General features: G+C 35.9%; 2 protein-coding genes across 2 annotated transcripts; one reads left to right on the plus strand and one right to left on the minus strand.

Annotated features, from left to right (window-relative positions):
• The first annotated feature begins 8,130 nt into the window (after positions 1 to 8,130).
• LOC120768837 (brother of CDO) lies at positions 8,131 to 39,144 on the plus strand. The gene is made up of 9 exons (XM_040095588.1): positions 8,131 to 8,425; positions 14,912 to 15,094; positions 20,531 to 20,659; positions 22,840 to 22,974; positions 26,271 to 26,420; positions 32,245 to 32,334; positions 32,803 to 32,949; positions 38,564 to 38,735; positions 38,808 to 39,144. Exons 1-9 carry the CDS (start codon positions 8,131 to 8,133, stop codon positions 38,866 to 38,868), a joined length of 1,362 nt encoding a protein of 453 aa, XP_039951522.1. The 3' UTR covers positions 38,869 to 39,144.
• An 11,518-nt stretch (positions 39,145 to 50,662) lies between these two features.
• On the minus strand, positions 50,663 to 52,174 carry LOC120768991 (protein toll-like). Its single transcript, XM_040095825.1, has 2 exons — positions 50,816 to 52,174; positions 50,663 to 50,699 (listed from the first exon to the last, which is right to left on the minus strand). Exons 1-2 carry the CDS (start codon positions 52,079 to 52,081, stop codon positions 50,694 to 50,696), a joined length of 1,272 nt encoding a protein of 423 aa, XP_039951759.1. The 5' UTR covers positions 52,082 to 52,174; the 3' UTR covers positions 50,663 to 50,693.
• Positions 52,175 to 72,089: the final 19,915 nt, after the last annotated feature.

Genomic DNA, 72,089 nt, shown 5'->3' on the forward strand with positions numbered 1-72,089 from the left:
TTAAATTAATCTCAGTAGGGGCGGTATTTTCAGGCATTGACTTATCAATTATTAGGACACTAGGAATTTTCAATACATCGCGCAAAAGTTTGTGAACCTTAACAAGTAACTATGCAAACTGATAACCTATGCCTAGTTTCAGCTCAATCGAAAAATCAGAAGAATGCAAAACTGAAAACGGATCACACTTTTTAACTAAAATAGTTTAAGTACAACTCCTTCCCCTCATTTGAACTGTGATGCAGTATTCGTATACTATAGTAGAAGACTTCCTAGGAAGTAAATAAAAGATAAGAAAGGAATATCATTCTCTTAAAAAACGAGCTAATAGCAATAAAAGAATGTGAGAGAAAATACAATATTTAGTTAAACCTTTTCTTTTATAACAACAAATGCCCATTTGTCGATAGCACCACCGAAGATAAGAGCTGCCAAGTACTTGTAACTTAAGTTTTTCTACCATATACAGCGCAATTTGTTGAAAATTGAGCAAATTGCAAAAATATGTCGAGCCAAGCAATTGAATTACGGTTTGTACAAGTTCCTACAAATTATGAGCACCGCAAATCATAGCAAATGGAATGTATGGAGGACACAGATTGCCGAATAATGGAAAATTGTTCATACTTTATCCTGCCAACTCGGCGATAAGGTGCAAAATTTTGTTTCCATAAGAGTTAAAAGTGTGAACGGGGCGTGTAGAAGTTAGGAATGATAGAATATTACGATTGCCATCCACGACCTAATCGAAGACAGTTCCGTTGTAGTTAGGAATATATGTGCAAGATAAATTTAAATGACTAAGCTATTCAATTACTTACAAGAAGCATGATAGCTAAAAATTCGCTTTCTAAGATACCCCATCTCTGTGGGTGGATGTGTTTCCACAAAGTTGTGATAAATTTTTAATATACTTACTTAACTTTTAATAAACTTTTAAAGCATAAAAACCTATGACCGCTAAAGTGGTAGAATCGTCAATCAGTTTCTGCAGTAACGGTGTTGGCCGCTGACGGCAGTTGAGAAATTGAATTCGTTGCAAATATGCATTGCAAGTGCTCCAAGAGTGCTGCATACATATGTTCATACAACTTCTGCTTAAAAATGAATGGAATATATTTGTGGTAGACAAATCAAAGTGCTGTGGTTTTCTTTTTTTTTTGTATTTTTGAATATATTCAAACTGTTCGTGTATTGTTTCGCACGAAACTTTTAAAATGTAAGCCCACAATGACTTACTCATTAATTAATTTGATGAAGATATCGAATTTATCAAAGTAAATTATTGGAAATATTGTTCAAAAATATTTAGGTAAACAAAAGCTCTGTATAAAATAAACTCATGCCGAATATGAACGCAACCAAATGCAATGAAATAAAGTGGTATGGGTTGCTTCCAAATCTACTCTATTCTCCAAATCAGTTTTCAATGAATATTTTCTTTCCACAGTATTTAATAAAATATTGAAAAGTAAATTCAGTTTATTTTTAAGCGAAATTAATGTCTTTATTTAATCGATTCTCTTCAAAATAAAAGACTTTTTCAAGAACCTGTAAACGTTTTTATAAGCCAGTTTTTTTTTATTTTTTTTTATTTTGTTAACCAATGCTAGACATTTCTCTCATTTTTTATTCAAACTTATGCGTTTTTCAAAGTTTATTGGTGCTTATGATTTTTCCATCACAATTGAATCTATTTTCGCACTTTTGTTTATTTTGCTTCACAGTAAACACAAACAAAATTACTGGAATTTTTATTGTTCTTATGGATTGCCCTTTTAAACTGTTTCCGCGTATGCGTTTTGTTTTATTCATGATTGCTGAAATTTGGTTTCTTACTTGAAACTTCTTACGAAAATACTGTGCGTTAATTTCCCGAATTAACACAGTAGTCACGTTTGCCAAATAAATATCTAAACTGCTTGCAACAACAAATTCAAGAGCACCTAAAGTAAAGAGTGCAGCAATTTTCGAAAGTCAACACAAAATTATAGAACGTGTCAAAAAGTTAATGAAAAGAAGTAAACTGCCGCTATTTTGACGGTTTCAAATGCCAACAGTCAACAATAAGCAGACAAAAACCAGTTGAGCCTCTGTAACAGCAATAACTCAAATCAACATTTCAGTAGTTACACACACATTTGCAGCAATAATATAGGGTAAAAAGCGGATGAATGTACAGCTAGAAAGTTCTAAACTCCTTTTCAAGTGCCAAAACGATATGGTGAGTTTGTGTATAAAGAAGTTGATAAAGCGTTGTGTTGTTAATTCGTTGGCGCAACCAAATGCCGAGGATTCAATGCTATGATGAAAACCGTAAAGGGTTAAGTACTGAACGGTTTCAAAGCGTGTGAGTAAGCATTACTTTCCTCATTAACTATGCGAAGGAAATTGTTTGCAAGAAATTAATGAATTAGCAAAAAGCTGTTAATCCTTGTGAGCTCGGGGAGAAATAGGATCACAAAATTTGACTGTTCGTGTTGATTTTTGTTATTATGATATTTGCGTTTGATTTTATAATGTATTATATTGTTCATTCGCAATGATTTCGGTTCTGATGCGACTAGAAATACCGTACAAGGAGTACCATAAACTTTCAGACAAGAGGGTACTGAGTAAAATCGCTGAGCCTTCCTACCACTACCTACCCTACCGTATCTTCATAAAGTAGGGTCGACGGAGTGGATTAAATATGATGAAGCGTTAAATAACGCATGGGATTTTGTTTACAATTTTCTATAGTTTCCACACCCTACGAATTAATTTTATGCTACAAAAAATTACACGGTAATTGTAAACAAAACGCAAAATATTTAACAATTCATTAATACATATGCCATAAATTTTTTCAGTCCTTTTCACAAGCACTTTTTGGTATGGCCTTTGGCACCTTTAGCGTATTTTGTTTTATCTCTTCGATCGACTGAAAACTGATTCCAAGAAGCAGCAATTTCAGTTGGGAAACAAGAAAACATCACATAAAGCCAAATGCGGTGGTTGATCGATGGTGTTTATTGAGTTTTTGACTTTAAATCCAGTCACAATTGTCGCTCGATGCGCATTATCATTGGGTAAAATCCATCAATTGTTCTTGTACACTTCCGACTATTTTCGACGGATGTTCTTACGCAAACGCCAAATAGAAAACTTCATTGACCGTCTGTCCTTCCGGAACCAACAATGAAATTAACCTTGATTTTTGAGTGGCTTTAATCCGATTATTGTTGAGTTTTTGTATGTCAAACTCATAAAATGAATGTAGGGTCGAAATTGGGTATATAATAAAAATCTATGAAATTTCCATACAGCCTTACTTAAAAAGCCGAATAATTCGAGAAGTATTAATGATAACAATTTTGAGCTCGGACCCTTTTATAGCAAAAAAAATGTTCTACAAGTTTGTCATGTACATCTTTTCTATAGCTCTTGTCATTTACGAGATATATACAAAAAAGCGAATTTCGTGGAAAAATCATTTCGGAGGAATATGTGTCCAAAGTCAAAGCGATGCCATAAAATGCCTCTGAGCTATAGAAATTTAAAGATAAACAAGAAAAAACGTTAACTTCAGTTGCACCGAAGCTAAATACCCTCCACAGGTACATTTCTCTTAGTAACTATATGTTCAGTTTGTATGGAAGCTATATGCTATAGTAATTCGTTCTGAGCAATTTTTTTTAGATTATATTGTTACTTTAAACAGTAATCCATGCCTAATTTCGTGAAGATACCACGTCAAATGTGAAAGTTTTCCATAGAAGCCCTTGATTCCGAACGTTCGGCTTGTGTAGCAGCTATATGCTATGGTAATCCGATCTGAGCAATTTCTTCTGATATTACACAATTTCTATGAACAATAACTCATACCAAATTTCGTGAAGATATATCGTCAAATGAGGAAGTTTCTCATGCAAGTATTTGATTCCGATCGTTCAGCTTGTATGTTAGCTACATATATGCTATAGTTAACCGAACTAAATAATTTCTTCGGAGATTACATTGATATCTTAGAAAATAATCTGTACCAAATTTCGTGAAGATACATAGTCTAATATGAAAGTTTTCCATACAAGCCCTTGATTCCGATCGTTCAGTTTATATGGCAGTTCCGACTGTTTAAATGAATTAAGCATCCACCCACTCTACCCGGGAAAAACTGGCCCATCCTAGTAAGACACAGCTAATATACCACAGCCGATGACACCATAACACATACATTACCACAGAACACAACTCACCACATTTCTACATCAACCCACTAAACATAAAGGATGGTCCGCTGCGCAGGTTCAACTCACTTCGTTACATACACTTCGTCACATACTATATACTGCGAACATCAACTCTCCGCTTACAATACCCGTCCCGCGCGCTACAGTAAGCTTTTCGGCTACAACGATCTGGCGCGCTATCGATATACTCATGTTTAAGTTGGTTACCCAAATAATTTAAACATTTAATCTTAATAAAATAACATTTCTAAAAATATTAAGACTTTCTTAATAAATTACATTGTATATTCATCACTCAAGTGTACCCGGTACTTTTATTTCGAATGTGCCATTAAAAAGGGTAAAAATAGAGATGCATACATAAATATGTATCTACTGGTTACGAAATTATACTCCCACAAATGAGCAGCTTCTTGAAGAGAAAATGACGTTTGCACAATTTCAAAACGTTATCTTAAAAACTGAGGGACTAGATCGTATATATACAGACAGACAGACGGACATGGCTAAATCGACTCAGCTCGACATACTGATCTTTTATATAGTATATATACTTTATAGGGTCTCTGACGCTTCCTTCTGGGTGTTACAAACTTCGTGACAAACTTAATATACCCTGCTCAGGGTATAAAAATGACGATTGTAGTGTATTTTCGATGGAAAATTTTTACATGCCTTGGTCCAGTCCTTAATGTTAATATTAAGTGCTTAAATTTACAGTGAATCTTTTTTAGGCTATTTCCAAGGAAGTTTCACGATGGGATTGAAAAAAATGAATATTTCAAAAAAAAAACAAGTAAGGAAGCGCTATGTTCGGGTGTCACCGAACATTTTATACTCTCGCATGATAAAGTGATAATCGAGATTTCATTATCCGTCATTTACATATTTTTCAAATACCGTATTTGTGTAAAATTTTATTCCGCTATCATCATTGGTTCCTAATGTATATATTATACAGAGAAGGCATCAGATGGAATTCAAAATAGCGTTATATTGGAAGAAGGCGTGGTTGTGAACCGATTTCACCCATATTTCGTACATGTCATCAGAGTGTTAAGAAAATATTAAATACCGAATTTCATTGAAATCGGTGGAGTAGTTCCTGAGATATGGTTTTTGGTCCATAAGTGAGCGAGGCCACGCCCATTTTCAATTTTTAAAAAAAGCCTGGGTGCAGCTTCCTTCTGCCATTTCTTCCGTAAAATTTAGTGTTTCTGACGTTTTTTGTTAGTCGGTTAACGCACTTTTAGTGATTTTCAACATAACCTTTGTATGGGAGGTGGGCGTGGTTATTATCCGATTTCTTCCATTTTTGAACTGTATATGGAAATGCCTGAAGAAAGCGACTCTGTAGAGTTTGGTTGACATAGCTATAGTAGTTTTCGAGATATGTACAAAAAACTTATTAGGGGGCGGGGCCACACCCACTTTTCCAAAAAAAATTGCGTCCAAATATGCCCCTCCCTAATGCGATCCTTTGTGCCTTATTTCACTTTAATGTCTTTATTTATGGTTTAGTTATGACACTTTATAAGTTTTCGGTTTCCGCCATTTTGTGGGCGTGGCAGTGGGCCGATTTTTTCCATCTTCGAACTTAACCTTCTTATGGAGCCAAGGAATACGTGTACCAAGTTTCATCATGATATCTCAATTTTTACTCAAGTTACAGCTTGCACGGACGGACGGACAGACGGACGGACGGACAGACAGACATCCGGATTTCGAGTCTACTCGTCACCCTGATCACTTTGGTATATATAACCCTATATATGACTCTTTTTGTTTTAGAACTTACAAACAACCGTTATGTGAACAAAACTATAATACTCTCCTTAGCAACATTGTTGCGAGAGTATAAAAATAAATTTTAAAAATTTAAGAATAAAAGCACTATACAAAAAAATAGTTTATATCTGCGCGATATTTGATAAAAGTCTGTGCCTCTGCACTACTGCTTATCAAAAGTGTTTACGGTGTTGAACTACTGTCCTTTACCAAAAAAATATGTTTCTCAATAGCATGAAATTTTTTTATTTTCCGACAAATTTATTTATATTTATACTCTCGCAACAATGTTGCTAAGGAGAGTATTATAGTTTTCTTCACATAACGGTTGTTTGTAAGTCCTAAAACTAAAAGAGTCAGATATAGGGTTATATATACCAAAGTGATCAGGGTGACGAGTAGAGTCAAAATACGAATGTCTGTCTGTCCGTCCGTCCGTCTGTCCGTCCGTCCGTGCAAGCTGTAACTTGAGTAAAAATTGATATATCATGATGAAACGTGGTACACGTATTCCTTGGCTCCATAAGAAGGTTAAGTTCGAAGATGGGCAAACTCGGCCCACTGCCACGCCCACAAAATGGCGGAAACCGAAACCCTATAAAGTGTCATAACTAAGCCATAAATAAAGATATTAAAGTGAAATTTGGCACAAAGGATCGCATTAGGGAGGGGCATATTTAGACGCAATTTTTTTGGAAAAGTGGGCGTGGCCCCGCCCTCTACTAAGTTTTTTTTACATATCTCGGAAACTACTATAGCTATGTCAACCAAACTCGACAGAGTCGTTTTCTTCAGGCACTTCCATATACAGTTCAAAAATGGAAGAAAGCGGATAATAATCACGCCCACCTCCCATACAAAGGTTATGTTGAAAATCACTAAAAGTGCGTTAGCCGACTAACAAAAAACGTCAGAAACACTTAATTTTACGGAAGAAATGGCAGAAGGAAGCTGCACCCACGCTTTTTTTAAAAATTGAAAATGGGCGTGGCCTCGCCCACTTATGGACCAAAAACCATATCTCAGGAACTACTAGACCGATTTCAATGAAATTCGGAATATATTATTTTCTTAACACCCTGATGACATGTACGAAATATAGGTGAAATCGGTTCACAACCACGCCTTCTTCCAATATATCGCTATTTTGAATTCCATCTGTTGCCTTCTCTATATAATATATACATTAGGAACCAATGACGATAGCGGAATAAAACTTTACACAAATACGGTATTTGAAAAATATGTAAATTACGTTTAATGAAATCTCGATTATCACTTTATCATGCGAGAGTATAAAATATTTGGTGACACCCGAACTTAGCCCTTCCTTACTTGTTTTTCCTGTTATTATGCATGTGCTCCCGAGAACTGTCACGATAGTGTTTTCCACAAAAGTATTAAATTTTGCAAACCGTAGTTGAGATGAGTTTCTATACTCTCGCAACAAAGTTGCTAAGGAGAGTATTATAGTTTTGTTCACATGACGGTTGTTTGTAAGTCCTAAAACTAAAAGAGTCAGTTATAGGGTTATACATATATACCAAAGTGATCAGGGTAATGAGTAGAGTTGAAATCCGGATGTCTGTCTGTCCGTCCGTCCGTGCAAGCTGTAACTTGAGTAAAAATTGAGATATCATGATGAAACTGGGTACACGCGTTTCTTGGCTCCATAAGAAGGTTAAGTTCGAAGATGGGCAAAATCGGCCCACTGCCACGCCCACAAAATGGCGGAAACCGAAAACCGTGTCATAACTAAGCCATAAATAAAGATATTAACCTTAGAACCTTGTTTGAAATTGAATTTCTGGGATTTGGGCAGTTCAATTTGATCTATTTTCCGCGTAGTGATAAACTGTTATTTTAGTTGTAAGTTGACAGAATTTTGGACATATAACTCTTATAGTAAGAAAGTAACGGCATTTTATATGGTGTGTACGCTACACGTGACTTGGGTCACTCAGTGCCCATAATATTTCTTCATATAGTTTGTATGAAGAAGCGTAATTTTCTAACGGTTTTGGTGATTATTGTGTATTTCTAATTAGTTTCGCGTAATATTTTCAAGTGAGCAGTTCATTTTTGGTTGTGACGAATATATTTTTTTGTAATGAGTGAAGAATTGGCGATTTATTTAGCCAATTTACGGCGGGAATTGACGAAAGAAGAAGAGGAGAATATTTCAAATTATTTGAATGCTAATGATAGCGATGATGATGATGGTGGAAGAGAACCTAAATTTGGTGGTGACCACGAATCGATACCCAGTGACCAATCGGACTACGGAGATGATAATGCTCAGCCCATTAGTGATCCACGGTTCGAAGAATATATCCATGAGGAGGCTGCTGCAGATAGAGACAATGACGAAAGCAAACTTAATTTGTCAAATTCGGCTATTGAGGGTAATCGTGGAGAAAAATATTGTGGTCAGGGAAGAAACAATACAACTTTATGGTGGTCAATGCCAAGCCAAACTGAAAAACAGCGAACGAAACTGGCATTGGAAATACATAGACAATCAACTTTACTATGCACGGAAAGTTTTGGATCTAAAATCGATGCCTTCATACGCGTTTTTCCAGTGTCTCTTGTTGAAAGTATTGCTCTTCAAACGAATAGGAAAGCTAAAAGAGTAATACAGGCAAATATGCATCAAACAGTTCAAAAAAAATAAGATATTGGCAAGACACAAATGCGGATGAATTATATGCTTTTATTGCAATAATTTTATACTCCGGAGCTGAGAAGGCAAACTTAGTTCATGCTAAGGATCTTTTTCACAAAACGAAAATGCCCTTTTATAGAGCAGTGATGTCACTGCATCGGTTTGAGCAATTATACCGCTTTATACGCTTTGACGATTCCCGGACTCGCGCTGAGAGACTACGATATGACAAATTGGCGCCTATTCATCATGCCTGGATTATTCTTGGCGATTTTGACGATACCATTTGTCCCAGGTAAAGAATTGACAGTTGATGAGCAGTTACTTTCAACAAGAAACCGATGCAGTTTCCGCCAATACATTCCCTCTAAGCCTGAAAAATATGGCGTAAAAATATTTTGGCTTATTGACGCAAAAACCAACTATCCACTTGCAGGCGAAGTATATTTGGGTGCACAGCCTAATGAACAGCGGTCACTTGGTATTGCGCGCAATCTTGTAATGCGACTCAGCAACTAATATTTGGACAGGGAAGCGAATATTACGATGGACAACTTTTTCACAAGTTATGATCTGGCGGAAGATTTGCTTCTGCGGAATACTACGTTGGTGGGCACAATACGAGGCAATAAGCCACAATTGCCAAAACTATTTACATCCTCTGAAGAGGCAAAAAAAAGAGGTGTATTTGAATCTGTGTTTTGTTTTTCAAAACCAATGCAATTAGTAAGCTTTACAACACATTCGAAGAAAAATGTGCTAGTGCTTTCAACTGCTCATGCCAGCGAAGATGTAAATCCTATAACAAAAAACCACAAGTCATACATGATAATAATGAGCATAAAGGTGGTGTTGATACTTTTGACAAAATGCTACGTGGATTTTCTGGCAAAAGAAAAACAAACCACTGGCCCATGGGATTATTTTATAATATGCTGAATATTGCTGGGCTTGCAGCGTTCAAGCTGTTTGATGTTAGTCAAAAGCGTAAAATATTTTTGAAAGAACTATCTATGGAGCTAGCGCAGAAGCAATTACAAAACCGATGCAAAACAAAAATTAATTCTACAACTAAAATTGCATTGGACTTGATCAATTTCAAACGGTTTCCTGCAGTGGTGAACTCGCGTCCATCAATAAAGGTAAGTTTATTTTATTTCAAAATTAGTTCAGTTTCAAATTTATTCACTATTTTCTTTCTTGACAAAGGTCAACACTTTGAAACGGCGGTGTGAAACCTGCAAAACTAATAAGATCGATAATAAAACAACAGCAGTTTGTGACCATTGCCTTATTCCGACATGCACCAAACACTATATAAGGACGTGCGAAAAGTGCTATTTTGCAAAATACAATGCCGAAGCTGAAACGGACTCAGACAACGATGAATATGTGGACAATACTCCAAAAACGTCTACACCCAATCAAAATATATCAGAAAGACAGAGAAGAATTTCACCCATTTGAGCAGTTCGAAATTAAAACTTTATTTGATTTTCATATTTTTCAAAAAAAATACATTTGTTTCTAGCAATAATCCCAAGTTCCATTAAATTATTTACATAAACATGCGAAATATTGGCATTTCTATAAAAAAAACGTCTTAAAAGTCTAAATTTCCATACAAAATACATTACTGGGCACTGAGTGCCCAAGTCACGAGATTAAGTTGTACAGCTATGTCACGGTTCTAAGGTTAAAGTGAAATTTGGCACAAAGGATCGCATTAGGGAGGGGCATATTTGGACGTATTTTTTTGGAAAAGTGGGCATGGCCCCGCCCCCTACCAAGTTTTTTGTACATATCTCGGAAACTACTATAGTGACAAAGCCAAATTCTATAGAGCCGTTTCCTTCAGGCATTTCCATATACAGTTCAAAAATGGAAGAAATCGGATAATAACCTCGCCCACCTCCCATACAAAAGTTATGTTGCAAATCACTAAAAGTGCGTTAACCGACTAACAAAAATCGTCAGAAAATTTTACGGAAGAAATGGCAGAAGGAAGCTGCACCCAGGCTGTTTTTAAAAATTTAAAATGGGCGTGGCGTCGCCCACTTATGGACCAAAAACCATATCTCGGGAACTACTCAACCGATTTCAATGAAATTTGGTATATAATATTTTCTTAACACCCTGATGATATGTACAAAATATGGGTGAATTCGGTTCACAACCACGCCTTCTTCCAATATAACGCTATTTTGAATTCCATCTGATGCCTTCTCTGTATAATATATACATTAGGAACCAATGATGATAGCGGAATAAAACTGTACACATATACGGTATTTGAAAAATATGTAAATGACTGATAATGAAATCTCGATTATCACTTTATCGTGCGAGGGTATAAAATGTTCGGTCACATCCGAATTTAGCCCTTTCTTACTTGTTGAAAATGTCCCTGTATTCATCAGAAATAGCAATAGTATGTACATATGGCATACCAAATTTTCATAAGCGAAATATTTGAGTTTAGTGTACCCTAAACAGGGTATTTGGCACGAAGTTTTTAACACATATGGGAACGTCGGAGATCCTATAAAGTATATACGTAAATGACCAGGATGACGAGCTTCGTCGATTTAACTATGTCCGCCCATACGTCTATTCGTCTGCCTGTCTGTCAGTCAGCTTTTACGCAAATTAATCCCTCAGTTTGTGAGATATCGATATGAAATTTTCCACACTTCTTTTTTTTACGAAGACGTCGGCATCACCAATGCAAGAAAACTGTACTATATAGCTGAATCATCGGAATAAAGTCTTTGTATGGAAAACCTTTTCATTTTGCGAGATATCTTCAGCAACGAATTAATATCTAAGGCAACAATGCAAACTTTGAAAAAGTTTTTCAAATCGGGTCACTATAGTGTAAAGCTACCATACCAACTGGATGATCGAAATCAAGTTCTGGTAAGGAATCTTTTGTATTGGTGAAAGTCATTCTAGCTTCGCCGCAAGAAAGAAGTTAGCGTTTTTTCTTGTCTTTACTTTGCAATGACAAATGACAGAATGGCCCCGTGAATGTTCCTGTAAAGTTTGGCGGGGACTGATTGTTTTTTTTAGTGTTCTTAATTGAATTAATGATGCGCATACCCATTTAGATTTCTAAACAACAATATTTCAACGATTAGAATGAAGCAGTTAAACGATCGTAGGTATGTAGGTCTCAGGGGATTAAATGTCATATAGTTATTTATTAAGCGTTTTTTTTTAATTTTAAAATTATTTTAAATTAATCTAAATTTTTATTTATGCGTAAATTTTATTATATTACAGAATTAATAAGCTCTAAGGTGTCAGCGTATCTCAAATAAATTAAAAACTCCGTTGAAACACCTCTGTCCATGTAAATAACTGTGTGTTTGCTTTTTTTGTTGTTTTTTCATATTCGGCTCACATTGCCACGATATTTGGCTGATTGATCATCTGTTTCCGGGTCGTAAGCATGGTGCCAAGACTCATCGCCAGTAGCAATATGCACCATGACATCGTAGTCAGAAAGCATTGTCTCGTAGACGTTAACGCCACGTAGTTTTTCGAAAAAAATAGTGATTTTGGGACTAGTCGTGCTTTCACTTTTCTTAAGCTCAAATAATCTTTCACCGATTTTCCATATTCAAATGATGGGAGTAAGATATCTGACTATTAATCGTCGATTTTCAAGCACAAATTTTTTTATTTTATTGATGTGTCGATCATCAGTTGATGTTAATAACCGTCCGGGACATAGTTCGTCATCAACGCGTCGACCCTCTCTGAATAATTTGTACTAAACAAAAACACTTGGTCGCGACAAATAATTATCACCGAAGGCTTTTTCCAACATTCTGAATGTATCGGCAACAGAAATATGATTCCGCATACAAAATTTAATGAAACTTATTCGTTGAATAATTTTACTCATCAGAAAAATCGCCGAATGTACTTTATGTGCTTCTGAAAAACAAGCGTATAATAAACACTAATCATTATTTTGATTTGACATTTGGCACTAATGTCACTGGCAGTCGTACCAATCTAGAAAAAAAATATTTTGACGAATGGATTTTCGCTCGAAGTTTAAATTAAAAGGTCCTATATTTTGTACTCGCTAGTATGTACACTACGTAAATATATTTGGATTTAGGTTAAAACAAAAGAATAAAAGTAAATGACAGCTCATTAGAAATACATATATTACTAGAGGACCCGTCCACGCTTCACTGTGGCTGATATATAGATAATACTACTACTACCATCTATATGATTTCTATTAGTTGGATTATAACTATTAGTTATTAAGATATAGTATTTTTGTGAAGCAACTTGTGTTAGTTTACAAAAAAATTGATCATAAACCATTTCGTGTTTTAATAAAGCATTGCTTACTGTTGAATTTAGGCTCAGGGAAATCCACCGCTGAAAAGATATTTGCTAAGCTGGAAACAGGCGAAATGAGCACCGAGGACAATGATGCTCTAAAGAGGAGAAAGCTCTGTGCAAAGTGGGTGCCTCGCAAGTTAATAATCCAACAAAAACAACGAATAACTGATTCAGAGAAGTGTTTGTGTGCTCTTTAATCGTATTTAAACAGAATTCTTGCGTCGGTGTGTGACAATAGAAACATAGCTCCATCATTTCTCACTGGAGTCCAATCGACTGTTATTCTAGTGGACTGCACATGATGAACCGGTTGTCAGGCGTGGAAAGACGAAAAAGTCGGATGGAAAAGTTATGATATCAGTCTTTTGGGATACATCAACGACTGATTACTGAGCCAGTTATAATACATTGCACTGCGTATTTGGTTGCAGTTGTTTCCTACTATTCCAAATACTTAGCAATTGTATTACTTTTTAGGAAGAATCTGTTTAAAATTGTACGCATATGTATATTCAAATGATTTCTACAAACAAGAATTTTGGAAAAATGCTTATTATTTGAAATATAATTTTTGTGTTTATGAGTTGTATTAAATTTTGACATAAAGAGATAAGAAGTATCATATGTCCTTACCCTGGTTCTAAGCTACCTCTCCACCAATTTTCAGCCAAATCGGTTCAGCCGTTCTTGAGTAATAAATGGTGTAACTAACACAACTTTCTTTTATATATTTTTATTTGGTCAATAAATGTTTAGGAGAAAAATCTTAACTGAAGTTTAATATAAAAATTACCAAATTAAGTAAGTGGAAGGGCGATGTTTGATATATCGTGCTAAATCATGATGAATTGAAATCAACATTGTAATAACAGTTTGCCTGACTTTAAGGGTTTCAAAACCAAATTTTTAAAATATTAATAAAAATGTCATTAAAAATTAAATTAAAAATGTTATAATAGCATGAATCAACGATACTGAAAACAACATTTTTTCGCAAAATATGGGCTTCTTAAAAATAAATTTCGTTTTGGTATTTTAATTTTACTGTTGATGGAGAGTATCGAGAAGATTGCTTTGCCTGACCACGACACTAACACAGCTTTGAAATATACAAATATATTATAAGAATTTAATTTGGATTTGTAGGGAGATATCTCTGAATGTCTTAGTTAATGAAATCTGTAATGTACAAGGTGCCTAAAAATATGTCTTCAATTATGAAGTTTTTTACATATATTGATATTCTTTATATAGTTCTATAAGTTCTAGTAACTATAAGTTCAAGTACATAACATTACGTGACACCACAATCTTTACTAAGCAAACAGCAGAACAGAATTTAAACATAAATATTAACTATATGTATATTTACTATTTGCCTTCTCTTCCTTTTTTCCAATTGCAAAATTCTTGTTTTTGCCGTTTGCAAAAAACAACACTCAACAACTATATGAAATGATGGTTCTTGTCTGCGTGGAAAATCCGAATGTCATTAAAATTTACTTGCAATCTAAACCATATAATATAATAATAACAAACGCAAAATGAAAATCATTTCAACTTTCACTGTCGCTGGCCAACAACGACATGCCAACATGACACGCCAATCTGCCCGCTGCCAAATTTTAACATTTCAACGCTGCTGATACTGCTACTGATGGTGCTACATACAAATCACGTGCCTTGTCTAAATCGTCTGTTACATCATGATGTCGTCGACCATGGTGGCTTCGCTGGACAACATAACAATGATTGTGAAAATTATATAACCGGCATACAACGCTATACAATGCAACATAAACATTACAATTCTGACTGCTTGGTTCATTACTATTTGTTTCGGTGTTGTTACGGTATTCGCTTTTCGCGAACGCAGTTCCACCCGATATCCTTGATTATCCCACCAGCACGGATATGGTGATACGAGAGGGCGCTAACGTAACACTGAAATGTGCAGCAGTTGGCTCACCAACACCGACTATAACATGGCGGCGTGAAGGTGGCGAGCCCATACCGCTGCCCAACAATACCGAAGGTGAGTAAAGTAAATAAATATGTATTTTAGTACAGCTATACCAAGACGAGCTTTCTCTAAAATTCACCATTTCAATGAACATTTGTTGGTTGAGAAATATTTTAAATATTGATAGACGACAACATCAGTTAAAACAAACTGGTGCTTAATATTTAACTTTAACTTAACAGCTTGGACCTCTCTTTGCCCTTTGAAACAATAAAGCTTTCTATTCAATAATAGTGTGTATTTTACGTTTCAAAAATTTGGTTTCTTAAAATCAACTTTAGTTATGGTGCTTTACTTATCATCATAAATCAGCCAATTTCAACTTCCCAATCCACAGTTATTGCATGCTTTCAGTGTCCAATTAGGATATATAACATATAGTAAAAGAAAATCATTATTCAAAATGGCAAAAAATAGTTGTTTTTAATTTAAGTTCCGCATGAAGCCTATTTGTCGAAACATACTTTCACTAGGCTATTTTGAAAGACTTTTTGATCCTTGGTCAAACTACGTCAAGCCAAAAATCAACGTTATGTTGACAGTTTTTTTTTATTATCAAGGTGTTGGACACTCCACCACCGTATTCGTCTGATTTAGCTCCATGTGACTTCTAGCTATTCAAACTCAAATGACCGCTCCGGGAAACCGATTTAAGTCATCTAAAGACACTAAACACGCGATGAAAGCTTTTCCGAAAATTTACTTTAACAACTCTTTCGAGGATTAGAAAAAATTGGTACAAGTGTGTTGGGGCTAAAAATGATTTCTTTGAGGGGAGGACCTAGATTTTGAAGAACACATTAAGAATTTTAAATTGTGACCAATGTCTTACTGTTTTTTGCTCATAGTGGTGTGGCTCTTGTAATTTGTTTTTCGCGCTGTGTGGGATTCGCTAGAATCTCCGGGAGCCTGAAAAGTAGATTTTAATCCAACCACGCTATATTTAACGCACAAAGTGATTACTGCCTGTACTTGATTAGTCTGAGGAAAAATTTCACTCCTAGGAAAGCTTGTGAAAATTGACAATACCAGTTTTTTACCAATAGGGATGATGATTTCTATGTTGGTGGCATTATGAAAATCACCTTTAAAATGGCAACAAGTTACCAAACGTTACATTAGGTACTTTCACCAAAATAAAAACATACTAAATAAACTAAATTAAACCTTCAGTATAATATTAAAAAATGGATTTCATTTTACTAAACCTTTTATTTATATCTCTATTTTCTATGTTAGGAATTGGTACATATTCCTCTGATTAAGAAATGGTTGACTTTTCCTTACATAGAGAATAGTTTCCAGTTATAACACACAAAATGAGATCTAATTTTTGTATAATTCAAACAGGCGTGAAAATTGTGAGATACTCAGTTGGATTAACCACTAATTTGAGGGCCTGCTGAAAGTGATTTTGCCAGTAAATAGAGAAAGTAATATTGAAATTCTATTTAAACACATTAGATTAATATTTTTTAAATGAAAATGCGGGCAATAAAAATTGAGTATAAAAATTCAAAGTTATAAGTGTCAACTTGTCATTTGAATATAAAGCAAATTTCATATTGAAATTAGCGTTAAGTTCAGCATTTTTCATTTCGCTGACATTTGGTTTGAATTACATCGTTGTTGGCATTAAAATAACGAAGATGTGGTTAAAAGGGTGTCATTGTGTAAATATTATTTTAGTTTTACTTACGCGTTCTCAGTGACAACCCTTACACAGTTAATTTTACATATTTAATTAAGCAGGCATTCTAGTTTGAAAATTAAAATATTATACCTATTTCATATTCCAATGGTCTCGATATTCAAAATTTTATCTTAAAGAATTTTTAAAATTAAAATTATTTTTAAAGTTTTATTCGTTTTAGTATCGAAATAACTTGAATGGTTTTGTCTTAACTTTAAAATGAAATAATAAAAATAAATTCTTAGCCATAAAATGAATCTACTTTTATAACATGATATGTTTTTTAACTCGCATGTCTAATAAACTTCCTTTAGAAATATTTTCATTATTTGCGTAACTTCCCTATACAAAGCTTTTGAAAGTACTTTCAATTCTAGAAAAAAAACAACTTCTTACAAAAAGTACAGATGGTGCATTATCCTAAGGGTATTAATAGAGAGATTAAGAAAAAGATTAATAGAAACAAGATACAAGGATACGGCTTATAACTTTTTATAGAAATACTACCCTGTACCCGAAGACCATTATAAACAGATTTTATATAAATGCAAAAAAATCATTGCTGTCATTATAAAAGGTGATCCATTTCGAAATTCCTTACTTTTTTAAAAAGACAAACAAACTTTAAGTTTAGTATCATTTGAAAAAACATTCTATAGAATTTAATTTTTGAAGATTATCCTTTGAAATGTTGGCCGAAGCTACGTCTCAGATGGTTCATCCGTTGATTCCAATTTTCGATGACTCATTCGAGCACTTCGACTGGTAACTGGAACGAATGACACATGTGATGTTTTGCTTCAAGGCGTGAATTAAAGCAGCATTGTCCGCTTAGGCTTAAGGTTATCCACAGGAAAAGGTCTAACGGCGCGATATCACACAATCAATGGGCCCAATCGACCCGCCAAAGACGTGAAATTATCTGCGCACCGAAGTGTTCTCTCAGTAAATCTATTATATGGTGCGATGTTGGGAAGTGGCGTTGTCTTGTTGAAATCAAAATGTCGCTAAGATCACAAGCTTCAATTTCAGGCATCAAATAGTCCGATATCATGGCGCGATAAAGGTCATCCTTGCCGGTTACGTTCACACCGGTACCATTTTTGAAGAAATATGGACCGATGAATCCTCCGGCCCACAAACTACACCAAACCGTTGATTTCTCTGAATGAAATGGCTGCTGTTGAATCCCTTTAAGTTGTTCTTCGTTCCAAATTCGGCAATTTTGCTGGTTTAAATACTCATGGAGTCAGAAATGGGCCTAATTGCTGGGCAAAATTTGTTTCGAAAACATCGTATCCTCTTTGAACCTTTTAAGTTTCAATGCTTGTACAGTCTGTATTTTGTACGCTTTCAGTTCAAGATCTCGACGTAAATTGCGCCTAGTTCGAGTTCGAGTTGCTGAGAACGGCGGCGAATCGACCTTTCACGGTCTTAGTGTACAGTCTCAGCTATGTCTGCTACATTTTCATCCCTTTGCGCTGGGCGTGATCTATTCTACTGAATATTATCCAATAATAAATGCTGCGCCTTAAGTTGAGCTAAGCGCGTGAAACACATTCTTCTTCGTGAAATTTCGTAATAAAGTTGTACGATTTGTTAACGTTGTTCAGGGATAAGCCTTTTCACGAAGAAATGTCAAACAATAGTGAACAAAACTAACATGACATCTGTGAAAAAAGGATATTGAAAAAAGTCACCCGTTATTAAGAAAAAGAAAGCCATATACATATTTTGCATCAATGAGCGTGTCTATTGTAAAATTTCAGTAATTTAAATATTATGAAACTACGCATTGCAACCAAACTCGACAAAATCATAAAGCTATTTATTTCAAAACAATGTAAGTATGTTTAGCTCAGGATTACAAACGCAAATATCAAATTTTCACAGGACAATCGTTTCGGATAAGCTCATTGTATTCTGCAGTAAATTGCGCGTCTTTTCATTGAAATTTGTGTAATTTGTTTACCAATGAAAGGAACATGAATAATGATGAAATGATTTCAACTATTTTGAAATTGGAAATGAATTAGCAGAGAAACTACAAACGCCATTAGCAAAACGTCTCCGCATTTTTATTGGATGCATATTTATGAGGTAAGTTTTGCAAGGATGTGCACCCCAATTGCATAGAAATTACCCTTCATACAATATGACTGCAAACGAAATTAATTTTTAATCTTAGTTAAAAAAGTTCTATGAATATTGAAACAGGTTTTGATAGTTTCAGCTAGCATTCAATTTCAAATGCATCTAGTGAATATATATTAAATTTAATTAAGGTCTGAAGGAACTTATTTCAAACCAATAAGTTAATATATTTTGTATTTCTATCCAATCAATTGAGAATTTGGAAAAATGTACATATATGAAAATAGAAAGTACCTCATTAGTACCTGTAGTTAATAGTCTAATTAAGGAATGTGTACAAAAGAATTAAAGCTATAACTTAATTGTAACTGTAGTTAATAGTCTAATTAAGCAATGTGTACAAAAGAATTAAAGCTATAACTTAATTGTTATTCGAACCTCATCATAGTCTGGCAATGGAACATCTATTCTATCGTCATCGATTGTGGAATGGAGTACGCAATCTCCAAACGTTACACCTTCACTGACGTTCAGCAGGCTGGAGAAGTCTTCCTTCCATAATTTAATATGCTCTCAACATCAGTCACTAAATCACCCTTTTGGATCCTACAAGAGTATGATCCGGTCTTGAAAACTTCCGATAGTTGCACTATCGTTTCGTAGAACTTTCGAGCAATAGCCCTGTCGGCCAACTTCTCAAGCTCTTCATACCTATGAATTCTGCCTATTTCTTTGTTTGTCTGCATATGCGTCTCGCTCCTCTCTTCAACTCTCGGTATTTATCCCACTACTCTCGTGTTGTGGTTGATCATAATATTGCGAGGAAAGCTGTCTATCTGATTTCGCTTCACTGCGACACAATAGTCCTTTTCGTTCCAGCTATTATTTGCTGATAAGCGCTTATAAAACGCATTTTTGGTTATATCATACTTCTTTTCCATCGGAGCGTGGGCGAAAAATTTTGCTCTCACACGGTTTGTGGCTTTCTCCCACCTCAAGCCGTTCACCAAATTTGCGCTCCGTTATATGTCCGCTATAGTAAAAGTCACAAAGACCTACTCGTATCCGTCCTTGTCCCGTCCATTGCATTTCTTGAGCGGCGATGATGTCAACCTTTATTCTTACGCGGACATCAACCGCCTTCCCCATTTAGAGACCGGACATTTCAGGTATATGCCCTTAAATCATTTTTTTATAACTGGGATTGGCTAGGCTAGTAATATAAAGTTTAGTATACATTCATGGCCGACGCCAGGTGGCAGCCGCACTTTTGGTAAGCAGACACTGCAATTAGACTTCAGCAAACCCTTAAACCGAATTTGCCAAGGTGGCTCTGCTGAAGCTTCCTCTCGGTCTCACATGTGTTAGCTATAGCATCTTACACAAGAGTTACACACTTTTCCAGGCTGCACGGCGAGGATGCATTAGTAGGAATTAGGTATAGTACTACAACTGTAATTGCTTCTATAGAAGCATAACCATATCCCATTAATTTAATAAAAAATCGAGCTAATAATAGGTACTTAAAATTTTCTATCTCCACAAAATCTCACTAATTATTTATCTTCTATAAATATACATTTAATATACCTTGCTTCTGAACTTAAAATTATTTTATGTTATGTTTTTAAAACACCTATTCTCTTCTTCTATATTTCCAGTCATCGCCTACAATGGCTCTTATCTGACGATTACTAAAGTCCAACGCCTTAATATGGGTGCATATTTATGCATCGCCTCGAATGGCATTCCGCCAACGGTCAGCAAGCGCGTAATGCTGATTGTGCACTGTAAGTATATCACTAAATTAAATTAGCATTTAAACTTGCTTAATATTGTACATATAATATGGCAATGTTTTCATCTATGACTATCAATGTTTTTCTCAAGCAATTCCTCCATTATACACTAAACAGGAGAACTTTTACAACATGGTGCTATCAAGATATAGATTTATGCTATATAAATACCAATGAGCAGGATGACGAGATTTGTAAGATTCATAATTGAAGTTATATAGAATACTTTCCTGAAAAATTAGTTAAATCGGGTCTAAATTTTGTTCACTTAGCTCAATATACCTTATAGAAAGTTTTTCGAACTACCGGCAGATTATAAATCCATATATCAGCCAATTTCTGTGTATAAGACTGAAAAAATAAAGGGAGATAATATGTAATGGCTAAAAAAATAATCGGGAAAGTACAACATCTGCCTTCCATATACATAATAAAACATTAGCCTTACGTCGTAAATATGATAGTATACATATGTCAATATTTAAGATATCCTAGGAAATTCCCATTAAATTTATGCATTTAAATTTGTTAGGTTAGGTTAAATTAGCCTAGTAAGCCAATGACCTACCCAGAAACCAATTTTGGTTATTTGCGATACCAGATGGAGTTTAGTTACTAGGTTCATGACGGGTATTCATCCGTTAGGATGCCTGCGCCTGACGCGAATTTTAACAGCCAACAAACAAATCCTTTTTGCCGGGTTCAACAAAAGACCTGCTTGCGATTCCCAATTATAGATTGTATTGTGAGTGGTGGTCATAATACTGCTAATGATCTGTAGACACCTACGCGTTATTAAGATGGCAATGTCATCCGCATATGCCGAGTACCACTATAGACTTCCTTGGTCATTCTAGCATCGTGCCAGTCTTTTTATATCCTTCTAGAGATCAATAGGCTTCTGATCCAGCGTTGTATAGGAAGATCAACAGCACCTGTTGATTGGATACTATTCTGAAAAGATTCCGTAGAGACGTTGTTGAACGTTGCAGTAATGTCCAGGAATGCTTCAAGAGCGCCTTTGGTCATGGCATGGATTGATAGAGCTCATTCTGCAGCAATACTTGAACGATTCTTTGCGTACCGGAAGATTTGTATGAGTCTAATGAGCGGATTGCTCATTATACGAGTATATTATTCTCCGTAAAGATGTGTTCGGGAGAGTTTACCGTTCTATTCCAAGAAATTACAGTGTCATTACAGCCTGGAAAGTGCACACTAACTAGTTCTTCTAATGAGTCCTGGCAGTTGTTGTTTAGTCTGTTGAACTTTTACCGCTGCCGGAGGCTAATTATGAAAGTGAGCGCAATAATAAACTTGCTTGGGGCCTATTTTACTCGCACAAACGCTAAATGATCTGCTTGTAGAAATATTAAAGTCTCAATTACGGTTTAAAAAGCTGTTAAGGAGTTCAGAACTGACAGAAACTAAAAATATATATCGTATGAGCTGACAGAGCACCTTTTCATATATGTCATGTTATATTTTTGTTCTCTTCAGTTTATAGGCATATCTGAAAGTGTGAGCTCCCAGGTGTCAAAGCGTTGATCTCGCGTAGACGGGACAATCAAGGAAGAAGTATTGATATGTTTCTACCTTCTTTTCTTCCAACAACTTCTATAACTGGCATACGGTAAAACTCTCAATCTTACCGCGAGAACACCAAGAGCAAACAGACCAGTTAAAAATGACACAACTGGTGAGAGTAAAGACCTCACTAAGCTTCTGCCGCACTAAGAAACTACTTATCTACGGCGCTGCCGACATCGGGCCACTAATGCATGAATCCTCCATATAAACTAGTCGATCAGAATGAAATTTTTGAATGGGAAACTTTTTATGCAACTAAATATTTTCACAATATTCGGTACAGATAATTGCCGAAGGTATATAATTTTCGAACCAATTGTTGAGATCAACCAAATAGAGCATACAGCTGCTATTTAAACTGACCGATTAAATTCTAGATACAGATCTTTATAAAGAATATTTTTTAATTTGTAGTCAACCTTAGTTTTTCTGAAAGGTTGTTTATTTTTTTCAACATGGCTAGAAATATGTAGAAAAACGTGTTCCCTTGAATAGAGACCTTCTACCGGTTTCGTTATCAGACTTAGTTATACATATGTATACGCTATATAATCTTTCTGGTTGTTTTTCTTTTCTTACAGTTCCCCCAATGATTTGGATACAAAATCAGCTAGTCGGTGCTTCCACCGGGCAGTACATAGCACTTGAGTGTCAGTCAGAGGCGTATCCGAAGTCTATAAATTACTGGACGAAAAATGACATCATCATTGTGCCGGGTAAGTAAGATGAAAGGCATTTAATCTTAATTACAATAGGACTGCATTTTAAAAGTTTAGTTTTTAATATTTAAACAGCGCTACTAATCCTTAATCTTCATTTGATTTTCACTTAACTTAAATTAAGTAAACAAAATAGTGTTTTTTATGCTAAGTGCTCTGTAAAAAAACATTTTAGCAAATATGTAGTAGTTAGCTATAGAAACAGAAAATGCAACGGACGTTTAATTAACTTCTTGTGAACAGTCAGTGAAATAATAACACACACATATGTACTATGAATGAGAAGTGTACGTGCGCTATGAAATAATTGCTTAGAGAGTTAACATAACAGAAGGAGAAAGTGGTATGGACACAGTCCATCAGTGAGCGCTGCACGAATCGTAAAAGCATCCGCTCTAAATGCCTGCACATTGCATTGCCACCGAGTTGTTTCCGAAAATAAAAGTGTAATGTCCGAGAATGTTTATACATAGCTACTTACATATATATATGCAAAAGAGATGGCAAATACATCAAATGACAAAACCGCTAGTGAGTGGTTGAATGAAAAAGACTTTTGAGGACTGAGTTAACTTCTCGTATACCCCAAGTGGCAGGCAAATGACATAAAGGACTGTAGAAGACAAAATTAAATTCACAATATTTTATAGAAAAACAAATATTTTAAAAGAACACACGGTTTACTATCTCAAATAGTTACCATCGAGGTTCAGACATCATATGTTGAGATCCATCAACTTTCCGTATTCAGTGGCTATGCTAATGAGTTCCCAGGACAACACAAAATCAGGAGTGGCTGGGTTTTGATATGTGCTGCGGATGTGTTGGCGATTTGGAGCTCAATTCATGCAATTTTCAGCCAAAAACCTGCTGTGGACTTTATAGGCGTTTTCGCCCATAACAGTCTCGTTTAACAGAATATTTGAATTCAATTCTAAAGCTGGCCTTACTCACTCCGCCAAAATTTCGAAAAGAAGTACAGATCTCACTCCAGATTCATAGAAAATGGCTCGCAATTTTCAATTTTTATAATAAGTATATACTACTGTGATCAAAAAGGAAGGTGGTGCACTAAAAGTTCCTTCCGCAAGGCCAACCCTTAACAAAGGATATTATTCGAGCGTTATTTGTTAGTTGGGTCAAGCTCTTCTGAAGCTGCCAAAAATTATGGCAATTATTATGGGTGAACAACTCCTTATCATACTAACCCACCATGTCCTACTTCATTGGTTTATCTCCACTCTTTTGCTAAAACTCGACTCATTTTCTTCCGCACCATCGTATTGACCTGATGTGGTTTCGTCCGTCTTCTACTTATACATGAAAGTCCAAAGACTAATGCGGTGATTCCATTTTGACAGGAATAAAAGAAGGTATTGAAATATGTTTCAAAGAGTGGAAAAAGCATTGGCGAAAGAGCGTGTTATCGGACCGGAACTACTTTGAAGGGCATGAAATTTATTTGGAAGAATAAATAAGGAATTTATAATTTATAAAAAAATCCACCTTATCATAGTAGCATATACACAGGGTTTCTCCGGAAAGTAATAGGACTCATTTTCTTCCCCCGAGACTGGTCAGTTGCCACCGAGCACCTGTAGAGTCTTTTTTGCCCAGAAATTGCGGCGAGTGGAAGTGTGCCAAGAAAATTTGAATATATGTGAAAGTGACTCACAATTTCTGAATACCGAAATCACAGGATATGCAGGATTAATGTAATTGTTTCCTTGCCTGAAAAGGCCGATTAAGTCCAAGCATTTTGAGACGACACATGGGATCCAAGCAGCATACACCTCGGCTATTAAGGCTGGCAGCGCTGCATCGAAGAAGGAGGAGTCTATCTTTAAAAGCTTTTAAAGAATTGTAACGATCGGTTCAATAAATTTTTTAATCCACTACTCAGTCCTATTACTTTTCGGACAAACCCTGTATATGAACAGAAATTAAATATATTAAAATTCGCATAGAGTGGGAGTAAATGTTTTCATAAATCTACATATGAATATATATACATTATGTTAGTATTCGTACACACTTATGCAAATAAAGCCTGTCAGGCGATTGTCAACTTCCTCGTTTACTTTGCTTTTTATGTTAGGGAGAGTCAAAATCTATTTTATCGAATTTATGTAACAAAATGTAGTACTGTGGACAAAAGATAGTACGACTTTTTTATTTAAATTTCGCGTGAAAACTCTATTGTCGAAATAGGGCCATGAACGCGTTGTCGACGAACCACGTAAAGGACGGCTATCAACATCAATTGTGCTTGAAAATCAATGATTAACAGTCAAAGATCTTACCGGCGTCGTAGGAATATCGGAAGGATCAGTGAAAATCGTTTTAAAAGAACATTTGGGCCCAAGTTCCAAAATCACTCAACTTTTTCGAAAAAGGGCGTCGCGTTAACGTCTCTGAAATAATGAAATTCGACTACCAGGATGTCGCGAAACATATTATATCTGGCGATGAGTCTTGGATCTATGCTTAAGATCCGGAAACAGACGATCCGTGGGCCGAATATCGTGCCAAAGGTGAGCCCAAGCCGAAAAACCCACGTCAAAGCAGACCAGAGGCATTGTTATGTGGACAGTTTTTTTCGATTATCGAGGTGTATTGGGGCCATGAGAGATTACTTTGAGGAATTTCGTAGTTATGAACAAAGTCTTACTATTTGGCTATAAAGAGTTTGGCTACAAAGAATTCAAAGTTTCCTATGTTAATGGTAGCAATACTATATGTAGTGCATTTAAACCCATAAAGTCGATATATTAGTTTTCTGGTTCATCCTAATGAATGTGCATATGTATATTTTTTGGTGGTTTTGGAGTCATAAGCAAATAAAGTCGATAAGAGTTCAAGAACGTAATGCATTTTTGTGGTTGAGCAACAAACATGTACGCAAATAAATTAAAATTTCAAAACGAATTAAGTTCAGACGGGATGAAATATTTTTTTTTTTTATTTTTTACATTATTGAACAATTTTCTTGTACCTCAACATATGAGAAAAAGTATTAAGTTAAGTTCCTGGCCATATTTGTGTTTCTCTGTACAGAAAGCTCAATATGTTTTCTTGACAATGGTTTTACCAGATGTGAAGTCCTTGTCAATTTCAAATTATGTATAACTAATCCAAACTTTTAGAAATTTCACGAAGAAATATACTGATAGAAAACACATGTTAACGCCGTATGCTTTTATCCGTTTTCGTAAGCATAATCATAAAGACATTATGTTGCTTAAATATACATATATCTTTTTAACACATCATATTATGTTTTTATTTTGCAGGTGGGCACTTTGCATCCGAAACTGTTGAAAGTGGCTACAAAATAACTATGCGCTTGACCATAAAAGATGTTGACATATCAGATTTCGGTTCTTACCGTTGTGTGGCGAAGAATTCTCTTGGTGATACGGACGGCACAATTAAACTCTATCGTAAGTGAGCGATGAATATGCAAAACAAATATTCTTACACAAATATATTTATAGTATATAATCACAACAGAAAACGACTCGAACAAATGAACTTGTCACACTGTAAAGAAGAGGCGTGTTATATTGATATGTGTATTGTCATCGACAATTAGGCTATTGAAGAAAGAAGGGCGGTGAAATAAAATGTAAAAAATAGTTATTGTGAAAAAAACTATAAAGTATTTACTTGGGTAGCTTTCTTTTTACATTTCGGGACTTAGCAACCTTAGTGTCGCGATATGGCAATTTACAATTGTATCGTACAGTTTTAAACTTGTCGAGCGCTAAATGTGTTATTTACAGAAACCCAAAATATTCATCTGAGCCAAAAAATTTAATTAAAACGCGAACATTTTATATGCCGTAAACTATCGATAAATAGCCCAACCTGATATTACAAAATCGTCATGTTACCTATCGTGAGGTTAAGATAACTAGAGGGCTTAGTGGAACCAGCATACATTCTAGATTTATTTTTTTTTTTGCACTTTGATCCTACACAACTTGTCTTTCGCTCAAAAAAGGCTTGTGTCGATTGGTCTAGAGAAGTGTTATAAAAAATATGGTAGCGATACCTCGAAGTACCGGTGTTTAATTGTGGATTTACTATATGTTATGTATAGTATATGTCCAAAAGTAAACAGCAATCGAGTTTATGAGTGTTTCCAGTTGAACCGAATCTAACAATAGTTGTTCGCCCATGAAACACTTCCACGAAATTGTTGCCTGTTTTTTTTTAAACTGGACATGTCGCATAGTAAATTTTGAGTGGTGCACAACAACCATTATCAAGAAAGCAGGAGGCCCAACCATTGAGGACGAATCACATCTTTGTATGCCTGTACGATAAAATAAACTAAAATATTAATGTTTTTTGATAGCTGAAGAAGCAACAGAGTGCATGCTTTGAACATATCCCAAACTGCGTTGCAAAAGTGCTTCGGCAATTGTTTCAAATGTATGAAAAAGTATATAAACCTTAATGGAGAAAACTTTGAAAAGCAATAAAGCATTTTGCAATGATAAGTATCAGTTTATGTTCACAAATCTTAAAATTTTAAACACCACCCTCGTATATACTAACAGGGAATAATTTAAGGAAATATGCAACAAAGAAATAGTAATTTTTTAATATCCTTCTCCTGGAAAGTACTATACTTGTATAGTGCTCTAAGAAAGTTTTTTTGTTATTGTGTAAGACTATACTAAAAATCTATAAACATGGAACTCAGAGTTGCCTATCATATTTGGCAATACAAAAATTTATCAGAAAACCCTTTTTCCATGGTATGTATTTTTGCTCGTTTGAGGCTCGAGTTCGAAACCATACCATGTTCTAGTTCTTTAAGTAAATACTAAAGCTATACGCGTTTTGGACCTTCTACGGCGACAAGCAGAAAGTTTCAAGACCAGAGCATGTAGAACCCTCAAAGGTGATCCCGTGCACCCGACTCCCCAATCGATGACGATGTAAAAGGAGATAAATTGTCCGACCATGAAAAAGTTCTTCCAGAGAGTACAAAGAAGTGAATCAATTGGGTCTGTTATTGAAAATATCTTTTGTCATCAGACAAACAGTCGTTACACTCGCTACTTGGCTCCCACGTCACTGTTAGCAGTCATAATATCGTCTATATTAGAAGCAGTATTAACATTAACAACAACTTCAGCCTCGAAGTCCAACGCATACTAACTCTTGCCAACAGGTGCTACTTCGGACAGAGTAGGCAATTGGGAAATTTACCAAATTCTATTTGACATGGACAATGAAAACATTTGATGAGACGGCGCTACGAGTTTTCGAGAGAAATGCTCTGCGTACGATTTAACGACTAGATGGGGAAGGACCTGACCGCAATTGGAATCTTCAATTGGTGCTAAATAGCGAAAAGGAAAAATGAAATGGTTAACCAAAAAAAAATATATTCGTTGATTCTAGAAATGAATCGGCTCGTTAGCTAAACTTATAAACAAATGTATTATTTAAGTAATTATTTATATATTATACGTTATTGCATTTGGCTTCAGTTTTGGTTTAGCAGAATTACAAAATGTCGAATTTACAGGGACTATTAAGCTATTGGATTATCTTACATACATTGGTGCTTACAAAGTTGTGGTGAATTTCTTGGGTCCTTCATTCCTATGCTTACTTGACTGTATCTAAGCTGACAATAATTGATGAGTATTGTATAATTAATGTGGCACGAATTGTAATGGAGTTGAACAACGATGTACATACGAATATACTATACAACCATCCTCCAATATAACCATTAGCAACAAGGCATTTCGTAGGTGTTTAAGTACTACTTTGGAGATACTCGTATGTTGGCCAGGAGCCTTAAGCACTTAGGTCAATAGTCAAGTTGCTGCGTGGTTGTTAGAAGTAAGTCGAAATACTTCGTTTCGCAAATATTTAAATTGATTTATATGGCAGATTGCAACATAAATATTTACTGATGCATAATGTTAGAAACCATGTAGGGATAACTTATTATTTTTACTTAATTAACCAACATATAGTTAAGAAGGACTACTAATTAAAATAGTTTTGCATGCAAGATTTCATGAGCGTTTTTGTTTAATTAGTATTGAGATTAAATGTCTTTTAATTCCAGAGGAAAAGAAAACTTCTAAAATTTTGTTGCATACAAGTTTCTATTATAGGCAATACGAGCGCTACAAAAGTTTAAATAAAACAAAAACGGTCTGGGATATCAATGAAATAATTTATTTCTGTGAACCATGGGCATGCCTGCAGAAGTGCAGGCTCTGAATCCAATTTTCGACGGTTTTCAAGCATAAACCGGCAGATACTGCTGCAATTCCATGTTCGATATTCATACGAAGTTCCTCAATCGTCGCTGGCTTGTTCGCATAGACCATAGGCTTGACGTAGCTCCACAGGAAATAGTCTAATGGCGTCAAATCGCGCAACCGAGACTGCCAATTGACAGGGCCATTTCATGAAATAACACGTTCACCAGACTTGGTTTTCATTAAATCGATTGTGACATTCGCTGTGTGGCTTGTGGCGCCGTCCACATATTGTCAAAATCCATATTATCCAACTTTGGCCAAAAATATACGACTAATGCAATACGTTCATGTACTTACACTGAAATAAAGAATTTCATTAATATCCCAAACCATTTTGGTTTCACTTAAAAAAAACTTTTGTAGCGCCCTTATTGAAAAGTCCGCTCTAAAAGTTGAGGCCACTGATTAGGTAGTAAATTTTAATAATTTCGACTCATTGTTGGATCGTATATCTTTACGTGACAAATTTAGAAATGCCAAAAGAGCCTGAAAAAATATGGCACCGTTTGCTGTCCCTATCGGTCTACCTTTGTAGTGCCCTATTGAATTTTAGTCAGAAGTTCAGAAGCGACTTAACGTCAGTTTTAAACTCTAGCTGGGCAACTAAAAATATGATTCGTGTTTACGATCTTGGTGTACTTCTGGGTAAGTAGTTAAAGTTGTAGGAATATACCCAATTTCTACTGATGCGTCCTCGCAGCGCACCCTGAGAACGTGGGTAATCCATGTGTAAGATGCGGTAGCCAACTCTTGTGATGCCAGGGGTCACAGCCAAAAGAGGGGAAGTTTCAGCGAAGCCAATCCTTTATATTCGGCTTAAGGATTCGCTGAAGTCTATTTACAGAGTCTGTTCACAGTCTGTCTTTATAAATGTGTATAAAGCCTTATACTAATCGCTTAGACAAGTTATTCGCTGAGTTTAGGACCCCCCACTGCTTATGAAAAGGAAACAACAGCCTCGGATGAAGAACCCCACCTTTGCTGACGACCACCAGTGTAAGAATTATGATTTAAGGACATGCACCTAGAATGTCCGGTCCCTAATTGGGAAGGTGCCTATGCCCAGCTGGTTGATGTCCTTGTAAAAGTAAAAACTGCCATCACCGCCATCCAAGAAATGCGATGAACGGGACAAAGACGAAGACGAGTTGCTCCTTGTGACATTTACTATAGCGGCCATATAAAGGAGTGCAAATTCGTTGTGGGATTCGTGGGTGGAGTTGTCGAGACTTGGCATTCACGTCGGTGAGTGAGCGTCTAGCTACAATCCGTAGAAGAGCAACATTTTTCAACATAACACTGATTTGCGCCAACGGCCCGATGGAAAATAAGGAAAATATGACCAAAATGTTTTTTAAGAGCGGCTAGAGCACGCTTAGGCCAGGGTGGGCAAAGAAAGGATCTTTGGTACTTAGTCGGAAAATTCAGTCTCCATGGCGATACCTCTGTAATTGGGTTGAAGCTGATCAATTTCGTAGGGGCTCGAAATATGGCTGTCTGTCAAGAAAACTCGTCAAGCTTCTTGACTGTCTCCAGATCGAAAATTTCGAAACCATGTCCATCGTGTTGTGATAGATGACTGACATATCTCCAGTGTCTTTGACGTTTGTACCCTCCAAGGTCTTAACATATCTTGTTTTAGCGAAAATACGCGCCCGCCTCTGTACAGCAAAGCACGCACGTCAAAAAAACACGTCAAAAAACACAGGGAACGTACGATATCGAGAAGCTTCTATCACAACCGACAACGAAACGGTTTTCTACTCGACTTGCACTCCTGCTCTGGTCTCTGAGAGCACTCATCAACAACTCGGTATAAGGGAACTGAGGGACGGCAATATAAGCTTCTACCGTACATCTGCAAGCAAAACCATTGGCTTTCGTAAGGGTCGAGAGAAAAGCTGTTACGATGAGGACTGTCGTGTCGCAGTAGATAGAAAACAGACGTAGGCTGTTTGCAATGTTGCAAAAAACGACAACAGGAGCGGGGTGAGATAGATACCGAGAATTGAAGAGAAAAGCTAGACGCATTTGCAGACAAAAAACGAAAGAGGCCAAAATGGGTGAGTTTGAGAAGTTGGCCGCCAGGGTTAATGACTGATAACTTTACAAAAAGATGTAGGATCCAAAGTGGTGATTTAGCGGCTGATGTTCTGAGCATACAAAAGTTATGGAGGGAACACTTCTCCATGTCTGCTGAATGGCAGTGAAAGTGTGGAAAATAACTGCCTGAGGCGAATAACACAGCTGATGAAATTATAAATCGCCTCAGGAAAAGCTTATAAAGAGCAACGGTCACAGTTTTTACCAATATGAACGACGGTTTCTACAAAATTCGCATTGTAAACTTGCCGGCGCTTATTTGATCTGAATTGAATCATTTTAATAAACCTATTTTAAATCTTGAATTCAATTACAAAATAATTAATTGTTTTACTTGACTTTTTATGTCAAAACTTAAAGCTCTTACCAACAACAAACAACAACAAACTTTTCGGTGGTACATTCGATAGTATATTTTCGTTTTATCGAAGTAGAGAAAATATAAATTGCCCTAATTACCAGTTGGATGTGTTTCCCAATTGGCTCCGTTTTGTTGTTGTGAGGAGGAATGCGAAACTTTAACTTTCGTGTTATACAAATATTTTCTACGTTGTGTTCTACTGTACTGTGATTAATGCAAAAATTTTTATATTTCCCATTTTTTATAATTTTACTTAAAACTATTACCAAATGATTCAATTAAAAATATTTCTACGAATCTAACAACAAAACATCATAAAAACTTGTTATACTACATACTTGTATGTAAAATTCATTAAATTCTTTCACTCTCTTAAATACGGTAAGATTAAACTATGCAGCTTCCAATTGATGTCATGTACTATACTACACTCTCTTTTTCTACTCTACTCTTTCTCTCCTTGCCTCTGTTCTATATTTTCTATTTTTTTCATTGCAGATATTCCGCAAACAACGACAGTAACCACATTAGCACCTACGGTGGCTCTAAATACCGTGCCAGTTGTGGTTACGAAATACAACAACAAAGGTGTGTAAAAATACAAAAAAAACTGAAAAAATATAAATTAATTCAAATTTGTACTCAAATACAATTATTTTGTATATTTGAGTTAATTTTGCTGCTCCTCGCATGTTCTCCTCCTCACAACAAGCAATATAGTTACAGATATGCCTATGCCACTGCAAGTCCTTACGCTTCTTCTAAGAATAATTATTTCACTCCGGCTGACCTTATCTTACCTGAGCAAGTCCCTCAACAACTTAACACATCCACTTATCCTATTTATGTTGTTATTCCATAGCAATGCTTCTTTTTTTATCGTTTATCTTGGGGTATATGTTAGTAGAGGATAAGTGAGGTTTACACAGAAGACACTACTTATCATAAATACCAATATATCAAAACACATAGCCATATTATTACATACATATAACTATCTAATTTTTTTTTAAATGACAACAACAAATGTAATCTGTGCTCGCGTCGACAAAATAGATCAACGCTTCAGTAAAAAAATTCATCGCATAAAATCGAATGTTGCAGATATTTCGTCGTCATCATCCTTGAACAATGTTTATATTGGTGCCACATCGAGCTTATGGAATTCACAAGATCACGGCACAGGGAGAGAGCATAATCAATGTGAGTACATAACGGAGATTAATTTTTTAATTTCTAAAATTTAAACAAAGTTATTATATTTTTAAAATACTTATTTAAAACTTCCAGAGAGAAGCATAATCTTATTCCATAATATTGATAATATTTTGGTGTAGTATTTTGCCTCTGGATTATTCGTTTCTCTACTACTAATTCAGAATTACCAGTTTGGCTTCAGAATACTTCATGGTATAACAGTCGTTGAGTTTTTACGAGGGTACCAGCTAAAGGCGACCTTACCCCATGGCGCTTAAAAGCACATAGATCAAAACAATGTTTTGATCAGCGCTCCAAATAATACGTGCTTTCTTCAGGTGTTATTTGGTTTCAAATTGTCAGGTGGAAGGACCTAAAACCTCTGCTGTACTGTGGGTCCGGCACCCGGTCGCAGTGTAACTCCAATTTTTTATTCTACCTCCCTTAAAGTTTAAACCACACCCACAACGAATCTGGGTGGGCCCAGAGTCTCCGGTGGGACCTCGTAGCTCTTGCAACAACCAGTTGAGCACACATCAAACTCAAGGACTGGTGAACTTTGTCGCTTGAACTTCAAATGTATTTTCATTAGAACAAAATTAATTCAGAGTATACGATATCAATTCAAGCTGACTATTATAACATTAGCAGACATAGTGCATATTGAATTTTAGTTGCCTCTTACGACCGCGCGCAAATTCTACCTCATGCCCGCGGCTTCATTGTACAATTGAGCAATTCCACGGAATAGAACATTTCAAAATTGATGCCATTGAAATTTTTTATGTGTGGCACATAAATATGTGTAAATTATAAATTTCAATTGAATAAAGCAAAAGTACACATATAAGCTGAGAGTTTGCCAACTCGCTCCGATTGCGTAAGTGAAAGGTATGTAGAGAGTTTCCTTTTTATACCCTGAAGAGGGTATGTACAGTTTACTACGAAGTTTGTTATAACTAGAAGAAAACGCTGGAGACTCAATAAAATATGCAGTAAGGGACAAAAATGTTCAAGAATAACAAGCCAGTTGAAAAGTCCACGGTCTGACACATTGATGGTGTTGCTAGAATTAAATCCATAAAATTTTTAGATAGCAGTAACCCAAAGAGGCACAAGAATAAATTTTCCAGCTGACGGATCTTTAGTTTTTGAATTATATCACTTTGATTGAAGAAACTCTTGTTATCATGAAAAAATGGATAAAAAGGAATTTCGCGTGTTGATAAAATATTGTTTTTTGAAGGGGAAAAATACAGTTGAAGCAAAAACCTGGCTTGATGACGAGTTTCCGGACACTGCTTCAGGAATATGAACTATCAAGGATTGGAATGCTAAGTTTAGAGTGAAATTAGTATCGAAGGCGGTGAACGTGGTGGACGCTCAGAAAAAGTTGTCACTGACGAAAACATCAAAAATGTCCACAAAATAATTTTTGATGACTATAAAGTGAAGTTTTTCGAGATAGCAGGTACTCTATATATCATATGGCTGATTAATGGCAGAAACATACCTCCATCATTTCACTCCGAAGTGCAATCGACCTCGTATCGCATATAGATTAGAAGTGTCTTGGAAAGCAGGGTGGCAGAGGAAAGTGTGGCCAGAAGCAAGCAACTTCACTTCTACTAGATGCCAGGCCATTGCATTGTCTATACAACGATCTCGACAGAAGCATGGCAAAGAAAATCTTAACCCGATGGAACGAGCTACCTGTGTGCAAAACTAAAAAGTTCATGTGCAAAAATATCGAAAGTACACAAAATTACTATTGGCACACGATAAAAGAGACTATAGAAAATGATGGGAATACTAACAGGTCATTGTCTAGTGGCAACACATGCCCGCAGGATGGGGCTGACAGAACGAGAGACTGCAGGAATTTTCTCAAGCAGGGCGCCATGGAAACAATGGAGCATCTCCTGTACACTTTTCGCGTATTGACAAGACTACGCTGTAAGCATATGGGGTTCCGACAGTATGATACTCTGTATCGATATTGAGGACTGGACTGTAAAAATCACGTCAAGCACAGGCATCTGTAGTATGACTACTCCTCTTGGACCTAGTAACAGAACTCGCAAAGGACCAAAATTGGTTTATACATAGGTTATTGGCCTACCAGATTTACTTAATCTAACCAATCGATAGACATCCGAGTGGATGTAGTTTTATCAAGCCTAAAAGGAATGCTTCACTAAATATGGCATAAATTTTCTAAGGCAACACTATAATCTGCGCAGAAATTGTCTACATAGGACCACTATAGCATAAAGCTGTCACACAATTTGATCGACCAAAATCAACTTAAAAATCTTTGCAGACTCTTTTACGTGATGATAAAAGCATCTTCGAAAGGTATTATTGCCTCGGTAGCAGCCGAAGTTAATTGTCTTTTTCTTGGCACTGCCTTCAGAAGCTTATGTCTGCTCAAATAATGAGCAAGCCGTGGTTTTTAGGTGGCTTAGCAATAAGATGTCAGAAGCATTCAACTGTCAATGCAAGCTGGCATACGTATATGTATAAAATGTGTATCCTAATATTATTAGGTTACTAGGTAGAAACATGCATTTTTCACCCCTTATTTTCATATTCTATGATTGCTTCTTTACTCTCTTCTTTACATTTCTTTTTTTAAGCTAGCTGGCTTTACATTTGTATGTTTACATTTTGCTTAGCTTTCCTTCGTTTTGTCTTGTGTGACGTGAGCTCTTACGATATTTTTCCAGATTTTACTGGTCTAAAATTTCTCGTTATTTTCTTAAATACACCTGATCGTTTGATTTAACCTAGCAAAGAGTTATCTGGAATTTTGCATGAATCTAATGACATATTGCAAAATGGATTTCCGAAAATGGAGAACTTTTGAGAATATGCCCATGATACACAGAAATTACTGTGACATCAAAGATATTCCTGATGTAGGTTTTATAAAAAAGGATATATGATTTTAATAATTCGAAATTTTTATATTTTAAAGAAATTACTTTGTTTTACATACAAACGTTTGTTAATTGTTTTCATTAATGTAACTTAATGAACAAAATTTTAGCGTAGCAGAACCTGTTTCAAGAATTTAAGATGTCATTCAAAAAGTAAAAAGCGAGAAAAAGTAAGTTTCGAAATGACGCTGTGATACCCAAACAGTATTTATTATAAAGCCACATGCAGTGTTTTACATAAGTGTTCTTTCCTCAAGGATGTGTCGGGTAAATTTGTTATCCAAAAGACAGCGTCAATAGTTAATACGCCCCATATACCTGTTCTCACGACAGTTAGGTCTACATAACCGGAGCAGACCCGGATTTTCACCGGCAAGGACAGTCAGCTCGGCAGATTTATGCCGCTACAACAACACCCTATATACTTTCAGAACAATCATTTAAGGTTTCTCATACTGTCCAAAATGCCAAAAAATGGACACATTACAAGATAACACAAGTTTTTGAGATATCGTTCTGAAATTTTGCAAACGTCATTTTCTCATCAAGAAGCTGCCCATTTGTCGGATCGGCCGATATCGGACCATTATAACATATAGCTGCCATACAAACTGAACGATCGGAATCAAATGCTTGTATGGAAAACTTTCACATTTGGCAAGAAATATTCACGAAATTTGGTATATATTATTTTCGAAGGCAACAATGTAATCTCCGAAGAAATTGATCAGATCGGTTAACTATTAGCATGGAACTAATAAAAACATGTTATCATGATTTTAATAGGCATATATTGTGCATTGATCTGATCTGAACAATACAAGGTGTTTTCCAAAGTAAACAGGACTCTTTGAATATAGCGCTCCCTGTTGGCGCGATCTATATGTCGACTGGTGCGTTAGAGTCTGCTATGTTTATCGATTGTGGGAATTTCATGACATTTCATAGATTGGAAGTGAAGTTATTGCGTTTTAAGTGTCAGTATGTATGTGCGAAAATGAGCTTCGAACAAGGAGCCAACAGTAAATATTGTTTTAAAATTGGTAAAACTGATTGTTGCTTTGGCCTTTTATATGTTGGATATAAATTGTGTTTACCCAATAATTTGAAGTGTTCATGAAAATATATTGCCCACACAAGATTTCTAAAAATTAATTTTTTTGTAGTACTAAAAATTTTGTTCCATTGATTTCTTGGTTTCTCGGAACATTTGCTTAGTACATATTTACTTTTTTTTTTTTCTTTTGCAAAAATTAGTAGCTAGTACATGTTGAAATTGAAAAGATATTTTCACTTAAAAACGAGTAGTAACATTTCTGCAACAGTTTTTCACTTTTCCCACCAGAGTTTGCCTTTTCATTGCCCATATCTGGTGATTAGATTTCCAGCTGCCGGCTGAAATTAATCGGCGAATGGCACTGGTGTTACGGATTCACATGCTACACTCCAAGCAAACGAAAAATAATAGCAATATGACGGCATTAATCTATTGAGAGTTCTGGGTATAGTTTTTTGTGCTGTGTTTATTTTTCACACTCTTTTATTGTTCTCTTGCTAGATTAGATTGCAATTCGCTGGCAATTCTTCGTCACTTAGTGATGACAGGTTTGGCTACTGAAACGTAGCACCTCCTGTGCAATGCGGGAGGCAATGAACCGCAGCGACGCTTGAACACTGACCGCTAGCCGTTAGCAGTACGTCACTTTCGTTCTCGATTGGGCTTTGGAATTTATTTTAGTTTTTTTACTATGTTGAAAATAAATTTATTTACCATATGTTAAACTTTGAGATTAAAACTGATAATTTTGGCGGTAGAATTATGAAGAGGAGCCTGTTTATCTTTTATACATATACAAGTTTAAAGTCATGATTCTACTCTTATTTTTGAATATATGAGCAAAAATAGTAAGACTTTGTTCATACTTTTAAAATTCCTAATTCTTCTAATAAATCTATGTCAACCCCCTCAAAGTTATCCTCCTTGGCCTAAAACACTTGTGTCAACGTTTTTTCCATTTCTCGAAACAGTTGTTAAAGTCAATTTGTGGAATAGCCTTCAGTGCGCGTAGCGATTTCCGTTTAATGTCTTCAATTGACTCAAAACGGTTTCTCGGAGCAATCATTTGAGTTTAATGAATAGCCAAAAATCACACGGACTTAAAAACCTTTTCGGTTTCGCCTCACGTTTGCCTTGATATTCGGCCAATTAATCGTCTGTATCCGGGTCAAAAGCTTGACACTCTGGTAGTCGGAAATCATTGTTTCACAGACGTTAACACGACATTGTTTTTCGGAAAAATTGAGCGATTTGAAACCAATTGTGCTTTCACTTTTCTTAGGCGCAAATGCTCTTTCAAAATGATTAAAATGGTATTCACTAATCTTTCTGATATTCCAACAATTTGGAATTAACTCATCGTAAAAATCGCCGAATGCACTTTACGTACTTAAGAAAAAGAAGTGTATACTAAACACTAAAGATTATTTTGATGTGATATTTGACACAGATGTTACTGCCAATCGTACCAACTTAGAAAAAAAATATTTCGATGAATGGGTTTCCGCGCGAAATTTATATTAAAAAGTATTACTATTTCTTCCCTACATGAATATAAAGTATAATGAACTCATTTTTGCTTGTCTATTCTTTGAAAAACAAACTATTTCCTTCTTTCCAGCTTTACCTTGTAAACCCGAAATGACGTCTAATGTACTCTGCGGCACAAAGCCAGCTGACCAACTAGTTTCACTTTCAGTGGATTCTTCAAGCGCCTTCTCTTCCAATCATAATTCACATCATAATGCAGTTTTGTGGACGTATCTCCTTCAAGGATTATACATGTTATTTAGGTAACCCGAACGTCTGCGAACATTGTCTCATTACATGATATAAAGTAGAAATGAAAGCATTCCATATTACAGTGCCAGTATCCCAAATTGTGACCACTTCAGCTTACATAACTCTGGAATGTACATATATTAGAAGACAAACTTGGGGTGCCTTTGAAGATATAAAGTATAAGTAGTGGTAATGAAACAAGCCAAAACCTGTGGTGCATTTGTAATACTACGTGGTGAAACATTTCGTACCAATCCGGTGAACAACATACGATTTGAAGATACAACTGTCATAATGCGGTAAATTCGTCCAAATGCCGTCAAATATAACATAAACATAAAGGAGTTGAAAACCTGTATCACTGTTTGAAACGGAAAATTTTAAAAGGAGCCCAAATAGATATCATGGAGATATTATTTAGTAAGTCTACAGAATGAATTTGAAAATGAAATGTTCTAAATTTTTTAATTTTGTGAATTGTAGAAAAACAGAATTAAGTGAAGCGTTTTTAAAATAACATGACAACGAAGATTCACATAAGAAGAGTTGATACAGCGAAAGCTTTCAGAATTGGATGAAACAGAGGAATATGATGGAAATTATAATAAAAGCTATTTAGTTAAGAGTGCTTGCATGTTTATAATACAATAGCTTCCCCAATTTATTTTTATTGAAGATATGAGCGTGCATGCTTGTATAAAAATATGTACTGTTAATGTATAAAATATGTATTTATTTTTGTACTTAATCCTTACAAGAACAAAGAATTACATAATAAAATTTTTGAGCATATAAATATGAGTTTCTGTTGAAGGTCAAGCAAGGTAAGCTAGATATTCATTGCTGAAATAGCTAGTTTTGGCAAACAAAAACAATCACACCCCCCATATAAAATCTAAAAAATAGATACTGGTAGTAGAGAAACTTTTTTCAACAGATCACGCGTGAGTCGTGTCGTCTCCGACGTTTTCGAGCAAAATTTTGTTCAGCAATGAGGCCCATTTTTGGCTCAATGGGTAGGTAAACAAGCAAAATTGGAACATTTCAGTCAAAGAGCAATCCGAAAAGATTCACACGCTGTCACTTCATGCAGAAACAACAACGGTTTGATCTGGTTTGTGGTTGGTGGAATCATCGACCCATATTTCTTTAAAAATAATGCCAGTGAAAAAGTAATCGTCAACGGCGAACATATTAGCGCCATGATAACAGACTATTACTTGCCTGGAATTGCAGCTCGTGATTTTGGCGATATTTTGTTTCAACAAGACGGCGCCAATTCCCACACATTGCACCAATCAGTGGATTTATTGAGAGAACACTTCGGTCAGCAGATAATTTCACGTTTTGAATTGGTCGATTGGCCATCATGATCATGTGATATCACGGTATTTTTCCTGTGGGGATATGTAAGTCTATGCGGCAATCCCGCTTCGATTCAGGCCTTGGAGGAAGACATCACGTATATCATTCGCCAGTTACCAAGCGAAATGCTCGAACGAATCATGAAACATTAGACTCAACGGATGGACGAAGCCTCGGCCAAGATTTGAAAAAGATGCTCCTCAAAAAATAATTGCCAAGGAATGTTCTTTTAAATAATAATAAATATTCCTCATTAAATTTGAAGCTTCTGTATTTCTTGTTGAATAGTTATTGCTTGGTGGTCTTGCAGTCTTACTATCAAAAGAGTAAAAATACAGCTGAAGCCAGGCAAAATTTGTGTGATGTATTCCGAAAATGAGTTTGCTTCGTCATTAATGCGACTGTAATTTGCTTATCTAGCGTCAAAGACGTGATCCATTTTTGAAGCGCATCGTTACTATGTTCTTGTGAACAACTATCCAACCAAGGCTGGCATCCCAACGCTTCCGCAGCCTAAAAAGGCCGATGAAAGGCAGTCATCTCAAGGCTTCCGTCTTTGAAAATCGCGCTGGCAGCGCTGCATCGACGCAGAAGGAGCCTATTTGAAAAGTTTTTAAAGAATTGTAACGATGGTTCAATAATTTTTTTTTTTTTAAATCGACACAGTTCGGTTACATTCCGGACAAACTCAGTATATCTTTGCTATTGATTTACAAAAGCTCGAAAGCTTGCAAAGCTTATGGTCTAACAGGCATAAGAGTTAAGTGTAAAAAAGCTGAAGAAGCTTTCCAAATGTGTTTAGTAAGTTATGCCAACAGTGCTTTTAAAATATATTCCAATGGCATTAAAAATGTTTGAGTGGCCATGAAATTTAGAACTTTTTGGTATACTTGTATTGAGCACAGTACATAACAGTAAGAAGAAGGAAGTAGAGGGCATAGTACTCCATGAGTACTTATGAACTGCAGAAATCATTGAAATAAACACATACAAAATGATTTGCTATTAAATAACCGTTGCTCAATTTTCAAGCATTAGTAATTCTAACCCAATTTGTTAAGTTATTTTAATTTGACTACTTCAATTTGTACTACCTAACTCATACATAAATATGTCAATAACAAAGAAGTTAATCGAATGCTAATAAGAACCAGATCACTGCGTTAGTCTTTAAATCGCGTTTTAATTGGCCTTTATTTTATTTAGTTTACTGAAGTGAAATAGCAGTGACTAAGGATCGGCTCATTGCAATCGAACAATGATGAAAGCTCTTGACTGTTGGTGAAGAGCTATTTGTGAATATAAGGATATAAAAGCTTTACCTCATCTTGCCCCGAATGTCCTCCAAACGTTTGAATTCCAGCAATGCAAAGGCGACGTATAAATGCGGCCCCAGTTTCGTGCCATGCACCCTTCCGGTACCTTTAAAAGCAGTTGCGATGAAGCAAACAAATTTTCATGGATATGCTTTAGCCTTTACCCACCAATTTGGAATCGAAATATATACAAACCCACACATAAAATAGTGACTATTTGAGCGCTTTATTCTCGATTCATGATTCGTGCTAAGCCCTTTAAATGCTATTTTTAACAGAAGATGACGTAGAGGAGATAAAAGAGCATTTATGTATTTCTAAGAGAAGTCATAAACATTTACTTGGGAAGAATATATGAATTTTACCCAGCCTCCAGTTTATTCGTAAAATTCATAGATCTAACTACGATTGCAAGCAGAAAGATAAAACGGATTTTCTACTTACGAAGCCAATTCTATTTACGTATGTATTTATGAATACTTACTACTTAAAATTATCCAAGTAGATATCCTTTTTATACTCTCGCAACAATGCTGCTAACGAGAGTATTATAGTTTTGTTCACATAACGGTTGTTTGTAAGTCCTAAAACTAAAAGAGTCAGATATAGGGTTATATATACCAAAGTGATCAGGGCGACGAGTAGAGTCGAAATCCGGATGTCTGTCTGTCCGTCCGTCCGTCTGCCGTCCGTCCGTGCAAGCTGTAACTTGAGTAAAAATTGAGATATCATGATGAAACTTGGTACACGTATTCCCTGGCTCCATAAGAAGGTTAAGTTCGAAGATGGGCAAAATCGGCCCACTGCCACGCCCACAAAATGGCGGAAACCGAAACCTATAAAGTGTCATAACTAAGCCATAAATAAAGATATTAAAGTGAAATTTGGCACAAAGGATCGCATTAGGGAGGGGCATATCTGGACGTAATTTTTTTGGAAAAGTGGGCGTGGCCCCGCCCCATACTAAGTTTTTTGTACATATCTCGGAAACTACTATAGCTATGTCAACCAAACTCTATAGAGTCGTTTCCTTCAGGCATTTCCATATACAGTTCAAAAATGGAAGAAATCAGATAATAACCACGCCCACCTCCCATACAAAGGTTATGTTGAAAATCACTAAAATTGCGTTAACCGACTAACAAAAAACGTCAGAAACACTAGATTTTACGGAAGAAATTGCAGCAGGAAGCTGCATCCAGGCTTTTTTTAAAAATTGAAAATGGGCGTGGCCTCGCCCACTTATGGACCAAAAACCATATCTCAGGAACTACTAGACCGATTTCAATGAAATTCGGTATATAATGTTTTCCTAACACCCTGATGACATGTACGAAATATGGCTGAAATCGGTTCACAACCACGCCTTTTTCCAATATAAAGCTATTTTGAATTCCATCTGATGCCTTCTCTGTATAATACGAGTATAAACATTAGGAACCAATGATGATAGCGGAATAAAACTTTACAAAAATACGGTATTTGAAAAATATGTAAATGACGTATTATGAAATCTCAATTATCACTTTACCATGCGAGAGTATAAAATGTTCGGTGACACCCGAACTTAGCCCTTCCTTACTTGTTACAATAGCCTTTTATTAACAGATCGCGCGTGAGTCGTGTCGAGCTGTCATCTTATTTTTCTTCAGTATTGTTTGGCATTTCATCATGGGAAGAATTACGTTTCAACAAAGTTTGTAATTCGATCAACTATATTAAGAAAATTCCCGTTCTGTAAAAATGTGTTTCGTGCGCTTTGCTCAATTTATGGTCAACTTAATCGGGCTATTGAACATACTATCCGTTACACCATCGCCCCTCTTGAGACCCAGCATTATTGGATACTATTTGACGGAACAGACCACATTCAGCACATAGTGAAGAATATATAGCAGCCATAGCTGAGAGCGTACATGAAAAACGTATGGAACTACTTGGAACATTTGACGTGGAGATCTTCACTTGAAAGTGTTTAAAATACAGCTTGTGCAAGAACTGAAGCCGCTCGAACCTCCCAAGTGACATCGCTTTGCTCTATGAGCTCTTAAAAAGTTCCTAGAAGATCCGATGTTTCCGAGCCAAATTTTGTTCAGCGATGAGACCCATTTCTGGCTCAATGGTTATGTAAACGAGCAAAATTGCCGCATTTGAGACGAGAAAGCAAAAACATCGGTTTGGTACGGTTTGTGGAATCAATGGTCTATACTTCTTCAACGGTGAGAACGTAACCGTCAATGGCGACCATTATCGCGCCTTGATAACCGACTATTTGATACCTAAAATTGCAGCTCGTGATCTTGGCGACATTTGGTTTGAACAAGACGGCGCCACTTCCAACACATGGTATCAATCAATAGATTTATTGAGAGTAAACTTCAGTGAGTAGATAACTTCTCATTTTGGGCCGGTTGATTAGCAACCAAGCGCGTATGATATCATACCGTTAGACTTGCCTGTGGGGATATGTAAAGTCTAAAGTTTATGCGGATGATCTCGCTTCGATTTAGGTCTTGGAATGCTTGAACAAGTCACCGAAAATTCGACACGACGGATAAACCATCTGAGACGTAGTCGCGGATAACATTTGAAAGAGTTGATCTTGAGAAAGTACTATAAATGCCGAAGAATGTTCTTTCGAATTATAAAAAACTCTCCGCTAAATTAGGAAAAACAAATTAGAGAAGCTCGAAATGGACAACCTTTATTTATAATTATATTTAACCCTTAACCACCTACCAGCGGTCATGGTAACCGCAACGACTTTTTGAATTTTAATTTCGTAGGAGTGCGTTATCGCCAGCAATTCAATTGTTCACATTTATGAGAAAAATATGTTTTGTTTTGGTTCCTTTTTCAGTTAAATAAATAATTTAATATACATTAAAGAGTTTTATTAATGTATTCTTATAATAAAACCCTAAAATCCTAAGAAAATTCAAGAGTATCCGATGCGGTCACTGTGACCGTGCTCAGGTGGTTACATAACTGATATAGGGGTCAGGTGGTTAAGGGTTAATTGCTATAACCTTAAGATATTTTTATGGCTTTGATTCTTGCAAGTTGCAAGAGCATAAGATGCTCAGTTGCACCCGTACCCTGCCTTAATTGTTTAGTTTTTGTTTTAATTTCTATAGGGCAATTCATAATCTGGTGTTACACTAACAAAATGTACAGCGAATTTGCAATTGCAAATATGCAAGACCATTTGCATCAGATTGTCAATTGCCCTTATAGTTTTGTGATCAGATATTTTGCACTCTGACATGCCATATTTTTGCAATTAGCTGCCATATACACTGATGGATCAAAATCAGGTATATGGCATCAAAATCAGGTCATGTAAGGAAACATTTTTCATTTGACGAGTTACCTTTTCGAAATTTGGTAAAAATTATGGTTCAAGGCTACGCTAGCTGAAATCAAACTTACCAATAAAATGCAAGTACTTGAAGGGAAATATGCAAACATTTTTTTACTTAGGTATACATTCACTTTGTGATTTATGTATAATTTTGCTAAAAAAAGTTTAACTACTACTATTAGTTTGTAAAATATTTATCGTAGGAGTTTTATAATTGTAAAAATTTTTCCACAGAACTAATATACATAGTAGTAATCAAAACTAATTAAATTCAGAAATTGTACATAACTATTTTATTCGATTTTTAATAGGCAATTACAAATGTTCCACTGAACTTTTACCCATTGTGAATATATCAAAAATTTATATTCCTAACTTTTGAAATTCCCATGTATTATGTAATTGCATTTACTATTTTACATTTATGTGTGTTTGTTATAAAATGTTCATGCAAACATCAAAAATAAGGCGAAGTGAATTTACACTCAGAACTTTTTACGCAAATGAAATGAAATTAAATTAAATCGAAAACTCATAGTTTCGAGTAGTGCTGTAGATATTAAATTTTTAATTATTATGCAAAGCTTTCAATAAACTTCAAATACTTGTTGCATTGGCGTTCAACTTGCAGTATATCTGGAAACCAACACTCACACATTAACATGGTGCATACGAGCGTACATGTGCACATATCTAGTTATTTCTTGGTGGCTACACAAACATTTGCGAGTCAATTTGTATGAGTGGGTGTTTCTAGGAACTTCTGCAATGCGTGCTATTTGGATTCTTCTAAAATAACACTTGTGACTACATGTGGGTACATACACTAGGCATTAATTAAATCATAAATTTCACAGAAGTTATTTCAATACAGATTTATTAAAATAAATAATTAGTCATTCATACATATTATGTTAAATAAATAAAATAACTATTTATAAATTGATTATGCTTTTTCCAAGAGAAGAAAGAAAAAAAATTGTTGTACTTAAAAAAAAGACTTTTAAACAAAGGAAAGTATAAACTTGGAAAAAATACAAAACATTTAATTTAAATTAAAACTTAGTAATTAATATTCCCACTTTTGTTCTAAATTATTACAGGAGTTAATTTTTCAAATATTTTCATTAGAATAATTTCCTTTCGGCACTTCATCGCTAAGAAAAATGATTGCAAGTTCCGGTGACTGAGCTGATGAGTTCAGTTTTTATACTCTTGCAACCAGTTGCTACAGAGTATTGTAGTTTTGTTGACCGAACGGTTGTACGTAACACCTAAAACTAATCGAAATAGATAGAGGGTTAAATATAAGTATATATCAAGATGACAAGGAGAGTTGAAACTCGGGTGACTATCTGTCTGTTCAACCATATGTGCAAGCTGTATTTGAGTAAAAATTGAGATATCTTGATGAAACATGGTATGTAGGTTTCTTAGTACAAAGAAAATTCCGAATTAATAGATGGGCGGCTTCGGACCCCCCACAAAATGCCATCACCCGAAAACAGTGAGTGCAAATCTTGTGGGAACTAAGCGGTACTTGAAGCGGGATAAATCAATAACAAAATAGGCCAGAGACATTAAATTTTACAACCGCGATGGTATGAGAGAACTTTATGGGCGCCGGTGTGAAAATTAGATGATGAGCCCCGACCTACCGTTTTAGACAAAATTTGGGCGTCTTTTCATATTGCTTTGTCATAATGTCAAATAGAAGGTGTATTCCAAAGTAAAGAGGACTTAAAAATAAAAGCAGAACAAATGGTTTTTTCGGCAAAATCAATTCATTTTATTCAAAATAGTCTCTTTCTGCTGCAATACAGCTTTTTGCACGGTCCAAACGCATGTCGAAGGAGTGTTTTAGCTCGTTGGCCGGGATGACCGCTAGTATGCCAGTGCAAGCATTTTCATGGGCAAATGCATTTTTCCGAAAAGGAAGAAATTGCACGTTGCCATATCAGGTGAACACGAGGAGTGGTTAATGGTTAGAATGTGATTTTTGGTCAAATAATCGTCCTTCGAATGTTGGATTCTAAGCAATTTTTGGTCGTCAGTCAATTTGTGCGGGACAAACCGTGCACACACCCAAATGTTCGGTCAAAATGCGAAAAGTCGATGTTTTGGAGATGTTCAATTCCATTTCCATGAATTTCATTGATGATTTCGGCTGACTTTTGATGAATTCACACACAGTTTCGATGGAATTTCCGTTGATCACGGATTTTGATTGGCCCACATGTTGATCGTCATATATGTCCTCACGACCACTTTGAAAACGTTGAAACCACTCGTGCGCTTTACTACGGGATAGGCAATCATCGCCATAAACTTTTTTCATCAATTGAAACGATTCGTTAAAAGTTTTATCAATTTTAAAACAAAATTTAATGTTGACTCTTTGTTCGAAGCTCATTTTCGCAACGATAGCACAAACATACGACACTTTAAACGCAATAACTTAACTTCTAATCAATGAAATGAGAATGGAACAATCGATAAAGATAGCAATTTCTAGCGCACCAGTTGACATATAGATGGCGCCACCAGGGGGCGCTAGATTCCTGTTTACTTTGAATGCACCTTGTATAACACAATTTAAATTCCTTTTCAGTGCACAAATCATGAAGCAATTAATATAACCAGATAAAACCGAAATCTGTTTATATCGGCCAATGTGTGAGTTAACCCAATAAAAATAATAGAGCGTATTTTATTCATAACAGTGTATATTTGTGCCTAAAATAAATAAATTTGAACGTACACTTGACCTAGCTCCTATATAAATTATATCAGGATTTTCGAACATCGGGCTGACTTTACTCTATAGAATGGATTTTACACCTTAAAGCGTTTCCCTGGCTTTTTTTTTTGCAAGTTCCTAGAGTATAAAATGTTCGGTTTCACCCAAACTTAGCCCTTATTGTCAAATTTTTGGTAAGAATGTCAATGGAAACATCCAAACCAAAATTTTGTATCAGCTCCATTCATGAATTTTATATAGAAATTTTGGGCTTTGGACTTGCACCGTATTGAGTCTGATTGTGTTCCTTTTATTGAAGTTTTGCAAAACCTTTCTTGCCCTTCCGATCGAAATCAAATATTTTTTGATATATTTCACCCCTCTTCCCATCTTCTATAATTATATTCCGATATTTGTCGGTTTTCCGTATTTTTTGCTAAGAACAGAATAAAAGAAAATTTACCAGAACAGAAATTCACATAATAAATGAGAATTTATTAAATCTGTAGCAAAATTCAGTTTTACTTTGATTGAAATGAACCAAAAATAAAATTATATCTTCATTTAAGGTGCACTCATAGACTCATCAGTAAGGACTAATGATTCTCTATCGAGTAGATATTTTTTGCGTATAAATAATAAGTACGAATTTTGCTCCAACTGTTTATTTACATAACGAAGCATCTTTACGATAATCATAAAGCATGAATTTATTTTTAAGCGAAATTGTAGGAAGTACATAAATGAATACTCTGAGGTTACCAGCATGTAATATACATAACTTGATTTTGACTGATTACGCGTGAGTCGTGTCAAGCTGTCATGTTATTTTTGTTCAATATTGTTTGGCATTTCATCAAAGAAAGACTTACGAATAAACCACATTTACAAATCATTTAACTTTATTACGAAAATTCACGATCTGAGAATGTGTTTCGCGCACTTTACTCAACTTATAACAAATCGCAACCCATCTCGAGGCTCAGCATTATTATACAGTGAAGATAATATAGCAACCGTAGCGGAGAGTGTACACGAAGACAGTGGAGAATCGATTCGGCGCAGTTCGCAGCAACTCGGACTGACGGCGAGATCTTAAATTGAAAGCATACAAAATACAGCTTGTGCGAAAACGGAAATCGCTTAAACTTTCCAAGCGACATAGCTTCGATCTATGGGCTTTTGAATAGGGTAAAAGCTCAATGGGTATTTAAACAAGCGAAATTGTCGCATTTGGGACGAAGAGCAACTTGAAGTTGTGATCCGGTGGAATCAATTTTTTAAATGATGGCGGTAAAAACCGTTAGACTTCTTCCTGTAGGGATAGGAAAAGTCTAAAGTCTATGCGCATAATCCCGCTTCGATTCTTGCCTTGAAGCAAAACATCACGCATGTCATTCGCCAGTTACCAATTGAAATGTTCGAACAAGTCATCGGAAATTGGACTCAACGGATGGACATTAGAAAGCCATAATCCTCAAAAAATAAATAATGTTCTTTCGAATGGCAGTAAACTTTCCCCATTAGGTTTTAAACTTCTGTGTGTTTTCTTTAAAAAAGTAGGAAGCTTCGAAATGAATCATCCTTTACGTTACCAAAACATATTTGGGAGGTTGTTTTTACAAATAGAAAAAAGTAATAAATAAACGCACAAAAAATTAAATATAAATCTCGTCAGGAAAGACAACTGAACTGTGTCGTTGTCATCTGTTCTTGTCCCTGTTAGGGTCCGTTTCATTTGTTTCGTCATGTTCGGTCAATTCGTCAGGGAGGTAATTATGAGTGTTTCAGTCCGCTTATGTGTTCCCTTCATACATATGTACATACAAGTCCATACACAAATGATCAAGATGACGAGAAAAGTTAAAAACCGGCTGACTGTCTGTCTGTCCGTCCGTGCAAACTGTAACTTGAGTAAAATTTTCGTTGAAACTTGGACGTAAGGAAAAGAATTTATATACATATAACCCTATATCTAAATGGTGGTTTAGGTGACACATTCAACCGTTAGGTGAACAAAACTATTATATTCCGTAGCAACGCGTGGCAATTGTATAAAAAGGCGCTAATGCAAAGAAACTTCAATGTCAGTGTCATCGTGTTTTGTCTTGGATTGTATGGAATTTTGTTCACGCTCATTACTTGTTTAACCTAAATTTTTGTCAGCACCTGCCAGTACTATTCCTCAGTGCATTTAGACATTGCACCTTTCAAGGCTATTCATAAAACATCACTTTCTCGCCAACTTACGCTTTCTTTCTTGTTGAAATATTTAAGCAAATAATTTTTGCAGAAATATATAAACAGATATCATTGCGTATTTTTTAATTACATATACAGGAAAATTGAGTAAATGGTTACTTGAAATATAATAAAATGGTATTGAAGAGTTTGTGCGATAACCACTGCTTGGTAAGCGTTGGCCAAGATTATCTCCATCTTTCTCTTAGTAGCAACATTTTGAATAACTCTTTGTGTCACATCTGAAGATTTCACTAAGTAACTACAATTAAATGTAATATATTTGCATTTTCATAAATATACATATTTAAATATATTTGTGAAAATTCTTACCATCCTGCAACCAATTGCTTTACTACAAACAAACTGTGACAAGTTTAAACAATTTCGTCACGCAAACGATTCATCTCAATTTCTTCGTTAATTTTTAGCATATCGGAATTCCTCTCTCTACCCGCTTTATGTGGCATGGCGTTGCGTAATTTGTCCCAAAATCTGACGTCTTGCCAATCCAGATATGTATTCATATCCAAATATGCCTTTAGCTCTCTATCCAGAAACTCACTATTCGAGATTTCACCATATTTAATCATTATTATGCGCGTACGACCCTCGTTCAACGAGCACTGATGTGCTGTGCGAAACTCCATGCGCGCCCAATCCGACTCGATGAAGTGCTGCGAGAGCACAATGATCGTCCGACGCGACTGTTCCACCGATTCGATGATTTGTTCTGGTATATAAGCGCCAGCCAGCCAATTGCGTTCGTGCGTGCATACACTAAATGGTGGTTCGCACTGTTCGAGTTGCGGCAGTAATGTATGGTTGACGAAGTCTGCATCCTGGTGTGCATATGAAATAAACGCATCGAATGTTTTATGCTTATCCAGCTCACATTCGCGAATGCAAAATCTCAATATGTTGTGGCTATATAACCAGACTTTCACTTCTAATTTATATTTATAGAAGAGTGCGATAATGGAAAGAAAAATAATAATGGTTAACCCTACACTAATCAAGTACTGATAATATTCTACATTCACAGGAGTTAAACAATTCTCTCACATTTGCTATTAGAAGTGTATCGTTGGGCTGATTAACGCAGAGTAACTGGTCGGCGTCGGGTATGCGTGTCCGATGGGTACGTATGGTGTACAGCAGTTGCAGCGTGGAACAGTTGCAAATCCAAGGATTTTCACTTAGATAGAGAAATTGTAGTTTTGTGCTGTCATTGAGGTATGCACGCAAAAACTCATCATTTAAAGAATTTAAACGATTATTTCGTAGATCCAAAACCGTCAAATTGGTTGGCAGTTGACTGATATTTATGCTCGTGATTTTATTGTACGACGCGTTGAGTTGCGAAACGTTACCATAGCCGAAGGTGGTGTTTAGCGGCAAAACAATTAAATTGTTATTGCTAATATCGAGTACTGAACTCTTGAGCCCAACTTGCTCGGGACGTGGGAGCTGTTCGATACGTTGCGCACCCTTGCAATTGATGTGCACGAACTCAAATTGTGTGTAACAATTACATTCTCTGGGGCACATTACTGCTTCCCAAGCACACAGTTCTTTACGTTCCAGCTGCGCAAGATCTTTTACTAGTTTGGTTGACGACTGAACGCACTGTAAACCATTGAACAGCGAACGATAGTTTTCACTGTAAATCCAAGCAAATTTACAATCGCACACGATCGGATTACCAGTCATTTTGATTTCGGGAGCACAATCCTCAGTCATACTGAAGAAATTTTGTAAAGCAAAGATGTTTTCAATCAGATTGTGCTCTAGGTTTATTTCTAAAGGGCATGTAATGTTCGTTGCTACAAGCCAATCTAAAGTGAATTCGTGCAAGCGATTGCCACTTAAATTGATTACAGTTGAGTTAATCTTGCCACCTTCGTAATTTTCTGGTTGCAACTTGATAATATAATTAAGGCCGTCAGCTAAAGCCAAATTCATGCTGTATCGAAAATTTGTTAGTAAACTTGGCGTTCTATTGACGGAAGTCTCGGTGCTCCAAAAAGTTTGCAGTTGATTCTGGCTCACGTCTAGCCTATGTAGATAACGCAGCGGTTTCAGATTTTCCATAAGATTTGTAGTGTGGTGCAATTGATTGCCACCAAGTTTCAACTGCCATAGCCAAGGAGTGTGATCGAAAAGGTGTGGCGTTAAATATGTCAATGAATTGTAACTCAGATCCAGTCTGAGAAGTTGAGGCTGATACGCAAACAGACTTTTGGGCAATTCACGGATTTCATTACCGCTCAAATTGAGACAATTCAATTGCGTTAGCGCTACAAAGATGTTGGGTTCCAACATTCTCATATTATTTCCGGCTAAGTTAAGCTGTCTGAGCGCAAGGAAGTTTTTAAAGAATGTTTGCGTCAAGTTTTGCAGCGATAAATATTGGTTTCTTAGGCCTTGTACGCTAAGCGTAAGTGTTTCCAGCAGATTCTGCTTAGAATGTGGTATTCTTATAATATCTGCTTTCCGGATTTTATTACGATTTGATTTAATAATCAATTGTAAGTGAAGCACATTCATGATTGGACCATAATATTTCGTTGATTTTGCGGCAAGGTCAGTGTTATGTACTAGTGTTACTTTATTCTTCTCATACATTGTTATTAGAATTTCCCACACTTTGTCATTCATATAGATATCGTGTGTAAAATTCTTGCAACCTAACACTTCCAAATAACGTGTTTTAAGTAAAATTGACTCAAATTTGCGCTCGAGTAGAAAATTGATATTAGTTTCTGTGCCTATCTTACACAATACAAACAGTTTCAGCGAGTTTAAAGAAAATTTTATGTAAACCAAATTGAGTCCGCCGACAATTCTACAATAAAAATCGCCATCGCCATAGCACTTACAAGTAGTCTTCTCATCGCTATAGCAATCGGGGGACCAAGAGAAGACTGGTTCAACCGTAGTTTTGATTAACTCTATTCCCGTAGTGTGCGCCAACAGAAATTTGTTGTTTATGATCAGTTGACTTAGTACGTAGGCGAGTATTATACACAAATTGCATACTTTTATTTTGTTCATATTTATTAATTTGCTGTTATTGTTTTTATATTTCCAATAATCGGGCTTGCAGACCATCTCCTTTTAAAAAGTTTCCCCGACCATGTTAAAGCTACATTAACCATCGATCAAATCGCTAAAAATTAAAATAGAATTTTAATTAGAATGATTTCAATATAATACAAAGTTTTGAGATATAAAATAAGAATGTTACATGTTAACTAGCAAACTAGGAAAATATTTATACGTATATATCTATATACAAATGATCAGGGTGAACAGGAAAATTGAAATCCGGCTGAACGGGCTCTGACCGTCCTTCCGTCCGTGCAAGCTGTAACTTGAGTAAAATTTTCGATGAAACTTGGTGAAAAATCTCAAACTTTTTTGAGAAAAATTAGTCACTTGGGAATACGTGAAAACTTAAATGCCCGTACCGAATAATATAAACGACCGATCGCGATTGCTCTTCTAACACAATCGAATTCTTTATTATAGAAATTTTATGATTTAACGGGAAGCGTAAGTATGTATTTACAAAAAGGGTTAAGTAGAATTCATTTCGTTACATTATGGTAGAAAATTAGGGTGAGTATATAAACCAGTATTATTAGGGTGAGTATTTTACATAAACTAAACTTTAACATTACAATTCAAATATTTAATATGAAAGTAATTCATTTACATTAGTTTAGTATTATACTTAAATAATTTAGTATTTATGTTTAAAGGATGTTGCTTGACGCATCACCGGCCACCTTGACAGGATCATGATCCTTCAACGTTGATGGGTAGCAGGGCGAGTTTATGAATGGGGCGCTTGATTGTGTCTGCTTTCGTTGCCACGTCTGCCACTCGCACCTTGCCGTCTTGCCCTTCTACGGTTGCGACGACTCGTCCTAGTACCCACTGCTGCGGTAGTCGAATAGAGAGTGGCTTCCACTTCAGCTAGTACTGGCAACAGCAACCTTCTGCGGTGAGAAGAGCGTTGCCGAGTGCGCGAACTACCAGATGTTTGGTGGATTTCACCGCAGTATCTCATAATCCGCCGAAGTGCGGCGCCCTGGGTGGTATTAAGGTGAAGCTGAATCCTTCTAGAAATGCCTCCTTCAGCTCGAGCAGCTTACGGTCGGCGCCGACGAAGTTGTTTGCGTTGTCGCTGAATATCTTCTACGGAGTCCCTCGGCGACCAATAAACCTTTTTTGGGCGAAAATAAAGGAATTAGTCGATTAGTCAGAAACTAATTCTAAGTGTACTGCTTTCGGAGTAAAGGCACACAAAAACTGCGATATAAGTTTTCACGAGTGGTCGACCAAAAATCTACGCTAAATATAAGGAAAGGTCGTAACGCTCGAAATCTTTCAACTAGCAAGTTTTCCAGTATTTGGGTTTGCAGCTTCGGCTTGTAATCAAAGCTTTGTATGTGTGCTTTCATCTCCCACTCGGATTAATTTGGATGAAAGCGACATATCCGAGTACTCTTGCAAGAATGGATTGAGTATTTGCAAGGATGCGGGTAGCGTGTTGCCCTAGGTCAGTTTTTGGATTTCATTCGCAAATTCCGAATGTTGAATCACCCGAACATTTTTCAAAAAACTCAAGTGTAATTCGTTAGATGTCAGATCCCTACCCTGGTCGTCTGATCCATTGTAGTAAATATACGACCACACGAAGCAATTTCTGATGAGAAGAAAATTTTCGATAAAGTTCAATATTGTGTTATCTTTCATATTTTATCTTTTCATGTTAGAGTAAAATTAGTTTTCTTCTTCTCTAATGCTTGGCCTTCTGGGGAGAGCTGGAAATGGGTGTTAATTGGCCATAATGCAGGGTCTTCTAGGAGGAACTGTGGACCGCCAAACCATATCAAATTATTTAATTCGTTCACGTTACAACCCCGAGATGCTTGATCAGCAGGATTTTGTTTTATTGACACATGCCGCAAATGCACTTTTTCAGTCAACTCTTGGATTTCGGACACTCTAATTGCGACGAAGGTTTGTAGTGAGGAAGGATGTGTTTTTATCCAATGTAAAACTATTTCAGAGTCTGTCCAAAATGTAATTTTTTCGGAATGTCGATTCAACATAGTCGCAACTCTTAACCATAATTTTGAAAAAAATATGTGATTCCGAGAGCTCAAGACGCGGAAGAGATTTGGTCTTTAACGGACCCCTTCTAGACTTTGTAGTAAGCATCATATGTTTAATACCACTGGTAGATTGGCTTCGTATATGTATACAGCATCCGTATGCTCTTATTGAAGCGTCGGAGAAACCATGTATTTGGCAGATGGTACTCGACTCTACGTTTACGTAACGAGGAATGCTAATTGTTGAAAGCTGCATTAGGTTGGGTTTAAAATTATAATCGACTCGAAGCATTAAAGACAGCATGTAATTTAATAATGAAGTAGCGTGGCTCACTGGGGATCTTAATGTTTGTTGGGCTCATGTAACCCAGTGCTCTATATTCATTCATTAATTTTACATACATTTTACGAAGTTCTGGATCCTTCAATGTTTTCTTCTTCAGGACCTGAAACCGCCAACTGCGGTTTGTAGGTGAAACTTACGGTCTGGTTTAAAGGACATGTTGACTTGAAGCCGTTCTGAAGGCAATACTTCAGTTGTGTTAACGAAAAATTGTTCACACTCTTTTGTTCTGGTTTGAACTTGTTGCCATTTGTTTCTAAAGGAAGTTCCTCCAGAGCTCAGAATTTTCGGAGCTCAGAATTTTCGGACTATTAAATCTATAGACGTTAAGGAAGGGGGACTAAAACTGTTAACATATTTGCCAGACACAATCCATCCTAAAAGAGTTTTCTGTAGCGTTGGTTGGTTAGTTCCAAAAAGTTTCTGCACCCAATAAGATGCCAATCTTTTGAGATTTTACATAGTTACATGTTACATATTACAGAATTTTCCAACCATTAACATTCTGGATGATTAGCCGAATTCCGCCGAAAAGTCGTATTTATTTATTTACCCGCGACTTAATAAACGCGCTTAACGCGCCGACTGGAATTTCCAAATTTGTATAATATCTGAGGTCCTGTTTTGGCGACGAATCCGCAGTTTTTTTGCCAAATACTCTGTCATAAAATTGACTTGTGATCCTGAGTCCAACTAGGCTCTTGCAGGCAGGAACCTGCCGTTGCTAACATTACCCGATCCTGCGGACTCGTTGTATGCACTACATGTTGCTAGTTGTTGTTGGTTGCGGATGAGATTCGGCAGTAAAGGAAACGGGATACTGGTGAAGTAACGTATGATGGGATCGATTGCACATGCGACACCGATCCGCTCTGCACTTGAAGTCCGTATGTCCCTTACGCAAACAATTTATGCATAAGAGCACCGATTTGACATACTTAAATATCTGTTGCACAGAGAGTTTTAAAGAAGGGGCAAGCAGTTATGTAGTGGTTCTTTGATTTTTACTGCTGACAAAGAGGCTGCTTTGTATTTGCAGCTACTAACGACGATTTGGTCATGTCCGATTTGGTTCCTGTCATATGACACGCGCTTTGTTCTTGAACATGACGGCTTCAGAGTGGCTTCACAATGGTAGCTTGTCGGAATCCAGCTGTTCTTCCCACTTTGATCAGGTGGCAGAGTCAACTTTTGTAATAACCATGTGTATGATTGTCGCATTTGTAATTGGTTTTTCATCGCCCAGCGATAGCAATGGGTCATACACAGCCGACACTTCACCGATCATCGCTCGCAATGAGGGTGTCGATGGCTTTTCTATATTGTTGGCAACTTAAAAAGTTTCGAAATTGTAATGAAAAATATCAACAATTTATTATCGTAAACTTTTTTGAAATTTGCCAACACCTTCGGATAATTTTCATCCGACATTTGAAACGCTTTTACCGTACCCAAAGCCTCTCCAGATGGACAATTAACCACATGGTTAAATTTTTCAATATCTGAGATATTTGGATCATTGTGAACCAAACTCTCAAACAAACTAATGAAATTTTCAAATTCGGTATATTCTACCTTGAATTTCGGCAGATTCATGTTTGGGGGCCTTGAGCTATGAGATGTTACGAAAGATGTGTCCACAATAGACGCTAAATTGTTTTAATTATAGATTTTGTTTCAACAATTATGTCCTCTAACTCCCCTTGGGCCATGTCGTCTTCATCAATCTCTTCAATTTTAGATTGACATTTCATTGTGCGAGTTTAATATGTCGAGACGACATTCCAACTCAATAGGATCTAACGACATGGCTTTTTCCAGAAGGTCCATCTTTATACGCAAAATGCTACTTTTCGGCACCGTTCTTTGACGCTTTAATGATTTTAAGTCGTTCAACTCCTTACTTTGAGAGAGGTTGGTGATGGTTTGCTTTGGCTTGCTTATTTTTATTTGTTTAAATAAAAATTTCGAAAAAGAACAGGCAAATTTTTTACTTGTTGCTTTGAGAAGCTTGGCTCTGAGTTGTAGCAACCGAAAATGTTGAACTTTTTCCGTTTTAATGTCAATTGTTCTACAAACACAAATGCGTAACAAGTAAGGAAGGGCTATGTTCGGGTGTCACCAAACATTTTATACTCTCGCATGATAAAGTGATAATCGAGATTTTATTATCCGTCATTTACATATTTTTCAAATACCGTATTTGTGTAAAGTTTTATTCCGCTATCATCATTGGTTCCTAATGTATATATTATACAGAGAAGGCATCAGATGGAATTCAAAATAGCGTTATATTGGAAGAAGGCGTGGTTGTGAACCGATTTCACCCATATTTGTGCACGTCATCAGGGTGTTAAGAAAATATTACGTACCGAATTTCATTGAAATCGGTCTAGTAGTTACCGAGATATGGTTTTTGGTCCATAAGTGGGCGGCGCCACGCCCATTTTCAATTTTTAAAAAAAAACTAGGTGCAGCTTCCTTCTGCCATTTCTTCCGTAAAATTTAGTGTTTCTGACGTTTTTTGTTAGTCGGTTAACGCACTTTTAGTGATTTTCAACATAACCTTTGTATGGGAGGTGGGCGAGGTTATTATCCGATTTCTTCCATTTTTGAACTGTTTATGGAAATGCCTGATGGAAACGACTCTATAGAGTTTGGTTGACATAGCTATAGTAGTTTCCGAGATATGTACAAAACTTAGTAGGGGGCGGGGCCACGCCCACTTTTCCAAAAAAATTACGTCAAAATATGCCCCTCCCTAATGCGATCCTTTGTGTCAAATTTCACTTTAATATCTTTATTTATGGCTTAGTTATGACACTTTATAGGTTTTCGGTGTTCGCCATTTTGTGGGCGTGGCAGTGGGCCGATTTTGCCCATCTTCGAACTTAACCTTCTTATGGAGCAATAAATACGTGTACCAATCATGATATCTCAATTTTTACTCAAGTTACAGCTTGCACGGACGGACGGACAGACAGACATCCGGATTTCGACTCTACTCGTCGCCCTGATCACTTTGATATATATAACCCTATATCTGACTCTTTTAGTTTTAGGACTTACAAACAACCGTTATGTGAACAAAACTATAATACTTCCTTAGCAACTTTGTTGCGAGAGTATAAAAACGCTTAAGAAATGGTCCAGAAAATTTACCGCAGGAAATTTTCTTGTGCTGGTATGCAGCTTTACAGAAATCTAGTACTAATTTTTAATAAATTTTTTCAGTAAAATGCGAATATGGCAAACCTGGTTTTGCGAAGAAACATAAAATCAACAATTGTTTCTTGCAGGAAATCCAATGTAATTGTTAAATACATCCTAAATTAGTTAAAATCATTATTATGAAGTATATTTCATTTTGAAATGTTGTATAAAACTTACCAATCATCAGCAACATTCCTTAAATCGCAAAGAAAATATTTATGTTACTACACACGTACATACATAGATATATATTACACACAAAGTATATTTTCTTTGTTTATTCTCTCTTGCTCTTCTAATGTGGATCATTCACAATGCGTAACCAGCTGTCAAAATCACTTGAAGAAATAATTAGGGTATTCACAAGGTGTCATAGTGTGTCATATCGGCATATTGTCATATTTTTTATGACTGTCAAACCAACACTGTTGTTGTTTCACATGCAAAATTAAAATATGACTGATACAACACTGCTTGGTATGTTTCTTGAGTTCGCTATTCTATCAGCTGTATTTGTTTACTTTCTTATTATGGGCGTTTAAGTATTTGAAAATAACAAATTTAATAAAATTCGTTATTAATGTGGAAGTAAACCACGATATTCAGGTAAATTAAGTTGAATATATGTAAGTGAAATATGAAAATATTTTGATGTTTATGTGGTTGCAAATGATTTTATTGCAGTGTAAACCAAAACGCCGCCGTTTCAACCCAGTACATAAGTGGAATGCGGCAGAGGAAAAAGCGCTTGTGGAGTTCCCAATGGAAAATAGGAGCTTCGAGGTTTGGCATTTTAATTTAAAAAAACAAAACAAAGTCAAATAATTTTTTTTTTTTTGAAGAAACCAACGGCTCAAAGCTTTTATGGTCGTTTCATCGAAGATTTAGTTTTGTTTGATTTGTATTTAATGAAGAAATGTATGCAAATACTCACTTGATTCAACTCCTAATAGAGCCAATGCATGATTTTCACATAAAGAAGTTATAATTTTATTTTTCTGACTTTCTCGTGGCATTTCTGTCTTCTTAATATTTTACTATCAGCTGATTACGTGTAGAAATATGACAAAATATGGCATACAACAGTTAAGGGTGCTCACAAGTGTCGTAGTTTTTAAGAATATTAAAATATGACATAAGACATACAACAAAGCTTGTGAATTGCCTAAATGTATTTTCTTTCTTGAGCAATTACTTGAGAGCTGGATATGGACCTTTAAATATGGTTTGTACACTTTTTTGTTTGCATATACACTGTTTAAGAATATAGGTTTGAATTTGTTTAAATATTTTTCACTTTTACTTAGCCGACGACAACCGACAATAGTCAAGAAGCGAGACACGCAGAGGCAATTGAAAACGAAAATTTTATTTACGAAAAGACGATATGCACGAAAATTGTTATTATTATTTGTTAAACTTTTACCACGCATTGAGTCCCTGCTCGGGCGCCATGAAAAATTTCAAGTTTTTTTGAGAAAAATTAGTCACTTGAGAATGCGTGAAAACTAAATTGCCCGTACCGAAAAATATAAACGACCGATCGCGATTGCTCTTCTTACACAATTGAATTCTTTATTATAGAAATTTTATGATCTAACGGGACGCGTATGGTAGAAAATTATGGTGAGTATATAAAACAGTATTATTAGGGTGATTATTTTATATAAACTAAATTTTAACATTTTAATTCAAATATTTAATATAAAATTAATGCATTTACATTAGTTATGTACTATACTTCAAAAATTTAGTATTTATGTTTAAGGGATGTCGCTTGACGCAACGCTTGGTATACGGATTTCTAAGTACAAAATAATTACGAGTTCGAAGCTGGGGGTAACTGGACCACTGCCACGACCACAAATCGGCATTAACGGAAAAGCTTTAAAGTGCCATATCTTAGCACTTAATTAAGTAATAAAATTTGACACAGCACATCGCTGTAAAGCAATTGGCAACTGTGGGAAAAAAGTTTCGAAAAAGTGGACTTGGCCCCGCTCTCTAATAAGTTTAGCCAGAGAACTTAAAACATAGAGAAGATGGAGGTTCGATATCGAACATTTGTTAGAATTGAAGTACGGAATTCACCTCACAACCACAGAATTCAATATTTGCATTGTTTACAGTTCTCTCACATACTCAACCAGTGAATATGAAGAGAAATAATGTATGTATGTACTATTTACGGCATATGATGATAGCATGTATGCTCAATCAGGGAATATTGAAGAAAAATAAGTTCTTTGACATTCCCTTTTTAACAGCGAAAAATGTGTACAAATACTCAAAAATATGAAGAGACATAAATATATGTATGCATGCTCATGTTAATACTCCCAACCAGAGAATATTAAAGAAAAATAATTTCTTTGATATTCCATAGGATATATGTATGTTCCCTTATGTAGAACTTTTATTTATTATTTTTCAAATTATTTTATGTTAATTTCATCTTATTTTATAATAAGTTATTATTAATAATTTCAAAATATTGTGATATATTTATTTAAATAATTGATTTAACTAACACCATTATCATATTTTCATGCTTCATGTTAACTTTCAACCAGGGAATTCCTTTCATACGCAATGTACTAATGTAAGGAATTTCGTTTTGCCGTTTTATGATACATACTTGTATGAGTATAATTTTGTATGAATGCATGCATAGTAATATTTATAGTTAATTTGGACTTGCATATTTAATAATTTTATTTGATTTTTACATAATATACTATCATAATAAATATTTTTGTATTATATTTCTTACTAATAGAAATTCAATTTATCACAACAATATAAGTATGTATGTATAAGTACATCTTCTATCATATTAATCGTATGTCTCTGCACATGCTCATATGAATATATGTATGTATTGTATACGCATGTGCGCGTTCAGAAATTCAAGTCATGATGTTATTACTTATCAATATATATGGAAATTTGTGTGTTGATACGTTCATATATACATACTTATAAGTACATACATATATTTGTATACATTGCCGAACAAATAATGCACAAGCATACAAACATACATATACGTACACATGTAAATATGCCACCAACAAAAAATTGAAACATTGTTCTACAAAAAGAACAATTGTCTCAAATAGCCGACGCAACTGTAGTAAATTTTACAATAAAAACGATTTCATTCATAAACGCAGGCGCATATTACACAAGCGACCTCGCTTCATTCATAAAAACAGACGCCGTAACATCTATCCGAGCATGCCTTTGCCAACAAGCGATTTTTCGCGACGATGTTGTAATAGTCGAAGTAAATATAATTTTTTTGAAATTATTAAAAAAAAAAATTAAATTGGTTTTTATCTAATTTTTCACGACTTGTAAAAAAATTTAAATTTTTACCATTTTTTTGAAAAAAAATGCTTCATGTGATACAAAATAATCCCGCATATGTGAATGAAAATGTCATGTAGAATGTAAAAACATTCTGCTCATTTCTGCTAAATAGCAGCGAGAATAGTGAATTCCTTACTACAATTCTATCAGCTCTGTTAGCCGTCAAATCGAACATCATACAGAATTCAATTTACACCTCTCTCCTCAATATAACGGTACTGTTAAAACTACAAAAATAGCGATATATCAACAATAAAATACGCCAGAGACAATAAATGTTACCTCCAAGTTGGTACACGACAGATTTATGAGAGCCGGTGTGAAAATTGGACGATGGGCGTAGTACCGCCCTCTTTTTGGTGAATTCCCATATCTCGGGACCCGACCAACCGATTTCGACAAAATTTCGTATGTGGATTTTTTTTTATATTCCTATATCACGTTGTAAAAATGAAAATCGGACTACAACCTCGCCTACTTCCCATATAACATAATTTTAAATGCCATTAAATTCTTTCACACAAATCAAGAAGTAATTACTACAACGGAATAAAATTTTTCACCAATAATTTGTTTAAAGTATGCCATTTTGCAAGGTTTGTCCAGAGTGTAATAGGACTGATTTTCTTCCGCCGCGACTGTACTTCGGAGCGTATACGCACCGACTGGATTCGGTAGAGGGCGTTCGTGTTTCTAGAGTGGAGCAAGCAGAAAAAGCAGCGTTCGTTAGAGCAGAGGTACGCGATTAAATTCTTTGTGAAACTTGCTAAATCTGCTACAGAGACATTTGATATGATCAAGCAGGCTTACCCAGATATTTCTTCAGCACGAAGTGGTGTGTTTCGGTGGCACCAGGCTTTTTGGAGGACCGAGAAGAGGTCACTGATGAAGACCGTGCTGGGAGACCTGCGACTTCGACAAACACCGACAATGTGACTCGTGTGGCAAAGTTTTGAACTTACACCGTCGACTAAGTATTCATTTAATTGCCCAGACGTTAAATTTATCAAAATCTGTGGTTCATGACTTTGTGATGTTGCATATGACATTGGAAGTTGCACCACGACAACGCTCCGGCTCACACCGTCTTGCTTGTGAACAGCTACTTAACCAAGGCCGGCATCCCAACGCTTCCGTAGCCGCCTACAGCCTATATGTTCCATATGTGGCCACCGGACTTTTTTGTTTTCTTGCCTGAAAAGGCTGATGAAAGGCTATTTTGGCGAATGCTTCAATGCTTGCAAATCGCTCTGGCAGCGCTGCATCGACACAGAGGGAGCTTATTTTGAAAGTTTTTAAAGAATGACTAAAAATTGTCCAAATCCAACAAAAACTGTTCAAGATTAAATATGATCTTCTACCCTTTCAAATGATGCTTAGAATAGCGCTTAGAGTTGACCTTTTGGGTATAAAACCGTGCTGTATGGGAAAGACACCACCAGCTTCATTGATAGCCACTTCCAGTCTAGGTTAAAGTAGTCTTTCATAGAGCTTTCCCGTTTTGTCGAGCATCCCCTTTTCCCTTGCTGATTAGGACAAGTCGTTGTTTTTTACAAACCGCAAGAAATACTACTCGTTTGAGCCGCGTGTTCAGATTTTCACACGCAACCTTGATGTTTATATACCTGGAATGAATCTGTAATCCCAGGAGAATGTGAAATTGTGCTTGATCCGAGCAGTTTGCATATCCATAATGTGTCAGGGGCGGACAAAATATAGGGCTATTTGGTTCAATGAGAACAGGTGGATGGTTTTTTGTAATAGTATTTTTTTTCTTCTTATATCGAAATAAACAATTTTTACCATACAAAAACAATGAGTTTGAATATTAAATCCATTTTTTTTTTTTATTTTTCAAATTTATGTATTAGGAAAAAAAGGAATTTCAGTCTGAAAATTTTAAAATGTAATCTGTAGATGACCTAAGCAGAGTGTTGTTCAAAGAACTTGATACTCGTACAGATGGGCATATTGCACTTGATACAGAAGGTATTAATCATTTTTGCACTTTTTCGAGCATAAGGAGTTCCATGTTCTGCAGCCATATTTTTGTAGCAAACCGAACACCTTTTTCCGGTTTTCCTCCTTTGGGTCCTTCAGCTTCTTTCAAAATATACTTGATTGTAACAAGGGGTATCTGTGGTATGTGTTGTTGCTCAGAAACCACGTACATATCTGTTGGTTCCTCTTCTATCTCAGATGCTGGTTTGTCAGGTTGGCCTAGAACCAGCTTTCTCACTAGTTCTTCTTCAAATTTTTTGATGAACATTTTTTTATTGTACAGGTGCAGAGCATTGACAACAGTTGTTGCAGTGATTAGATGGAAAACTAATCGTATGTACCATTTTACAGTTCGGCGCAAATATGGTGAATATGCTGAGAGCTGGTCAGAGATATCAAGATACGATTTTTCTATATTATAGTCAAACACCTCTGGCTTTGTGATCTCTTTACCGCGGTTTACCTTTGTCGCCATGGTATTGTCATGTTTCGTGCTCAGCATTAACACATCCCGTTCATCTTGCCATTTGAGAGCAGCAATTTTTTGTTGGTTTTGCAGAACTTTCTGTTCTCCCCATTTAAATTTTGTTTGTACAACATCTGAGGGATTACCTCTTTGATTTTTGCGCAAAGTTCCAACCAAGTGAGTATTTCTTTCTACCATTATTTGAGCGAATTTTACACTTGTGTACCAGTTATCGGTATAGAGGGTTCTTCTATGGTCTATAAGCTCTCCAAACAATTCCATAACAATTTTCTCAGAAACTGTTGTCTCGTCAACTTTCTCTTTTACAGTATATACTTTCAAATTTCAGTTAGATCCGCCACCGACACACAGTTTTAATAACATTATGCCATACTTGGATTGGATACGTATTCTAAAGTCGTCCTCGAAACGGTACACTACTTTCATCGATACAGAATTCCTCTTCTGGAATGTATGATGTCTGATATTTTCTTTGAAGAAGATGCCGTAATGGTACAAGGCACATCCAGAATAAAATTCCAATGAATTTTCTCCTTTCAATCCACTTTTTGACTTTAGCGTTAGGGAGTTAGCAAATCTGTTGGTTTCAATGACCAATAGACCAATTATTTCATCATCCAATAAATAATTGAAACATTCAATGGGCCGTTTTTGATGTAATTTTGTGTAGATATCAGGTGGAACTTCGGTATTTCCAAATACTACGTCTGGAAATTTCGTTCCTTCCCGTTCTACTGACTGCCATATTGACTCAAAAACTGTTTCTGATACATCCGGATTTATATTATTTTCCTCAAAAATATTGTCCGGTCATCTACTTGCTCCTCAAGGACACAAGATGTTGATGGCGTTGATCTAAAATCTGGTAGAAGGACGTTGAATGAGCGAGATGTTTACGGTCTTGAGTTGAAATCTGGTAATGGTTAATCAGAACGTGAGGATTTTCTATCTGTTACTAGATTGTCTAGCATTTCTTGAGGATCGTCATACGTAGACGGAGGTGGTACAGTGATGCATATTAATAGGTTGTCAAAAAAGTCTTGCGGTGTTTTCGCTAGTTGTCGTCGCATCGGGTCATCCTATAACTTTTTGGAAAGCTCATTTCACGCGCTAACACGTGTTTAAGTCGTTCCTGAGTTATAGCGTCGCAAACATGGAGAAAAATAAAGAGAAAATACGGCATATTTTACAGTACTACTACGATAAAGGCAAAAATGCATCTCAAGCCGCCAATAAAATTTATACAGTTTATGGACCCGATACAGTTTCCATTTTCATCGCACAGCGATGGTTTCAACGTTTTCGTTCTGGTGTAGAGGTGGTCGAAGATGTGCCACGCTCCGGAAGGCCCGTCGTCGAAAATTGCGATAAAATCGCTGAATTGGTCGAAAGAGACCGGCATAGTAGCAGCCGTAGCATAGGTCAACAGCTGGGCATGAGTCATCAAAAATTCGTTTCAATTTCAATAAAAAACAAGAAAAAACGTTAACTTCGGTTGCACCGAAGCTAAATACCCTTCACAGGTGCATTTCTGTTAGTAACTATGTGTTCAGTTTGTATGGCAGCTATATGCTATAGTTAACCGATCGGATCAATTTCTTCGGAGATTACGGTATTGCTTTAGGAAATAATATATACCAAATTTCGTGAATATATCTTGGCAAATGTGAAAGTTTCCCATACAAGCAATTGATTCCGATCGTTCAGTTTGTATGGTAGCTATATGTTATAGTGGTCCGATATCGGCCGTTCCGACAAATGAGCAGCTTCTTGAAGAGAAAATGACGTTTGCAAAATTTCTAAACGATATCTTAAAAACTGAAGGACTAGTTCGCATATATTCAGACAGACAGACGGACGGGCAGACAGACGGGCATGGCTAAATCGACTCAGCTCGACATACTGATCATTTATATATATACTTTATAGGGTCTCCGACGATTCCTTCTGGGTGTTACAAACTTCGTGACAAACTTAATATATCCTGTTCAGGGTATAAAAAAATTCAATAAAAATACCGCAAGACTTTTTTGCCAACCTATTATTTGGTCCACACTCGTTGAAGTGGACGGAACAACTTCTACATCTGACTCTTCATCACAACTACTAGAAAGAATGTAAGCCTTGTCTCTATCAACATCATCATCGTCTTTTTAGTCAAAAAAACTGACAGATCGAAGAGATCAGCATTCGAAGTTTCATTTATCTCTTATCACTAAGTTTTTTCCTTAACATCTTTTATTTATTTTTATACTCTCGCAACAAAGTTGCTAAGGAGAGTATTATAGTTTTGTTCACATAACGGTTGTTTGTAAGTCCTAAAACTAAAAGAGTCAGATATAGGGTTATGTATACCAAAGTGATCAGGGTGACGAGTAGAGTTGAAATCCGGATGTCTGTCCGTCCGTCCGTCTGTCCGTCCGTCCGTCCGTGCAAGCTGTAACTTGAGTAAAAATTGAGATACCATGATGAAACTTGGTACACGTATTTCTTGGCTCCATAAGAAGGTTAAGTTCGAAGATGGGCAAAATCGGCCCACTGCCACGCCCACAAAATGGCGGAAAGCGGAAACCCATAAAGTGTCATAACTAAGCCATAAATAAAGATATTAAAGTGAAATTTGGCACAAAGGATCGCCCCCTACTAAGTTTTTTGTACATATCTCGGAAACTACTATAGCTATGTCAACCAAATTCTACAGAGTCGTTTCCTTCAGGCATTTCCATATACAGTTCAAAAATGGAAGAAATCGGATAATAACCTCGCCCACCTCCCATACAAAGGTTATGTTGAAAATCACTAAAAGTGCGTTAACCGACTAACAAAAAACGTCAGATACACTAAATTTTACGGAAGAAATGGAAGGAAGCTGCACCCGGGCTTTTTTTAAAAATTGAAAATGGGCGTGGCGTCGCCCACTTATGGACCAAAAACCATATCTCGGGAACTACTATACCGATTTCAATGAAATTCGGTACGTAATATTTTCTTAACACCCTGATGACATGTACGAAATATGGGTGAAATCGGTTCACAACCACGCCTTCTTCCAATATAACGCTATTTTGAATTCCATCTGATGCCTTCTCTGTATAATATATACATTAGGAACCAATGATGATAGCGGAATAAAACTTTACAAAAATACGGTATTTGAAAAATATGTAAATGACGTATAATGAAATCTCGATTATCACTTTATCGTGCGAGAGTATAAAATGTTCGGTGACACCCGAACTTAGCCCTTCCTTACTTGTTTTTTTTTTCAAATTAGCTGAATTAATTCGTCTAAAGCAACAAAAAAAGAAAATAATTTAAAAAATGTATGGAAAAGCACGGAAAAAGTGGACATTTTCACTTTCGGTTTTCTGGGATTTCCGAGAGTTTTATAGCCTGTTGTGATTCAATGACTCTTTTTTCGTGCGTGGGAAAGTGTGCGTTATCGATGCCATCTTTTTTGACAACGTTTAAGTCAGGTGGCTTAGTTCGACCTCCAAGTGTATTCATTTTTCTTTTTAACCGAGTCCCCTTTTTGGTGCTCCTTTCCTAGATGTCGTGTATGATCTGCGAAGATGAAGACATGTGCGTCTAAGTTAAGCGATATTTTCTGTCTACCAATAAACTACTGCTTTATGTTTTCTGTATGAAGTCTTGGGCATTCATTTGTGGCAGGCTCACGTTATGTTAAGCATAGTATACTCTACAATTTTCTTGACAGCTTTGGGAGAGCTACTAAACGGGGTGTGCTCGTCTATTTCCAAAATTAACTAACGGAGTGTTTAATTTCGAAACGTTCCATTTTCGTATTTCCATATTTTTCCTTTTCTGTGTGGCATTTGTTCCGTTGTCGATCATGAAGGATATATAGTGATAATTGCTGCCTGTGTGGTCTTCTAGGACTGTCTATCTCTTTATTGAGTTTGCAATGCTTTCTGATGCTAAGGTAACGTCGGGTGTAGTTTCCTCGCATCCTGATCTTCTGAAAATGGTTGCGTTCCCCGTATTGAGCACTATTTCATGTCCCACTCTGTAGCTTTCGAATTTAGGTCTCCGACGATAATAATTTGACCTTCTACAGTCATGGCTATATCTTTTATGAAGACGAGCTTTTCTTGAAATTCTTGTATGCTGTCACTTTGGCGGCAAAAAGGCGTCAAATCATTGAGAAAAGATCGCATCTGGTTAATACGAAACCGTTCCTATTCCTTTTATCTGTAATGATGGCATTACTTCTTGGAGCTAGCCATATAGCGGCGGTTGAGCTGCTATCTTGAAGCCAGGTTTAGCTCTCTTTTTTTTTATATTGCTGGCTTAGGAAAAATCAGATCGTAGAGGTTCTGTATCATCATCAGAGAGAGTAGAGCGTCAGCAGTCTTGCATCTACGCATATTGGCCTATAGAAATGAGAACTTTCAACCTCATTTTGTTATCTGTTCTCAAAAAGACGTCTTTCTTAAAGTCAATACAACTATTTACCAAGCTTATTATTAAATATATGTATCAACTGATAAAACTTTCGAAATATCCTGTAGGCTTCTGAAGCAAGTTTATCCTCGAAAGCATACATATACCACTCTTGCTCCACTTTAGCAATGATAAATATATCCCCGTAGCAATTTAGGATTAATATGATAGAATAACACCAAATCATCCCTCATTAAAATTGACACATCTTCAATATGGAAACAAAACCATAAGCCCGTTAAACTAATACGTCATAGGATAGAAAGTGTAACAAATTGGAAAAAGGCACATAAACTTAAATCAAATTAAGTGATAAAAATTTTGTGCTCATCCATCTCCACCGCCGTCTGTACATAAAATCAGTCAGCACTTATTAAATCAAAATGCCCAAAATGCAAAAGAGTTACATAAACGCATAAGCTTTTTCTAAGCTCATTCATACCTGAATGTAACAAACTGCATATACATGCACACACATAACCGTAAAGCATTGGTTTATCCACTCAATCGGCCGGAAGTAAATTGAAAGCTGCTCATATGCAACGCTGCTTATCGGATAGGAATTTGTTTAGTGGCTTTTGAAAACTCTCACTAGTTGGAGGCAATATGGATTTATGTAAGTAAATACATACTTGTATATCAATTCCGATATTGAAAAATAGCAAAAATATTTGCTTATGATGCTTACAGAAGAGTTGGAAATGGAAATGTTTTTGTGCGTTTTAGAAAGCATGAATTATGTATTATTAAAATGATTATGCACCAGAACTAACTTGACAGAAATTGGTATGTTTGTAACTACCGTGTAACTGGTTTTTTTGTAACCGAGTCTGGTTTTTGTGTGAGAAAATATGTAAGAAAATATTAGATATTATTTTCCCAAAATGTTTACAAATTAAATGTAACTTTCGTAAAAAATATTCAGACAATGCGATTCCTTCATAAAAACTGAAAGTTCTATATGAATACCTTTTAAAATTAAAATCTAAAGTAGTTAGAAAATATAATGTGTTCCAAACCAATAACTATTTTTTAGATCAATGCATTACATTTTTTTTTATTGAAGAGCAAATTTTATTTCATTTTATATAATCAACTATTTTTAAAATTTATAGACCAAAAATGACCTCCATGCTCAGCCACATATATGCTTCAATTCAAACAGATTTCCGGGTTTTGTTTTGCTTGACATAACCCCACAAAACAAAGCTTGGTGCCGTCAGGTCAGGTGACCTTAGGGGCCAGCAGTAAGTCGAATTTCTTGGTATTAATTTGTTTTCAAATTTTCGTTGGAGCTCCGCAATAACCGATCTGGCTGAGGGTGCAGTTGCTCCATCTTGCTGGAACCAAACGCTATTGAACGTCGCTATTGGAGTCTTCGACGCAGTTCTAGGTAAAAAAATCTCTTTCAAAGTCTTTAAATAACAAGCGCATTGACAGTTAACGTTACACCATTTTCTTCAAAGAGGTAAGGCCTGAAAATACAGCTCGATGAAACTGAGCAGCACACAGTGGCTCGTTCTGTATGAGGTTACGCCTAGTGGATTATCTCTGAATTTGAGTCATGACAATTTTGATAGCTTAAGTTTCGTGTAGATCAAAATATCATCGAACAGTTGCGTCGATAAGTTGCGAGTTGAAACTCTTCATTTTGCCTGAGTTAACGATGCAACAGCCGCGGTTGTTTCTTGAACACGAACATACGGATCTCGGTGGTACGGTCTTTTTGCGATACTTCCAGATTCGGCAAACATGTTTACCAACCTCATAATCGTCTCCATTCTCGTGGGAATGCCACCAAAATCCCAACTGAATTCCCTTTGGACCAAAATAACGGACTTCGGACAGAGGTGTCAGGGTCAAGTGTCGAGGGTTCACCCCTGATATTTCCAAAAAGAGAAATCAACAAACTTGTCCTCAACATTTTTTTTTGTATTAATAAGAAGATAACCTGAAGTTATGTCTCCTCTTGTTGCATTTCGCTGCTGGGTAATTTAAGTTATCTACATATATAATGGCTATATATAACACTACAATCCGTGAAAGTAACAAACATGTGAACAAAATAAGAGAAGTTGTAAGAGATATGAAAAATATTAAACCAACAACAACTAACCATCCGATTGAAAAAAGCGCAGCGTGGCAAATTTGAAAAAGGACCCGCAAAGTTGAATCTGTTTTACAATGACGAGCACGTGCCTCCAATAGCCGGCAAACAAACAATTCACGCCATAAACCTCACTCACCGCGTGCCATAGCCTCCCACTAACCGCCGTTGTTGTCTCTTCTTATCTTGTACGTTTCGTTTTCATATGTACTCTTTGTTTTTGTTGTTGTTACTTGTAAATTAATACTGTTACTTTACCTTATTGTAATACTATAGTCAATTGTTTCCGCTCGAACGCATCGGCAATGAAGTGCGTCATTTTTATGGACGTCAGAGTTGAAGCAAATGGTGAGTGCAGCGTTTGAGTGGAATAATACATAATTTGAGAGGGTTGAGAATGAGGAAAACATAAACAACAAATTGTTATGATTGCGTTAGTGAGGAGTGTACGTGAATGGGTTGATCTGAACTGCATTGGACTATTAGCGCTGGTGAGTGGGCGTGAAAAGGATTGACTAGGCGGCCATGAAAAAGTGGTATAAGAAAGGGTATTAGTAAGTGTGTGCGTTTACCGGCTGGTAGCCGTGATTTGTACTGACAAGGGATAATGATGTTGTCGGCATGTTGTAAACAGTTTTTTACGAGCATTTTTATTTTACTAAGTAGATTTTTTTGCTCAATTTGCTCGTTTTTTTAGTATTTGCGGGCTGTCTGTATATTTTTTTATTGCCTACAGTAATTTTTCAGAATTCTTTACTTTTTGGCGGCTTAGTCAGGCTTGTGAAATTGATTGGCCATTTGATGATTGAAACAAAGCCTACGCAATTTTTAGAAAGCATTTTAATGAGGTGTAATAAATTGTAACGCAAATAAAATATCTAAATTTGAAAATTTTATTTAATATTGTAATATTATATAAAGTCACTCTAACAAATCAATCACTAAAGTGCACTACGAACGCCCCACTGTTATTACTAAGTATAATAGCATTACTTAAATACATGTCATGACTATGCCTACAGTACTCTGTAAAAAGGGAAAGGTGAATATATAACCCAGACATACTAATTACTGTGATTACTATATTCATTACAGTATTAATTACCATAACTATTTTCATTTTGCAAGTTTTTTCATTGTACTAATTACGATTACCATTATGATTACTATATTCATTACAATATTAATTACCATAATTACTTTCATTTTACAAATATTTT

This window comes from Bactrocera tryoni, chromosome 2 (assembly GCF_016617805.1).
Source record: "Bactrocera tryoni isolate S06 chromosome 2, CSIRO_BtryS06_freeze2, whole genome shotgun sequence".
In the NCBI taxonomy this organism is placed as follows: domain Eukaryota; kingdom Metazoa; phylum Arthropoda; class Insecta; order Diptera; family Tephritidae; genus Bactrocera; species Bactrocera tryoni.

Excerpts from the sequence above, each read along its gene's own strand:
- LOC120768837 (XM_040095588.1), top strand. The coding sequence starts at position 8,131 with ATGAGTGAAGAATTGGCGATTTATTTAGCCAATTTACGGCGGGAATTG. Across the intron at positions 22,975-26,270 it reads TGACATCATCATTGTGCCGG|GTGGGCACTTTGCATCCGAA; the intron begins GTAAGTAAGATG and ends TTTATTTTGCAG. Across the intron at positions 26,421-32,244 it reads CGGCACAATTAAACTCTATC|ATATTCCGCAAACAACGACA; the intron begins GTAAGTGAGCGA and ends TTTTCATTGCAG.
- LOC120768991 (XM_040095825.1), bottom strand. The coding sequence starts at position 52,081 with ATGAGAATGTTGGAACCCAACATCTTTGTAGCGCTAACGCAATTGAAT.